General features: G+C 38.6%; 3 protein-coding genes across 10 annotated transcripts; 2 read left to right on the forward strand and 1 right to left on the reverse strand.

The window, feature by feature from the left end:
* Positions 1-757: 757 nt before the first annotated feature.
* LOC143846718 (RPM1-interacting protein 4-like) lies at positions 758-5,139 on the reverse strand. 2 transcript variants are annotated; one of them, XM_077355237.1, is made up of 4 exons: positions 4,788-5,139; positions 2,371-2,853; positions 1,721-1,915; positions 758-1,050 (listed from the first exon to the last, which is right to left on the reverse strand). In XM_077355237.1, exons 2-4 carry the CDS (start codon positions 2,794-2,796, stop codon positions 1,015-1,017), a joined length of 657 nt encoding a protein of 218 aa, XP_077211352.1. In that variant the 5' UTR covers positions 2,797-2,853; positions 4,788-5,139; the 3' UTR covers positions 758-1,014. The 2 variants fall into 2 exon arrangements, with proteins under 2 accessions (XP_077211352.1, XP_077211351.1); XM_077355236.1 differs by having other exon boundaries at positions 4,658-5,139.
* Positions 5,140-7,415: 2,276 nt separating this feature from the next.
* ATZW10 (centromere/kinetochore protein, putative (ZW10)) lies at positions 7,416-45,247 on the forward strand. Of its 4 annotated transcripts, none has more exons than XM_077354867.1 (15): positions 7,416-8,059; positions 8,188-8,252; positions 8,359-8,496; positions 11,678-11,848; positions 13,978-14,139; positions 15,252-15,485; positions 15,602-15,721; positions 18,674-18,766; positions 21,056-21,151; positions 24,367-24,495; positions 24,623-24,700; positions 31,941-32,099; positions 32,226-32,376; positions 32,479-32,561; positions 44,909-45,247. In XM_077354867.1, the coding sequence occupies exons 1-15, from the start codon at positions 7,552-7,554 to the stop codon at positions 44,993-44,995; spliced, it is 2,274 nt and encodes a 757-aa protein (XP_077210982.1). In that variant the 5' UTR covers positions 7,416-7,551; the 3' UTR covers positions 44,996-45,247. The 4 variants fall into 4 exon arrangements, 3 of the variants coding, with proteins under 3 accessions (XP_077210982.1, XP_077210983.1, XP_077210984.1); XM_077354868.1 differs by having other exon boundaries at positions 14,023-14,139; XM_077354869.1 differs by lacking the exon at positions 21,056-21,151.
* A 5,473-nt stretch (positions 45,248-50,720) lies between these two features.
* Positions 50,721-55,301, forward strand: LOC143846434 (plastid-lipid-associated protein, chloroplastic-like). Of its 4 annotated transcripts, none has more exons than XM_077354870.1 (4): positions 50,721-51,485; positions 51,859-52,051; positions 53,063-53,777; positions 55,228-55,301. In XM_077354870.1, the coding sequence occupies exons 1-4, from the start codon at positions 51,040-51,042 to the stop codon at positions 55,284-55,286; spliced, it is 1,413 nt and encodes a 470-aa protein (XP_077210985.1). In that variant the 5' UTR covers positions 50,721-51,039; the 3' UTR covers positions 55,287-55,301. The 4 variants fall into 4 exon arrangements, with proteins under 4 accessions (XP_077210985.1, XP_077210986.1, XP_077210987.1 ...); XM_077354871.1 differs by lacking the exon at positions 55,228-55,301 and adding an exon at positions 54,068-54,321 and having other exon boundaries at positions 50,723-51,485; XM_077354872.1 differs by lacking the exon at positions 55,228-55,301 and adding an exon at positions 54,083-54,321 and having other exon boundaries at positions 50,723-51,485.
* The last annotated feature ends 4,752 nt before the right edge of the window (positions 55,302-60,053 follow it).

Raw genomic sequence — 60,053 nt, forward strand, 5'->3', positions numbered from 1 at the left:
AAAAGCCTCTAAATAACATTCTTTCAAGAAAACCTTCCTCAAGGCCCTGTCTGGATTGCAAGAAAAACATTTCTGACAGAAAACGTTTTCTCGGGAAAAATTTATTTCCACAGTTAAGAGGGAAATGATATGGTTATGGTTAATTTAGGATAATAACAACATAAATTGATGGTCCCTCTAATCAAGAATTGAATAGGGCTGGTTCAAGTTATCGTTTTTCGTGTGTAAAAATTGTGGGAAAGTTTACAAATATTTTTCCTATCCAAACTTCTCCAAAAAATTCATGCAATCCAAGCAGGGCCTAAATAATCTTTTTTCCAAATTATCCACTTAATCCCATCAGAACACATCCTAATCCTCTACAGATCAAATACAGAAAACCAAAAAAATACATTCTATGCAATGAGTGGAATTGTAGAAATGTGCAAGACCCATAAAATTACTTGAGAGTGGTACCCTTCACTGTATGCTTTTCGCTATTCAGTGCTACTCTAAGCCCCAAATGGACATTGAATGATTGACATAGAGTAAAGATTCAGTATAATGAATTAACACTGATATTTTGGCGCGAGTGATTGTTCAAAAACCATCGCATTTTGATTGAATGTTTGTCATGTTGGAACCACCATCTGAAATTTATCAGGTGTGGAACCCACTAAGCAGCTAGATTTAAAGTCTGACACAACTAAAACCATATCCATTGTGAAGATAATGGGAAGAAAAACTAAACAACAATTTGTTATCAAAATGAGTTGAATACAGGGAGAAATAGAAGACAAATGGAAAATAGTTTCGTTTTTATTTGTAACTGGATGAAGTTGAATGAAGGAGAATGGTAGCATATAGAAAATAATGAGTACAAACTACAAACAATACATTTCTTGAAAGTCCTTTGGCAAACACTGTAGAAATTAGAAACTGAAATAAAGAACACTATATACTTGGCATTTTAATTGCGAGACCATGATAATGATGTAATAACAAAGAGAAGAATGCAACATATAGCCACGCCAATCACTCGTCGGTCCTTGGAAAAAGGCAGCAACATATCTGCAAAACAGATGGTTGGACAAAGAGGTTACATTCAAGGAAAGGAATAAAAAAACACTAGAAAAAATGCAATATAAGATGTTAGATCTCATATGTCTAGAGTTATAGAAGATTTAAGATCTCATGTGTTTAGAGTTGTCATTTCACATTCATTCCCACACCACTTGATTTGATTGCAGTAACTTCTAGATATTGGAAAGAGTAATACATGGCCATTTTTCGAACAAATTGCAAATCCATATGCTGTGGAAAAACAACCCTCTTGAGCAATCTCTGATTTCAATGGCAAAGCAAAACGAAAGAACCGAACAGGCAAACACAAGCAAATGCACAAAGACACAACGATTTACGTGGTTCGGTAAAGCCTACATCCACGGCAGAGGCACGAAAAAATCCACTATAAGAACAAGAGATTACAAGAGAAGATCGGTATCTCTCACCAAACCCACAAGAAACCATAGCACTCCCCTTTTCCCCATTTTTGAGCTCTCCAGCCTCTTCAAAGGCAAGAAAACAAAAATAAGCCCTAAAACCCCTTTATATAGAGCGGGTCAAAACTTACTCTTATTGGGCCGAGCTCACTTAAAAACGGGCTGGGCCTCAACACTTTATATCGGATTAACTGGACTTACTGATGCTTGCAAGAAAAAGGAAATACATAGTCACATACCTTTGATCTGGATGAAGAATTTCCATGATGACCACTGGAATAAATGACTGGATCAGTTGGCAACTTGGGGAGGTTAGCTGCTCCAATTTTCTTTTCTTCTTTCACTTTGTTAAAAATGATGGTAAAGCCTTCGCCTGATTTAGGATCTGTTTCATCCCAAGCACCAAACTTGGGAACTGATGCAACTCTATGGGGCTGGTACCGCCATTTACAAAATCAAGCAACATATCAATGTGAATGATAAAAAAGAAAGAAAAAACACATCATTTTATTAGAAAAAAAAAAAAACAAATGATGGACCATTTGAACTAATTAAGTGGTAAAAAGAAATGAGTTTTGCCATTCAAAAAAAGAAGAAAGAGTTTTGTTTCGGATGTCTTTTGCAGATAGTTTTAAGGAAAGTAAACATGTGTTACATGCGTTACTTGATTGGGTTTTAAATATAAAAAAAATCAAAATACAAGCTGAAATAAATGTTATGTATAGCCCAGGTATTCAAAACATGTAAATGCAATCTCCATCTCATCACCTTTTTTTTCAAATGAAAGAAAATCAGCCATTTGAACTCTGATTGTTTATGCGATGATGTACACAAAATGAAGTGTTGGGAGAATGTAGAACTGGGCCAAATGCTAATGGAATGTACTTACAATTACTTCCCCTCGATTATTTCCACTTCTTGATGTAGCATGTCCTGGTGGCAATGGAGTAGAGCTAGTGCTACTGTCAGATGACTTATTACTCAGTCCATATCTTCCAGGATGACGATGGGATTTTATAAGTGCATGGTCAGAATTACTTATTTCACTCCCAGACTCCGAGTTTCTGTTCTTATGATTTCGGATTTTCTGTGGATAGCTCCGGGATCCTTCCCCTTCTTCGTTGGGATATCTCTTGTGATGGTGTTGCACTACATGTGCCCCTTTATTAGGAACCTCCATGTGGTTTTGTTGCCTGGTCGAATATTCATGGCTTGGCGAGCCGCACATAAAGGCATCTGGGTTCTGTTCAGGGTCATTTGGGTTTATCATCTTTGCTCCAACACCTTTGTCTTTGCGTGCATTTTCGAAATACATTGTATATGGAACATTGTCATTGTCCCAATTACCAAACTTCGGAACGTGTGGATGTTGCTGAACAAGCCAGATGCATGTTGTGAGAATGGTTGTTTGGTAAATTTGTAATTTTCATTAGTGAGAAAATCCAAAATTATGCAATATCGATTTAATGGAACTTAAATAAGCTTAAATTAGGTGCATCAGCATGTGTAGTAGCCCAATTTATATAGCATTTATTATATAAATTTACATAGGTTCGTAGATGTATTCTCAAAGTTCTCTACTAGTAGCAAAGAGTAGCGTAGCTAGGAACTTAAATAAACTGAGTTAGATCATTTATATATGTAATGAATATTTATTACATGTTCTACCAGTAAAATCATCAATGCAATTCATATCAATAACGCACACTTGTCTATATATACAGCTTGTTTGGAGCACCTACTGTGTAAACATTCTGCAAAAAATCCATGACTCCTGTACCGTCTTTTAGTTTGGATTAAAGTTTGAACTCCAGAATTTGGTATCTTGCTGAACCATGTTAGAGACAATGTTATCATTCCAATAAACTTGGATGAATATGCTAATTCAACCTTGCATCCGTAATTCAAATCTCCAAGGAATTAAGATAGAATCACGCAACCATCTAATGACACTAAGGGAGTCCCCTTCGACGACCACCTTATTTAAATCCTCAGACTAAAGGAGTTTAATTCCATGATGGGAAGCATGCACCTCGGCTTCATTGGCATCCACCTCCCCAATTCCTGCTGGACCCGGATTGCCCAGGCTAGAGCCATCAAAGTTAAGTTTAAGAAACCCGTGAGGTGGAGGTTCCTACACTTTGATTTAATGTTCTTGAAGGTACATTTAATTTCCTTTTAATAATTGCCCAGACCCACATACATTGCTGGGTTTTATGGACAATGCTGAGTTCAACTTGGGCTATTGTATAGATCTCTAGATTCTCTACATGTGTTCCCATTCAGATCATTGACACTGAAAATTCCATCAAAGGTTTAGGCACATTACAGTTTACAAATGTGCGGGGACACACCATTAACATGTGACAGATTGAAGATGAGTTGCGTGCAACAATTACAGATTCTATCTTGTGGTGAGAGAAAGAGGTATTAAGTACATAATTGAGAATAAAGCATCAGGTGTTCTTTTGGAAAAGAGGATTTTTTTTTTGTTGGGTTGCCATGGAAAAAGGTAGCATACAGCCATCAGAGTAGAAGGTCGTGATTGAGTATCACACCCTAGGAACATGGGAATCATAGAAGAATTCAGGTCCAGAGAGGATCCTTCTTTTGTGCTTGGTGGACCTTGCTTCAATTTTCCGTAAGACCCTGTTTGCGATAATTTTCTGGAAAAGTTTGGAAAGGAAAAATATTTCTAAAATTTCCTGAAGAGTAATATTTGGCATGACCACATTATTCACTTGACAATCCTTGATTTGGAACTCTTATGGCTCCAAAACTAAGCAAATAAACGAAATCTAAGTTTCAATAACGAGTATTTTCTGTCTTTTTTTTTAAGATAACAAATTCATTGATACTGCAAACCCAGAAAAAAGCAGCTCAAACCAACCCCATATAACTAAGCAACCTCTTACTTAACGTGTATTTTAACTAGTTAAACATTCACACTCAAAAACTATATATAAGCAACGGATCCCATGCAAAGTTAGTAAAAAAACATAGATATTAGAATTGAAAGATTGGTGTGATTTTAGGGTCATATGAGATTCAAAGAAAAGCCTATCAATGGTTAGGATCAATCAAAAGTAAGACCCACGATGTCATCCTACTGAAGCATTTCTTTATAAAGATTATATGCAAACATGAAACATTGTTTTAGAAAGAGGAAAACTCACAGCCATTTGAATCAGTTAGGAGGATGAGAGTAGAAGAAGCGAGAAGAGCAAGACCCCAAAACTTTTGGGATTGTTTTGTGAGGAAAGGGGTCTCGAAGTGTTTTTCATGTCATCCGGGTTTTGTTTTTACCTTGAAACCCACGCCTACTGTGTAGCCGGCAGAGAATCATTTCGATGTATTCCATACAAAACCTTCCAAGTGCAACGACAACGTCTTTTTTGGGACATTCTCCTCATGATTTCACCAGAATCCCTTATTTTGTCGTGTTTCCCATCTCTTATGTAGTGTATGGCTTGAATATTACACCCTTTGAGAGATCCTAGTCTTCAATTAAAGTGCTAGGGTCCATTGAATCAAATGGCTACATCAGCCAATCGATGTGAATATGTGTAGTTTCCACAATAGAGTGTTAGCAGGATGGGTTGAAAATTGACAACGGTATTTCAATGGGATTGGCTAAGGAATTTCGCCCAAAGGCGTTTTCCCGGCTGACTGCTGCACTAAAGAGCAGCCATACAGGCTCACTTTTCAGAAGATTTTGTCTTATTCTTTTAATTCATGGTGTCTGTTCTCTCGTGCAAAACTCGGCCGCAAAAAGCCTTTCTGCAAAATTCCCTAGCAAATCACAGGGCATTTTCAAAAGGAACACTACTAAAGGGGAACTCAATCTTGAAAAGAGTTAAGCTGCTGAGCCATAACGACCTAATTGTAGACCAACAGCAATGATCCAATGGATCAACAAGGCAGATTACTGCTCACTCATGAAAAGGCTCAATCTAAAGGGTCCGACATAACTAGAGCGGATTCGAGCAAACCCTTACAGAGCATGTCACAGGAAGGGATATGGTCGCTAGAGAAACAATGGTCCTAAAGTGACCGCCAGTATATACACAGGGCGGCCACAACCACCGGTGATATATTTAGTTGGAATTTTCGGGCAGTATCAATATTTGTCAAAGACGTAGTCTCTATACCAACAATTTTAAGGACCACCCGTATATATGCCATGAAGGGGCAGTTAAGATCACCGGTGACATCTTGCATGGAATTTTATGGCGGGATTGGCAATCATCCATATACAACGACTGTTTAGTCAACGACTGGCTCCGTTTGGTTGCCAGTAAAAATTTTGTCCTAGGAAGTTTTAGTAAAATTTTGGTCCTTTTTTTTCCCACCATAGACCGGTCAACCAAACATGAGATTTTAATTTTACCGGGATACTTCTAGGACTTTTTTTTCCCCACCAATCTCCTTGGATTTTTTTTCTCTCACATAAATCCTAGGAACCAAAAAAAAACCAGCAACCAAACAGAGGCCATGGTGAAAATCTATTTTCTTCTGACTTGGAAGAGGCATCCTACATTCTAGGTTTTAAAGTGTTAATAGAACTGGAGAATAAATTGTTAGGACTCTCACTAGATAATTATATCAATAAGATATTAGCTAGATTTAGCATGGAGAATTCCAGGGAAGGGTTGATTCCCTTTAGGCATGGAATTTGACTCCCCAAGGAGATGTTTTCAAAGGCATTGACGAGAAGGAGAAGACTAGCATAACTATAGAAACCCTATTTTGTTTAGCTCGAGCTGATGATAGTTAGCCTTGACGAGGACTCCAATGTTGAGCAACTCCCGATTGTATGGACCAAATGTCTTTGTGGGCTCAGAGCTAAAGGAATTCATCGCCCATAATCCACCCAATCATCGCACACCTTTGAACACCTACAGATCCAGATATCGACCAGTTTCTAGCCAAAATTGGTCCTTGACCCATTTGCCGTGCTGTTGCAAACCCCTAAAATTAAGGTTACACTTGAGGTTGAAAAAAGACTTTAACGGTCACATATCTCTAAATTTGGAGATAATCTCCAGAGCCATCATTCTCTTCACTCCGCTAATCCCACATTGCTCAGAATGTCTGAAACGTTTGGCCAACCTAACCAAACCCGCATCTAGATAGCTCAACCTTAACCCAGCCCATCTAACCATATCGGGTTGGGTTGGGTCGGGTCGGCTGGGTTCGGATTTACCTAGGGCCAAACAACAAAATACAAGTGAAAAACACAAGTCAATTCGATCACGATAAAATTAGAAGATGGAAGTCGAGTTCGGGTTGAGCCTGGCCCAAGTTGCACCTCTAGCCAGGAGCACCGTAGGAGCAGAATACACACATGCACTTCATGTGCAACTCGGTATTTGATTGCTTAAAACCCCACCAACCCTGTTAAAATAGGCCTAGTAAAGGGCGCGATCATTGCTCACAGGAAATTTCTGGTCGTTGATCAGGTACGTTAAGGGCTGCTTGGATAGGCAGAGGGATTTGCTAGCGTCCGTCCATCGCAAAAGGCATTTGGCAGATGGTCTGTCTCATATTAGCCAACTTGTGAATTATGACAAAATGTACTGAAAAGCGAGCCTCTGTGGCTGGTCTGACATGCAACAAGACCATCTGTGAAATGCCTTTTACGATGTACGCTAGCAAAACCCTTTTCCAATATAAAGATCATAAAATCTAAGATTCAGAGCATGGATGTATTCATTCTGATTTGTCGTTTGTTTTTGCCGAAAAACCTAATTTTCCATGCTTTGCTTCTTTTCTCCAATAAAACTAAGGATAATGCGCCCCTTGTAACATGATTTGACGTGAAAAAAGCGTTAAAGCCTGCCCACAGGTCACATCAAAAGTGGGGCGTTTTATCCTGAAACAGGGGCGAAAAAATCATCTCCCTAAAACTTTATTCAAAAAAGAATAAAGAAGAGGATGGACTAGCAAGGCATCGGCAATAGGAAGAGAGATCGGTCAGAGAAATCCAAAGAGGTTTTCGCACCAACCTCGAATGTGAATCTCGCCCCCTTTCTCTCCCTCCATTCCTTACAATTTCACAGAGAGCGCCATGGACGTTCTGTTCGGCTCAATCGACGTTCGGGATCTCCTCTCATCCCATGAATTCGAAGACTCGTCTCCTCTTTCCGCCCCCGACCTCCGTCTCCTAATCGACCGTCTTCAAGTCCGTTCCCTCCACATCAAAGACAAAGTCCGAAACTACATTCTCTCCCACCACCGAGATTTCTCCGAAATCTTTTCCCGTTGTTCCCAATCCCTCTCCAACACTGACCAAATCTCCTCCTCCGTCTCCACCCTTCTAAAAATCCTCTCCGAACGCCCTATCGATCTCGAGATTCGAGATCTCGTCACGGAGATATGTGTAAAGAGGAGAGAATTCGAGGAGCGGAAAGAGGCGTTAGGTCTGGTGAGATTGATCATGAATTTGGTACAACAGTTGGAGTCTGTGAAGGCGGATTTGAAATCCGGGCGGTTGATAAGTGCGGCCGAGGTGGTTAGGGATTTGAAAGGAGTTCTTTCGATTCGAAACCGGTCTAGGGCGGAGGACGACCATGCGGGTAAGATGGATAGATTAGGGAACTAGAATGGATTAGAACAGTCTCTAGATTTGATTCTATGTTTATTATGCAAGTGCTCTATTTACAGTTTGGGATTGATTGGTGAAATCTTGTTGTTATTGTATCAGGTGAAGATAAAGAGCCAGCGGTTTTCGGGTTGTTGAGGGAGGAGTGGAATGAATGCTTTGATGAGGTTAGCATTAGGGTTTGGGTAATTTATAGGTTTTGTTGTTAGGGCTTTTGGGTTTGTGTTTTTGGGTGATTTTGTTTTGATTTGATTTGATTTTTTTTTTTGCTAGGTGCAAGAGTTTCTAGCGGGGATTATTGGAAATGCGGTTGTATTCGAGCCTGAAAATGGGAGAGTGAGAGTTAAGTCTCGGGTAGGTGTGGGTGAGATTGATTGCATTGAGCTTCGGACGGTTTTGATGGCAATGGATGTGAGTATTTTTCTGCTCCAAAATCTGATTCAATTTATATGAAACACAGAGTTCTAGTTTAGTGTTCAGTTTGCATTTGCTGCCTCATGTTAATTCCATTTGGATGTATCTGTACACATGTGAAACATGCTGGCTAGCCATTTCATTGTCAATTACTGAATGGAAGGAAAACTTCAGCTTTAAAGGAATTTGCAGTTGTATCTTGTATTAAAAGATAAGAAAATATATAGTTTAAAAAAAGAAAATATAAGATATGTGGATAAGTAGATGCCTTTTATTTTCTTCTATAGCTAGTGTGAAGCCTTGTTGAATTCTTATGTTTCCTATCATCCTTTATCAAAGTAGTTTGTAGACCGCCCATTAGTGTTAGTAAATGCTAAGTGAGTAATATTAAATTGGTTCCATCTCCATGCATACAGTAGAATTCATGGCGCGTGAGGGGGTTAGCATGCCGTTGAGATATATCTGTCTTTTGCTCAAGCGGTGAGATTCGTGATCCGGACTGGATATAGTGGTGAAACAATTTAAACTCCATATGGATGCACAGAGGGATATATCTTCCACTCCTTGGTAGGCTAATAGAACTCTGATAACTAAGCCAACCATGTTAGATTTGCTGAGATATCTATATGCTGATTTATGGAATGTCAGCATCACTTGCTAATTAACTGGAATGATTTGAAAGGGTCTTTTTTACAAAGTGGGGTCGGCACTCGGCACCCTAAATAGGTTCATTGGTAGAGTAGATGGAAGCGTGTGAACCTGAGAACACGGTCTTGGATTCAAAAGTCCATATCATGTTAATCTTTCCTTGCTTTGTTAGCAGCGATATTGGGGGACACCCCATCAACATGGGGATTGGTTGCTCCTAAGATATTTGTTTGTCTTTATATAAGCTGTCTTGATTCAAAAAATTACTTATAGAACTTCATCGAGAAGCTTTACTCCCTATGTGCTTCCATCGAATCATCGAATTCATATAACTAGCCGGTTTTGGAAAGGAGAAATAGACTTGCGATCCACCTTCCCCGGCATGCAACATGTTGGTTGATAGACAGCCATGTCGTGCTTGTCCACAATTACTGTTGAAGTTCAGTTATAGTCAACCTTTTACGGGAGTGTATGCCAAATATCACCATGTATATTTGTAGTTCTAAAGGCCAGACATGACACTACTAGTTTTTTGATAACTTTGGGCATGCATGGTTTTAAATTTCATTTCGGCCAAAGTATTTCGATTTCGGCTGCTACCGAAACACAATCCACTTGGATTCGAAAAAATACCAGATTTCCCCCGGAATTTTGGGATTTCGTTAATGTTTTGGTCGAGAAATGAGAAACATGCAATTTTCAGAAAAAAGAAAAGTTTTTGTCACAGAAACCTTGGTAAAAATCAACTCTAGTCGCAGAAAAGAGAAGAACAATGATATTCATTTTTGTTTGATTATAACAATGATGATGATGAATTTTTTTTTTGAAATGTCAACAATGATGATGATGATATTCATTTAAGATTTTTTTTTAAATTGACAAAAAAAAAAAAAACCAGTGGTGAAGAATCTTACTTGGATTTCAGCCGTTATTTCAGACCGAAATGTTTTCTTGATTTTACAAGATTTTGGCCGAAATTTGATCTGAAACTGAAACGTTTTTGTTTTGCTGGTGACTGAAACCGGAATTTAAAACCTTGTGGATATGTTGATATGCCATAACACAAAGTATAGGGTTGCAATTCGGGTCGATTTTTGGGAATCTAGGTTGACCTTTTTCCTTAAAATCGGGTTGGGTTTGGGTTGATTCCAATTCATTTTTAGCAAATGCTCAACCCAACCGGACCCAAGTTGCACCCCGAAAGATGTAGTCCCTCATTAGTTGAGAATGCCGTTCTTCTTCCACACTGCCCATATGAGGGGTGGAGAATAGTACCTGACATAACCATCTTTCCTGTTCATTGATTGATGGTCAATGCCACGTGTTCCAAAAATCAATCAAAGAATTAGTTATAAAAATGTTACTCGAAGTCTATAAGCGATAATTAAGTAGACTGTGAACGATGGAAGGTACAAATAGGTTTGAATCCCAACTTGCACAGACCCTCAGTCTGTTCTAGGCTTGGGTGTTTTGTCGATATAAGGTTATTTTTAGTACTAGGTAGATAGGGTAGATCATATTTATCAGTTGTTCTGCAATGACTAGAATCAAAATTTGTCATCAGATCTGAGCTGAACTAGCAGATCACAATCGTTGTCAATACAAATTCAGAATTCGACAAGTGCTGCCTCCCATGTTCTAATAAATTGAATTTGACAAATGCAATTGGCTATCCTAGAACAGTATTAACAATAACTATGAAAGATCTAACTTACAATAACTATGAAAGATCTAACTGTTCTAGAGTATAGATTTTGAAGTGATTGAACAAAACTTGATCTTTTAAGGAAGAGCACAATAACAGTTCAGAGATTCAGCAGAAATTTCAAAACGTGAAGAATTACATGAACTGGAACAGAAATCTTGCACTCGACACGATGACAACTAAAGATAGAGGATGGAATTGAAGACCACTTACTCCAAGAGTCTTTCAATTTATCACCAAGGAGGAACTCTCCACTCCAAGAACTCCAAACTCTCCAAACCTTTCACAAATCAATAACTTTTGAAAAATTACAGCACAAGCCTATTTATAGATGAGTTTCCATCCCCAATGGTTGCCAACCAAGGGCCAGATGTCATTACAGCTCATGCCAACTAAGAAACAATTCTGAAACATTTAGACATGCTTGTACAAAGTGGGTGGATGATTTGCAATGGATGAAAGACAATCTGCGGTCTCCTCCTCATCCATACATAGAATGCACCTACTTTCAAGACAGGGTTTCTTTGTTAAGTATTTCACAAGTATTGATTCTATAATTTTAATTTTCTTCTCTTCATGTTTTTGCTCTTATTCTATGCTGCTTAGCCTCATCCCCTTTGATGTAATATATTTACAGCAATTAATAAAACTGTTACCTTTTAAAACAAAATTCAATGCTGCTTAGATGGTAAGTCTTTGGAACAGTTTCTTTGGTTGCTAGGATACTTAAATTCACTCTTGTGACGTTCGGCCTCTCAAGATATTTTATTAAGATTCTATTCTATATATTTATTTAGTATGATTTTATGGTTGTGCCATCTGCAGATAGCTGGGGTTCTTGATTATGGACTTGCGAAGGTAGCGGACTTAATGTTCAAGTATGTCATTAGTCCCACAGTGTGTAACGAATTGGATGTTTTTGTAGAAGAATTAAATCAGGACTCCGAGCAAAAGGCCGAGTCAATCCTCAGTCTCGTTCCATCTCCCAAGTTTCAGGTAAATACTAAATTTGAAATTTATCATTACTTAAAGCAAGATTTCTGCGTTCTTTGCTGGAATAACTATAAATAGGCCTTGCAGCGCCATGATCTGTATATACTCATAAGAGTTTGCTTGATTCCCAGGTCAAAACTCAAGAGTGCTGTTCAGTATATAGCTTATAGTGCTATAAGTAGGAACAGTTTATCTATTTTACTGAATAATTAGATAGGGTAAAAAAATCCAATAGTTTTAACTTGGAGGTCCTCTCGACAAAGTATAAATGGCAAAACATGGCACGAATTCGAGAAAGTTTTTGCATTAGAAATAGCTCGTCTGGAATCACTTCAGTGAGCCAGGCGTTGAGTTTGCCCAGATCAGAATCCAGATAACATGTTCATGTCACCTTATTTTCTCCTGTCTAAAAATGTAACTGGACAATTTGCAAAGGACAGTATTTTGAACAGTGACCCTTCTGATCTAAATGTTTCTCTAAGATGGAACCATCTGCCTATGTTCTTTAAGTAAGAATTTCATCTTTTATTTTCACTTCCTGAATTATATTTAATCTTTAATAACTCCACCTTCTCTTTAAGAAAAACAATGATTAGCCATGACATGAAAATACATGCACCACAAGAGGTAGCATCATTGTTGTCATCATGATCGCTGTTTTTTTCTCATTTCTTTTGCTGCTTTTATTTCAGCATCCTTCTGGTTGTCCTCTGTGTCGATTAGCCCTCCCTTCACAAACAACTTTTATCCCCTTTTCCTCCATGGTTACATGTGCAAATCTTTCTCTCTTTGTCTTATTCCCCCCTCCCCCTTGTCGTTTCACGTAAATCTGTTCCTCTAAACCATGAATGAGCCTCCTTCACAAACAGTGAATCTTCTGTTTTTCTCAAAAAATGTAAGTAAGTTTTTTAGGACCAAATACTCATTTCTTCCTCTTGCTTGGGACTCAGATTGTAATGTACTTAAACTGTCTACTCTAGCTTCATAGTTAGCCTCTTGCTCATCTTTGTCTGAATCAAGTCGAAAGGATTTCATTTCCCTCAACATTACTACATTGAGTAGGTTTGGATGAGTGCATATAATGAAAAATTTCAGCTATGGGCATTATAACACACCATACTCATGCCACCATTTACATGAATTAAAATTCATAACACATTGTTGGTTTAGGCACTATCACAATTTATGAAAGATACATGAGTTGCTAGGCTACTATGCCCGAGGACATCCGAAATTTCTAACTACGTCTCTTCACATATATGCATTTGATGTCGTGTTCTATATAGTATACAAAGTAATTTATATCATGATAGAAACTACTCTTGCTGCATGTAGTATATACTAAATAATTTCTTGAGGTTCATATCGTTTTATGACTTTTATCACTTTTGAAGTGACTCATGATAGACTTTCTTATGGCTCATTTCTTTTCTGCTTTCTCTACTTGTTGGTGTGTTTCTAAGATGACTTTATCCTTGTGCAAAATGGAATAATTTTCAAAAAATGATAAGCAAAAAAGCAATATCGAGCTAAGGTCTCTACGCTTGTTATCTGCTCAACCTAATGTGTGGATTGATGGCCTTTTTATTCCCATCCCTGCCATTCTTTCACACCAGTTGTGCTGATTAGAAGTTAGAACCTATGATTTGGCCGACACTTCGAATTTATTGCCGACTCACGTGTCCTGCTGTGTCCGACACGACACCCGTGTCCACACGTGTCGACACTCCTTTGGACACTTCTACTTATATTGCTGGACGTGTTAGACTTAATGTGGCTGTGTGGACATGTTTTTGTACCGTGTCAGGTGTGACATTATGTTTTTTTATTGAGTATTGTGTTTACCTCATTTAGACAACTTGTATCCATGTCGAAAATGGACACACGAATCCATAATCCACAAATCATGATCACATATACTTTCTATTTTAGCCGTGTCCCCGTTTCTAAAGTTTGGGGGTTTGCCGTGTCCGACACTCCGTGTCCGCGTCGACACGCGACACTCGTGTCTGTGTCCACAAATCATAGGTTAGAACAGTAATGGTTGCAATTAAACAATATGGACATATGTTTATTCTATTCATTGTCATTTGCAATCTTGTTGCATTTACATCTTTAATGGTTATTTTCAGGTTGAATGCTTGAATAAGACAACTATTTATTCACGGCTTATTCAGGTTATAAGGTTTATTTATGTATCCATATGCTTCCACAATGGAACATGGATGCGGTGTTTTGGAAGATTGACATGGTCAAGGATTTCAGATCTGGTTATCAATGCCTTCCTTTCCAAGGTTTGTTCAGACTTCTTGAACTTGAATGTATACTATCTTTTGCCTTATTTGCTTGATGATACTCCAATATGGTAAATGCATTCCACCACCTAGTTACAAAATTAACATGCTTGATAGTTCATTGTGGAGTATTCTATATGTAGTAAATCTATATCCTAAATGTGCAGGCTAAACTTTAGAAACAATTTCAATCATTAAAAAAAATGACTAACAATTTCACGGGATGTGTTTGTGTGGTTAAAATTCAATGACGTATTTACTCTATCTGTATGTATATTTCATTACAGTCAGATAATCAGATTGTGGTCTATAAGCGATTATTATATGAGTCAACCGAACACTCTTTTAAGATTAATCGATTGTATAATAGATTATTCTAGACAATCGATTATATATAATCTCAAACGAACAAGACCTACATTTACCTGTATGGAACTGGTACATAACACATACTGGAACACACCAACTTAATTGTTGAAAATATGAAGTATGTAGCATTTGGCGAACAGTTGTAATAAGTAGTTGAAAAATATAACCATTAAAAAAAAATAGTTGAAAAATACGACAAAGTATGTAGCATTTGGTGCACAGTTGTTACATTTTAAATTAGTATGTGACACAATTAGCTTCCTTGCGGGTTTCTCCTATATTCCACACATATGTTTGCAACATTGGTTCTGTGTCATATATTGTAGTTTTAGAGGGAAATGCAATCTGTGATTTTTTGGCTACCAATTCCTTAACTGGAATGGAAAACTTCCTCAAAGCATATAGACAGTAGGTGTGTATAAAAAAGTATTTCATATTTTGAATTAAAAACTTTTCTTTTTGTATTTGTAATTGTACAAAGCCCTTGCATATAATTATTTATTGATTTTGCATATATCTGTCAAGGAGACTGGCTTTCTCCCTCCCATTAATTGGGTGTTTTGTTCCTCAAATTCATGTACTTCCAGAAATATCAATTCTCAAAACCTGCACAAAATGCTAACCCACCCCTCGAAAAAAAAATTATAAAATCAAAGTTCAAAATCAAACTTATCTTCATTTCTCTCTGCAAGGATAGATTTGATTGCTAACGAGTGATTTCTCTTTAAAAATGCTTATTTCAGGCTGTCCCTGAAGATGCTGCAAAAGTTGCAGAATTTCAGAATATCATAAAACTTACAACTGAATTTGAGAATGCTATAAAGGAGATGATGTTTATTTCGGCAACAGAGTATAAGGACGGCAGTTTAAGCACTTTTGCTCAAAATGTTGAGGTTCACTTTGCAACTAGGAAGAAGAATGAAATTTTGGCCAAGGCTAGAAATTTACTTCTACAATGTGAGTTTGCCTTTTCTCCGGTGAGTATATTATAGAGAAATCATGCCTCTGTTTCTAATTGTTTGATGTGAATCATAGTCATTTTAGTTATTAATTCTTGTCACAATTAACTACGACGAAAGACCCTACTTTTCAGGCTCCTGTTGCTGGCGAGAAAATTCCTGAGAATGCTGCTGAGTTGCTTTTTCAGCCTGAAAGATGCCTTGTGTCTAAGGCAGCATCCCAACTCATAGAATTAGTGCATCAAACACTTAAGGTTCATCTTTATCTACACCCAAATGCAATTATTTTATGATATCAATTCGCAACCTATATCAACACTTGGAGAAACAACTACTCCTAATCATTCAAGTCCTGCCTTGATGCCTATGTGGGTGTCATTATCTGTTGTCTGTATGTAAACTTCTAAACCTATAATTACGGTTCTCAGGAACATATGAAGCTATTTGATATCGCCTCCGAATGTTTTATCATTTTTTTTTTTACATTTTTGTCATAATTTAGTTTGTCACTTCTTTCTCTAGTTTTTAATGGATTACTTCTTTCCATATTTGTAGATAATTGGCTATTGATATAAAGAACAGTGAAATGCTTAGATTAAGGGAGGAGATTTCAAAATACATAGTCCATAGACTCCATACCTAACTGCACATTCTGAGAATAGTTAAAGAGGTGACTGTGTATTGATGTTATGTCCTCATACTGAAAATATTTGTTTTGAACTCTGAGGGCAGGAGTGGAAGTGCCTGAAACATGGAAAGCCCAAAGTCATTGGGAGGGTCCATATCAGTATGATATATTTTTCAAGTGAGATACTATTGTGGTATATAATAGTACATATCTTCCTGGTTTTATATTGGATATTACACTTGCATGAGTGTATCCACATAATTTTAAATTTACACTAAAACCGGCATGGTACGACCAAAATATATCTGTTTCCTGGGATTTGCTAGCGTCCATCGCAGAATGCATTTCGCAGATGGGCTGTTGCATCTGACAGCAGCCACAGAGGCTCACTTTCAGCAGATTTTGTCTTCATTCACTCTGTGGCTGCTGTCAGATGCAACAGGCCATCTGCGAAATGCCTTCTGCGATGGATGCTTGAAAATCCCCTGTTTCCATCTCCTCCTAAACACACACCAAAACCGAAACACATTGCGAAACCAAAACCGTAAGTGCATTAGTGATATACTTTACCACTATGTGTTATTTCATTATATTTATATAAATTGCACGTGGTATGTGGTGTATGAAATTTGTATAAATATTTTTATGAAACGTGAATGGCGTATGTACTGAATCATCAAACTTGCGCAATAATGCATGCCATTGGGTAGTTTTTTTTGCTTATGTGTTGGTTTTTTAGTATATATTTATTCTTATTCTAGTACTTCATGGAGTTTTATCTTAAATGTTCATTTCAAAGTTTTAAATTTCTGTTTCGGTTTCAGTCGGCACGGAAACATAAATATTTCGGTTTCGGTAGAAATTTCGGTGGAAATCTTGTAAAATCACTGAAATGTATGAAACATATATAAATGATGAAATTTTAAGATGAAACTTTGGGAAATTCTTGAATAAGCACAAATACATACTTAGAAACTGACACATAAGAAAGAAAGCCATCCATAATGGCTTAATCACATTGAATGCCGAGTCATGTTGGTTGCTCTCATGCCGATCTGACATCACAGGCGTAAGATAGGATTACTTTGCCGGGCAGTTCAATGATGTTGCCTACCAAATATCATTCTCTACATTAATGAAATGAAATGAAATGAAATGCAAATCATAACATCTTTCCATTTTTTGTCGTTTTGATCATTTCGGGAATTCATGTAGATTTTGTTTCGGTGGGGATGGAAACGTAAATATTTCGGTTGTTTTGGGGAAATTTAAAACCATGGTCCCTTCGCATATACATTTCTATAATGTTATACGGTTTCCACCGAAATTTTTATCCAAAACTGACATGTTCCCATTTCCATCCTGACCGAAACACAGACCAAAACCGAAAGCTGAAACATTGATAACTCTAGGAGGCGTACTTTTACCAATGCCAAGGCTGCTTTTAAGTGTCTACCCTTGGCATATTGGATGTTCTTAAGTCACATTTCACACCCCATAGTCATGTCTAGCACAGTCATACGTGTCCTTGTGTAAGTTCCATGGGTCGTTGTTGATTCATCACTCTATTTTTATGATATATGAGTGATCCATGAAATTGGCAAGGCTGTCTCAGAGATACGTTAGTAGCAACAGCAGCCTCAACGAATCTGGTGAGATCGGATCCTTACATTGTCAAAACTTGCCTGATTCAAAACATGAGCAACAGCAATATATTGTTCTAGGTTTTTTTTTTTTGAATGGTAATTTATTGTTCTAATTTCTACGTAATGAATTCATTAATCGAAGTCAGGGCCAAACCCTTTCTTGAACAATACCACTTCCAATGTATATATTTATTAATGAGTTATTGTACTTGGAATTCACTCGAGAACTTAGTACATTAGACCTTTTGTTCAACTAACTAGTTAGTTCAATTGAGAGAAAATAGAGCTGCGAGCAAAGTTGTTATCTCTTCTGAAGTGGAATTGTGGATTATTTTTCTAGTCAAGCATTATGCGAAGCAACAACATACCTTCAGTAGAATTTATTCTCTTTTGTTCTGAAAATACAAACAATATAAGATGGGCTCCGAAAAAATTTACTTGATAAAATAGTCTTGATGCATTTTGTTTGGATTTTCTTGTTATTTGCACCCCAAAAGAATGACAATCTCTTTATCTTTGACTCTGCAAGAGTGTTACATTCTAGCACTGATCTTTGGAAATTCAACTGATCAAACATCACATTTCATTTTAGTAGGCAAGTGCTTGTCTGTTTATTGATATAAGCTATTACATGCATTTATTTGAAAAGATGATTTTTTCTATTCACATCTGACTATTTTATTTGTTTATGATGTACATTGTCAGTTATTACGACATGGATTTTATCTATCTAATCTGTTCCACATTCCAAATCAAATATTTCTCTTAATACTCTCCGTTTTGAAATGCATACATGCTTGGCAGTGAGCATTTAGTAGAAATTTTGTGTTTGATACATTCTTTGAGTTTGTGTTCCTTTAATTTTCTTGTTATTGCTTGTCCATGAGTGATCTTTTGTTTGCATAATTTTGATTTGTGACTTACCTGTGCAGGATGTTTGCTTGTCTTCCACAAGAGTATCCATGGAATTCTATCATGCTGCGAGGGATGCTTTACTTCTATATGAAGCTATTGTACCAGTCAAGGTTTGTGAATAAATGGAAACTTCATAAAGCAAAGGTTTACTATAAAAGTCTAATTAGCTTAGTTTTAGGTGGGGTAGAATTTCCAGGATAGCGTACATTGGCTTCAGAATTAACTTTGTTTAACATGCATTTCTGTTGTGAAACCGGCAAATTCGGATGCTTTAGTTTCCAATTCCGTCAATCCTTCCATAAATGCTTGTAAGTTTACTATGGTTCACTTGTGTGGCGGCTCTTGTTGGGTCGTGCTTGCATCTAAGCATGTGCCTTGTGTGTGTGCCCCCGCCCAGGGGCAAGGTGCCTGGAACCATGCATCCTGATGACTTTATAGCACTGCCCGAGACTTCCAGAACCAGATGTTAGAATACTATATGAAAAGGGCACCGTGCTAAAATATCTGAGTTAGTGGATGCATTAATCTTTAATGTAGAGCACTTATTATTGGATACATTAATATTTAATGTAGAACACTTCATTAGGTTCAATAATTTAAACCATAGTATACTCATTTTAAATTTTAATTAATTAAAACTTATCAACTTTTTTTCAAATGTATAAAATTATAAATCTCTATATAACCGTAATCAACTGTGAACTTCTCAAGTTGAAACCTAACCTACATTCATCCTCTGTCCCTAACCTAGTATATCCTTGTCTCTACTTATATGCTTCTTGTTCGATTCCCATGATACTTCCTACATGCTTCATCCTCACTTAGCTTTCAATTCCATGTCGCTCCAATCTAAATTTTCAGAAAAATCTTTAGGCTATTTTTTATTCCAGATAGTTAGGAGATTAGTGGTATAAGTAGTCAATAGGTAGGAGACAAACATTTGATCTACCTTTAAAAAAAAAACATTTGATCTACGTAGGACTTACCTAGTAGAATAGTGATAAGTAGTTTTTGGTTAGTGAGAGAGAGAGAGAGAGAGAGAGAGAGAGAGAGAGAGAGAGAGAGAGAGAGAGAGCAAAATTCTACTTTGCCAAATTCCTCATTTTTTGAGAAATTTGGCATGGAAAGTGTTAGGAGGGAGACATTGGTGCCACGTGACCAGAAAAGCAATTATTACCTCTGAAACTTGTCTGGTATCCAGGGATTTGGATGCGAAATTGGCAGCCAAGCATCTTAAATTTATCAAAAAGTGCATTTTTTTACTTAGGTAATCCTTAAGGATGCCAGGCATGTGGCAACCAAACAGTCACTGTATGGAGTCCACAGATTTCACACTGTAACATTGTGGTCGGAATTTCGAAAATTCTGACCAAAAATGGTGTTCCAGGAATTTCGTTTGGAGCACACTGCTCTGCCCCTAATTCATTGTTTCTTATGTAGCAAACCAAGATTGCATTGTAACCTAACAGTCATGGTGTATTTTTCTATCCAGATTTTGATTGATTTTGTTAGATTTTCGAGGGAAAGAGGAGTGGGGGTGGGAGGGGGGTTGCTTTAAGTTTAAGGTATATTATTACTCCTAATCGAGTGGTAATGTTAAAATCCATCAAAAAACCTCTCTCTCTCCCCTCTTGATAGGTAAGCTGGGATCGAACCTGCGACCTCGAGGTTGAGATACAACGCCTCAAAAAACCTCTCTTTTGTTCACATTAACATTTATTTTGCTTCCCAAAACCCTAAACTGAGGTTGAAGACACCTTTTTTCCAGCCAACTTTTTGTGCTTTCTTTCAAAGTTTTCATCTACCATACTACTCTATACCTGGAACATCTTTTCTGAAATGAAGCACCAGAATGGGCAGAATGCGCCATAACGTTCCAACCCAAAAGAAAAATGAACTCGCTTCCAGAATGGAATTGACAACCAAGTTCACTTCTCATGAGGGTCTCTTTGTTTTCCCAACCACTTCATTACTACTTTTTACATTTTGCATTTTCTTTTTTTTCGAAGCCCCCACTTCCCACATTGGCAAGCGACAACAACTATGCTATAAACTGACATTTAACAAGGCATCCATTTGAGCTGTTTCTGAATTTGGTGCTGCCTATAGGTTCTTGCTCTGTACCAACATAATTTAGTAAATGTTTCAACTTAGGATATAATTATATAAGAGACGAAAGGATTCAACATCTTGATTAGAACAAATCTCTCCAGTACAAATGACATGCTTGCTTGTTGAACTTGTTATGGAACTTTGTTGTGAATATATCTAAGATCTACATGGAATCTATCTTCTAGAAAATCTTCCTTGTTCCACATTTAGACATCTTATCACTTGCGCATGTCAGAAATGGCTTAATTATAGTTATGTTTTTTTTTTTAAATTTTCTATATTTGAAGCTGGAGAAGCAGTTCGATAGTATCAACCAAGTTGCTGTAGTTGTTCACAATGACTGCCTGTATCTGTCTCAAGAGATTCTCGGGCTTGCATTTGAGGTTCTCTCGCACCTGTGCTTTAATATTTAATTTTTCATTTGGTTTATGCATGTTTCCCCTGTTTTCATTGGCTTTAGCAGCAGTGTGAACTGGATAGAAAGAACATTGTTATCCAGTGATGAATCATTCAGAACCTCATATTTTTTTGTTGAATAAATCATTGAACTACACAATCACATTGATTAATTCAATAATAACATTGATTAATTTACTGTACTAATAGTGGAAAATTCTTTTGGCAACTAGCTGGACATACTACTGTTTGAGTCTGAGAAGTGGCTACTCCATGAAGGAAAAAATTTTGTTATTTTTTTGATAAAGTTTCTATCTCTTAATGCATGCTAGAACAATACAGTTTCTATTTTAATGTGGCTAACAGCCTCAGGCACAGCTACCAGAAATATTTAAGTGGGGTGCGGAACACGTTTCCTCCAAAATACGCTTTAGATACCAAAACAAAACACGTAGAAATAAAATAAAATCGGTGGAACATTTCGGAGACGCAAGGGAAACATCAGGGTAATGTTCTGGAAATGTACCGGAAACACACAATCACATTTCTGGATTTCATGGAAACATGTTTTATGATTTTTTTTATTTTTTTATTTTTAATATTTCTAATACCAGAAATTAATTATTTCCCTATTTTTAATCAAGCAAGTAAAATCCAACTTGAAAAAAATAATTTGAGTAAATGGATCAGTAAATCAGGCAAGAATAACCAACAAATATAAAACCCAGAACCTAATTTGCATATTTGATGAGTTATTTTTTTTAAAATATTGTTTTCCATATTTTTTGAAGAATTTTATCACAAAGATAAATAAAAAATAATTTCTGAATTAAAAAATGACTGTCAATCAGTAGATCGGGCAAATTCCAGTTTTTTGGACAGAGTTAGATGCGGCCTTTCATTCCTTAGGGAGTGAGAGGGCTAAGGGGAAAGGGTGGGTGGCCCCATACCCGCTTTTTGGAGGAACTAGATCAAATAGGGCTTTTGCCTTGTTCTCACTGGAGTTAAAAGGAAGAATTAACTTTCATATAAATTAGTTATAACCTGACTTTCATATTTGAGAAATTACTTTCTGAGAATATAGTTTTCCATAATTTTAAAGAATTTTATAACAAAAACTCAACTCAACTCAACTCAACTCAACAAAGCCTTTGTCCCAAACTAGTTGGGGTCGGCTTATCTGGCTACACTCTACAGTAATTTTATAACAAAAACAAATAAAATAAATAATTTCCAAAATTAGAAAAACCTGAGTACGTGAATGGGTAGATTGGACAAGAATAAACAAACACATAAATAATGTACATCGAAACTTGTATGTTTGATAACTTTTTTTTTATTCTCTATTTTCCTCTATTTTCAAAGTATGAAGTTCATGAAATCATGGATTATTGCATGCAACGAGACGGTTTTGTTTTTTCCATTCAAAAAAAAAAAATCCACGTGCAAATGCATCTTAACATTGCATTTCACTTTAATGCATCCCGGCTGCAGTCATTGTAGAAAGAATCAATAAAAAAATTAAATAAATTTAACACATACCTGGGATTCAAAGTGTAAATGATGGTTTTGGAGTCTTTTGGTCAAAATTTTTAAGTGTCAACCAAAATGATATAATTTATGTACTATTACGATTGCCTAATGTTTTGGTTGTCATGTCCTAAACAACACCGATGTGACCAAACTGCCTAAAATTTTGACCGAAATTTTGTAATGTCACTACGTATGGTGAATTTCGTTTTGGCTGCCAGCAATACCAACATATGCAGGCCAAAATTTGATACCATGATTTGAGTACTTATGATCTACCTATTTCAGGGAAATTCCATAAGTAATTTAAAAGGAACTTTCTTCTAGTCTAGGTTCTCATTTCCCTTTTCTTGTGAAACAAATCATACCCTTATCTATTATATTACTTATGATTTGTGTACACAGACACGAGTGTCGCATGTCGTCACGGGCACTGAGTGTCAGACACGGCAAACCCCAAAAATTTAGAAACGGGGACACGGCTAAATTTAATCATGATTTTTGGATACGGATTTGTGTGTTGCGTTTTGACACGGATATGGGGTTTCTAACACGACAAACCCCAAACATCTAGAAATGGTGATATGCTCCTACATGTACATAAATATGACATTATTGATTATGATCATAATTGGAACAATATAAATACAGTATTCATGCCATTTAAAAAGTAAATAATTACTGTTTTCATTTAACAAACTAAGAAATCTTAGGATTAATCAACTATAATCTAAAACAAAAATGAGCTAATAAAATAAGAACACATTCATCAATTTAATCTAGTTCTCTTCTGTCTCCAATATGCAATAAGAAAGTAAGGCCAATAGGATACAATGAATATAATATTATAAGAAGAGTGTTTAGGGTTTTAGGTCTAGGGGAGGGGATATAACAACAAATATTAGTTAAAGAAGAGCTAAAAGAAAAGTTAATAATATAAAAGGTAAACACAATATTCAATAATAAAATAGAATGGCACATAACACTGTACAAAAATGTGTCGACACGTCCACATTAAGTCTAATTCTTCTATATGTACATTTAAAATTGTGTTGAAAGGAGTTTCAACACGTATGGAAGCGTGTGTCCTGTCGATATGTCAAGACGCCTGTGTCAATAATAAATTCAAAGTGTTAGCTAAATCATAGGCTATTACAGACATTTCATACTACATGGATTATGGTTTGGACATATCGATACACTTCAAACATATATTGCAATTTAAGTAGCATGTGGTTATTAAAGTGGCATGCGTTAAAGCATTCATCTCTCAGACGAATCTTTTTTAAGGAATGCCACCTTGTTAGACTGTAGCCTATCAAAGAAAAGGTTACTCCAAAGAACTCCACGTGCTCCATGTGTTTCTTCTTTCTTGTAATGTCATCTATACTTGGTTGGCAATTGGCATAAATATGTTTTGTACAGAACTTGATAAATAAATATTTTATCTTTATCAGATGAGAAAAATACCATAGATTAAATGTTTTGATCATCTTCTACCCGCTGACGTCTAATATATATTTGAAAATAACTTTTTTCTCATCGATTGATTCTCCAGCATGAATTTGAAGTTTTCAATACATTGTGGATATTATTTAGTACTCCTTGTGACTACTTTGTGGACTGTGGGGATTCCATTTACAACCAATTTTCTCTCTTTCTTTTTTCCCAGTATCGTTCATATTTTCCAAGTGGGGTCAAAGAACATGCCATGTTTGTTGATATGGCTCCAAAGTTTTGTGAAATGGCAGAAGAAATACTGCAAAAACAAGTCCAACTAGTTATTTTGAACTTGACGGAGGTATATGTTTGCAGATATTGTAATCATTATTTGTATCTTGTTTTCATTTACTAATACTCATTTGCAATTTCTGTTAAGCAATGCTAGTTTATTTTTCCTTTTATCATACTTCCTTGCGATCTATCAGGCTATAGATGGTGCAGACGGGTTTCAGAATACACATCAGATGCAACAGTATGAGTCTGCAAAATTCAGTATAGATCAGGTAGCTTCACTTTCGACGCGATCAGAACTTTTGCCTGAATTTTAGGTTCATGTTTGTTTTAATCTTGGTGTGTCTTATTATGTCACCAGCTTGGGCTAATATATTCAATTTAAAGAAAAAGAAAAAAGCTTGAACAGTATGTAGATGGACTGTCCTTGCAGGACTCAGAACATCTAATATTCCTGATTGATGCTAATTGTGCTATTTTGTTAATTATGATTTTGATTTGATATTTTTGAATATTATATGGTAACTACATATCAACCCGAATTTTTCTCGGGTTGGGTTGGCGGTTGCTAGGGTCGGATTAGGGTTGGAAAAACACAACCTGAAGCTCGGGTTAGGGTTGAGGCGCCGGCCAACCCGACCCTACAAAAAAACTTGATTTTTTATTGTATTTTATCGTTTTTACGTATAACTTAGGGTAAAGATGTAATTACATATTATACCTAAAAGTAAAATTGTAAAAGTGAAGGTATAAAACATAAAACCTAAGAATCTCTACATGCTTCTTTCTCTCTCTCTCTCTCTCATGATTCTCGCCCTAGTCGTGTCTCTTGTTCTCTCAAAGGGGTTGAAGCCGAATGAGATGCGAAGGGGGGAAAAGGAACCAGTCGCTCGTTGTCTTTGTCCATTGATATTGGGTTTTGAAGGGTCGCCAGAATCTGACGCATCTGAAATCGGTTGGGAGTTGAAGGGGAATACTTCTCCGAGAATACCTACCAAACCACTAGAATAGTATGCCCGACGAAGTTTTAGTATGCATGATAGATTTTTTTGGAATTTTTTATTTCATTTCATTTTGGAATGAAACCGTGAAAAATTTCTTCTCACCTTTTGTTTGATTGATGAAAGAGTTTTTTTTAAAAAGTATTAGGTTCATATTACGAAGGGGAAATAGAGGAATGCAGTACCCACACCTTTCATCCATATGAGTCGCTCCTGGCCTCGGGTTGACCCTCGGGTTTGGGCTCGGGCCGGGTTAGGATTGCTGAAACACTCCTTCAGGTTGGGTTCAAGTTGGCCTCAACCCGACCCAACCTGGCTCTAGTTGCAGCCCTACCTTAGGGTCCAAATACATGAACACAATCATGCTAGCAACTTCCAGGATAGTGTCCATCAGGTTTTCATCATTTCATTTTTGGAGAACCTTAAACAATGCACAATCATACTAATACAAAGTTTTTAGGTTGGTACATTTTACTAAAAAAGGTATATATTTAGAGTTTTACCTGCTGAAATTAAAAGATTCTAATTATTCTTAAAAGAAGACTTTCAAATCAAACTTTTCCATGTGATCCTATCACCAAAATCCTAGTGTGCAAGTACCAGAAATTTCAGCAAGGTGGGTCAACAGATTTGCTAAAAAAATTGGTCATTTTTGAAGCACCAACTTGTTATGATTTAAAAATAAGTTTTTCAGGTTCTGATTGGCTTGAAATTGGTTCCCCTAGAAAGATAATGAACTCTAATTTCTGGAAATTTAAATGTCTTGTCCATTCAACAGATAGAGCCTAATTTATGATGAAAACATCATACATGGGTCAAAATAGAAAGTTAAGACAGAGTTTTTAAATAGCACTAGGTCCTCTCATACATATTGATATTACTATTAACCTATATAACCTATCAGGGTAATCATGTAAAAATTTTTAGGAAAATATTTTTTTTTTCTAGAATTTAGACCATAGTCACATGATATGGAAAAACTGAACATGAAGGTTAGAGTGGCAGAATGGCACTTATAGCTTAGAAAATCAAAATATTAAGTTCTACTCCTGAAAGAGGACTCTCACATAAAATTTTCCTCGTGGTTCCAGCCCCATAATCCCACTATGAAACTACTAGAATTTTCTACAGGATGAGTGAATAGATCAGTTCAAAAAATTGGTTAGATCTGAAGCACCAACTTGTTATGATTTACAAATAGGGTTATCGAGATTTGATTAGCTTGAAACTAGTTTCATTTGAAAGATAATGAAGTCTACTTTATGAATATAAATTTTGTATCCAAACTATAATCACAACCTAATCTATGATAAAAACATAATATAGGGGTAAAACCAAGGTTGCCAGGGAGGGAATCGAAAGTGGGATTCGATTCGGGATTCAAAAGCGGGAATCGAAGGCTCCGAGGATGGTTGGGAGCGGGAATCGTGGGTTTGCGGGAGAGTCGCCGGGGATTCATCGGGGATTCGCCGGGGATTCGAGGGGAGTCGCTGGGGAGTTGGGATTCGCCGGGGATTCGCAGGGAATCGCCTCGGAATCACGGTTCTAAAAATTGGGAAACAGGGTTCCCATAAAGTGAGAATCGGGCTTCCCAAAATTGGGAATTGGGGTTCCGACGAATCCGAACCCCGATTCCTAATTTTTCGGGGATTCGAACCGATTCCCGAATTGGATCTGCGTTCTGGGGAATCGCGATTCCCCAGTCCAGGGAACGAATCTTGCTTCCGTGGGTAAAACTGCCATTTCAGACATTGTTTTTAAATAGTACAAGGTTCTATGATAAAAACATCATATAGGGTAAAACTGCATGTTCAGACATTGTTTTGAAACAATACAAGGTTTTATATTTTTCTTAGGTAGTTATGTAAATTATTTAACTCCAAATTTTTTGCAAATTGACTTTAATGTAATAAAAATTTCAGGGCTAAAGTAGTTGAAGACACAAATTTACCTAAATTCACAAAATGGTTGCAAGATGTTTTTTTTGAATAGTAAGGATTTCATTGAAGAAAGAAGGGCGAGACCGAGGAAGTCGTCCTCAAAAATACAAAGAACATCAAATACAAAGACAAAAAAACATTAAATACAATCACGGGGGTAGGGAGTGAATCATCTCCAACCCCAACCTTTCCACGCTGTTAAAGTATAAAAGATATAGAACGCCTTTCTCCGACAACTTAAGCTTTTGGAGAAGTTGGTTAGTTAACATGGTATCAGAGCCAAAGGTCTCGAGTTCAAACTTCCCGGATAGCAAAAATCCACATGCAATGGTCGGCCCAAAGTGGGACCACATGTGCCACGTGTTTGCCATGTGGGCCACACGTGCGGGGGAGTGTTAAAGTATAAAAGATAAATAACGCCTTTCTCCAATAGCTTAAGCATTTGGAGAAGTTGGTTAGTGAACACACGCCATCTCTAGTGAGACCATCTGCCACCTCGTTAGCCGAACGCCTTACTTGGATGAAAGTGATTGAGGAGCCTTTTATCCTATCTTGGATTTCATCAGAGTATTGAGCAGATCTCCAAGGGGGAGCCGTCGATCCCCTAAGCCACCTAATGACATTCATGGAGTCTCCTTCCACGATCATCATGTCCATTGATTCTCTATTTAAGCATTTAATCCATGATGGATTGCTCTAACTTCTGCTTCATTGGCATCGGCCGTCCCAATAGGGCCGGAAAAGGCCCAGATAATCTCCCCCATGGAATACCTCAACACACCTCCGATACCCGATGGACTCGGGTTTCCAAAACTGGATCCATCGAAGTTTAGTTTAATCATTCCCAAGGTTTTAAATTTCGGTTTCGAGGGTAATTTCGGTCCTCACCGAAACTGAAATTTCATCCGCAATCCTGAAATTTCGGTAAAAGGACTTGAAATGTCGGTTTTTTGGGCCGAAATTACCGAAATTATGGTAATTTTCTAAAGAATTAAAATATTAATATTTTCCAAAATTTCCAAAATTTCAACCGAAATTTAGTAAATTTCGGCAATTTCAGTTTCGGTCTTGACCGAAGTCCGAAATTTTGGATTTCAGCCGAAATTTAAAACCTTGATCTTTCCCAATGGAGGTGCCTCCCAATTCTGCATGATAGTCTGCCTTCTTTCCCTGCTAGAACATACCAGCTTCCACCCTTGCCATAAATCATGTGCCGAGATGAATCGGAACACAGGGAGGGTTCTCACCCAAGCTATGACCAAAGTTATGACTTTGATAAATAGGAAGTATGGAGATTTAGCTACGCCGTAAAAATTCTAGCATCTCTTCTTCTGTAAAACCCATATGCTGGCTAATAAACAAGTGTTCCATAATACTCTACTTTTATTCCTCCATGGAGCTGCTTCCCATTGTAGCAAGAGTTCAGAAAAAGTGGCATGAAACATCCATGAAATATCAAATCTGGAAAGTACACCACTCAAAACCTTTCAAGCAAGCTTGCAGTGAATGAACAAGTGGTCAATTGATTCCCCTGCCTCAATGCACAAGGGGCAATGGTCAATCAACCACATCCCCATCTGTCGCAAGATGTCAACCGTCTGAATCCGACCTCTCATCACTGTCCAACCGAAGAAGCATACTCTAGGGGTAGCCTGGATCTTCCACACTTTTGCTTCTATCTTCCACACTCAGGCTTGCAAGATGTTGAAAACTATTCATTAAAGAATCATTTAAAGATGAAACTGCACGCTATAAACCACCAAAACTCTGTGTTTAGGTGTTGATTTCCTACCGCTTATGGATTCAAAATGACAAAATTTTCCAATCTTTGGATCATCACCGACTGACCTCTTCTTCAAACGAAGCGTCTCAAGTCAATTCTCAAGGTGTCTAAGATATTCCCAAAAGTAAGGGTTAAGGCTCAAATGCAGGGGAGGGGTGGGGGGCATGTGTGTGCTTTGAGTGAGGTGTGGGACAAGCTACCCCAACTACATTGCACAATGATGATAATGACCATGATGTCCTCTTTAATGCACTTATAATTTAGAATTACCTATCAAGTCCTCCATTTAACCAAAACTCAAGAATGCCCATGACTTGCATTCATTTTCTATTTTGTCCCATGAATAAAAAAGGTCATTTATGCCCTAGGGTGAAATATGTTAATGACTATTATGTCCTAGCACACAAATAAAACTATTAATTTCTTACCATGGGTTGACTAATAAAATTACTAATTTCTTACTATGGGTTGACTATTTACACAGTGAAAGGACATCTTTGGAGAGAGATTTTTAGGAGAGATTTTTTATTTCAACAATCACCTTTAGACAAGGAAGCTTGACCGTTGTGGAATACATGCAGAAGTTTGAGGAGTTAACTATATGTAGTACTTTGGAAGATGAAAATCAAACCCTATCTCAATTAAAGAATGGGTTAAGGTCTGAAATTTGTAGTGAGCTAGCGACCTTAAGGGTATGTTACATCGATGACACCTTCCACATAGCAATGGGGACGAATGAAATCTTGAAACAACCAACCCTTGGGAAATTTAGATCACAAGTTTGGGTAAATGTAGTTAGGAGGCTTACAGAGGTGTCAATCGTGGAACTCAAGCTCTGATACCAGATGCTGCAATCGCATCTGGGCAGAAGCGTGAAAATTTATCACAAAGGGAAATAATCTCAACCTTACTAGTTCAAAATGGGAGAAAAGTGGAAAACTTAAAGGGTTGGACGTTTTCTCTTCTATTTTATTATTCTTCATATAAAGCCAAAACTCCATTACACGTGTTCGTCTACTCCTTTTACAATGGGAGATTGGGAGGGATTCTAAAGAAGGAACTAATGAAAAAGGGACATATAAAATTAAAAGCTATCACACTAAAGGCAATCCAAGTAAAAAAAAAATGTCAACACGAAGGACCTTATTTAGCCATGCATGGAATCGATGTGTGCCTTATTTTGCCATGCATGAGAATGGAAATGAGTGCCTTATTTGGCCTTGTTTGGGAATGGAAATGATCCAGCCGTAGGATTTGATTGGGATATGGATATGATCCAACTACTATGTGCGATCTAGGCATGGGCGTGATCCAAGGCATGTACGCGATTCAAGGCATGGGCATGATTGACGGGTGAGATCCGATGGTGGGGCGTGATTCCATTGGCTCGTCGGGATCAGTGCTGGTCATGAATTGCTAAGATATCGCGGATTTTACGCAAGCCCGCTGGCTCGACGCTTACGTTTGGTTCTCTTTGCACCTGAGCTTCTGCGATCTCTCTAGTGCTTTGGGATGAGTCTGCTGCCTCTCGATCTCGTCATGGATGGCCTGAGACGCATCACAACCCCTAGGTGGTGCCTCCTTCCTGTATCTTTAAGCTGAACTTTGATGTTTCTGGTATCTGTAACCCCGATTGTGTTGGATGCATCTTCAATGAATGTGAGGGATTAGTTAAAGTTCGTTATCTTCTGCTCTATGGGCACAAAGATTCCAATGAGGTGGACGTCCTAGCTCTCAAATGGTTTTTAGTTTATGTTTATGGGATCCAAATCGTTTGGGGCATTTGCTTGTGAAGGGTGATTCAAGAACTATAATCAAGTTGGTCCATGTGATAAGGGAAAATTTCTTTGGTGATTTGCAAATCATTTTGGGGAGATGTTTGATCCGTTGGAAGGGCATAGTGTTGTATCTCAACACCCTTGTCCATCAGCCAGTGAGGATGTAAATTTCCTACCCAGAGAAGGAGCTGTTAGGCCTTCCATGATTTCCCTTGTTGAAACGGGCTCTTAGTTTGGTTGGGATTATATTCCTTGTTTCTCATGCTCGTGACCAGCTTGGTCTGTCAGTGGGTTTTCTTGTTATTCTAATAATTGTTTCTTACTATAAAAAAAATCCCTGCTTGTCTCAACCATTCACTCTCATACGTCTATAGATTCATGCTTTTGACGTGAATATTTGATATTTCTTTCTCAAAAAAGTCCCTAACCAGTGTCATTACATCCATGAATTGGTTTCAAGATTCAGCTTAGATTTTGCAGTGTCATGAATTGGTACATGTGGTGTCTGGATTTTTTCTTGATTGAAATAGAAAGACAAATTATTGAAGAAGCTCAAAAGAACATATTGCATGAGAGGTAGAGATTGCCCAAACTAAAGCATTCCCACATACACCCTTCTTTGCTAGCAATTTCACAATATCATTGACCTCCCTCCAATCCTTTTTACAGACTTTACATTTTATTTATTCAATGTGTGGGCCTCTACTGCCTTGGACTGCGGCAGAGCAAGGTTTCCAGTTGTACATGAAAGGCCATGATGCTGGTTACTGCATATTCTATAAATAACAGCTCAATAGACACCCATTTATAGAGATACTGAACCTTGATGTGGACACAATACCTACACATTTATTGATGTAACTATTCATTATTGTACGCGGGACCTTTTCCGCATCATGCTTTTCCATATGGGCCTTATGTGCTTATTTTCGTTTTTTAACGGATTCAGATATTTTAAGTACTTGCTTTGGGTGACCATAGTTTGTTAAATCTAACAGTATCTTAATCAGGTTGTTTTCATACTTGAGAAAGTGCATATTATATGGGAGCCACTCTTACTTCCATCAACTTACAGGAGAATTATGAGCATAGTCTTGGAAGCCATCTTTTCTAGAATAACAAGAGACATTCTTCTTTTAGACGATATGGCAGCTGAGGAAACATTGCAGGTATTCTTTGTATCCTCATATATTCTTTTCTTCACCTCTAATTTATCATGTGTTTCTGCCTACCAAACATTTTTTTTGAGTGTTTGGTTGTTCACTCCTACTAAGCATTTTTAAATGTCTTTTCAGCTACAGAGCCTGATCCACTTCACTCTCGAGAACTTATCTTCTCTATTGGACTCCCTAGTTGTCAATGAAAAAGAAAAACTTTCAGAGAATTACATATGGATTCAGTTAGATGAGTTATTACCATCTTTACGAAAACTCCGTAAACTGGCAGGTAGGCTTTCTTTATCATGCTCAAATTTGTTCTAGAGATTATAGAAACTAGTCTAACAAATAAGTTCCAGTGGAAACTAATGTAATACTCAATTTTGTTTAGATTTATTAGATATGCCTTTAAAATCCATTACAACAACTTGGGAAACTGGGGAACTGGTTAGTTGCGGCTTTACATCATCTGAGGTATGATATAACTTCTTCCATCATCTCTGTCACGGATTTCCACTTTTATTATTTTGGTAGATATGGTAATCCAGAGCTAACTGCTCCAACACGGCTTTCACATGTGACGCCAACTGTCTGATAAGTGTTTCTGAAAACCATTGTTTATACTAGCTACGTTTTTCATGTCTAAACTGATATGTGAAGTGAAAGTTGCCTTGCCTTTTAGATTCTTCTATGGAACAGTTGCCAGGAATGATTAGTATATTTATTTAACGGGGATTTTTTTCCGTAGCACCATTCCATGAAAAAGGTTTCATCAAGCAGTTTCATTGCAGCCTAGTAGGTATTTGTTCCTTTTAATGAAATAGACCTTCTCCGAGTAAAGACATGTTGTGGTGCAGGGTTTTTAGTTCACAAGCTCACCGTGCTTAATCATGTTTGTAAAGGGGCTCCCCATCGGTTTTAGTCTCATTCTTAAATGAAGCTCCTGTTTTTATTCATAAAAGAAGTTCGTCATTGTTCTTATTGGAGGTTGACTTTCTCTTTCTTGTTCTGCTCTCTTATTCCACTTATAAAATAGAGTCTGCAATATACTAGTAGGGTGGTGACAAGGTAGGAAACCTCACTCTTATCAAAGCATATTTTTAAAATCTTCTAGCACATCTTTTTTCCAGATATCTGTTGTGATTGCTAAAGCTCAGAAATGCTTCACCGGGACTTCTTGTTGGAAGGTAGGGAAGAAGGTTAGAAGATCAAACACTTTATATATGTTAAAAGATACGGAAGCTCATAAGGGATCTAGTTTTGGTGATACAGAGATGAAGAATAAGGCCTACTACGGAAATATATTCAGAGATTTGGTGATGGAAGGCACTATGGCGTAACATCATCCTAGAAAAGTATGAAGTGCGGGTTTGTTGGGTACTATGATTTGTGGACACGGACACGAGTGTCGCGTCTCGACATGGACACGGGGTGTAGACACGGCAAACTCCCAAAATTTAGAAACGGGGACATGGCTAAAATAGAAAGTACATATACTTATGATTCGTGGACACGGATTCGTGTGCCGAGTTTCGACACGGATACTAGGTATCTGACATGGAAACCCCTAAAAAACTAGAAATACTGTCACACTCATACACACACATACATATAAAGTTGCTAACACTTCTAGCAGTACATCTAAAAGTGTCTAAAGGAATGTCGACACGTGTGGACACGGGTGTCGTGTCGGCAATAAATTCGAAGTGTCGGCCAAATCATAGGTTGGGTAGGATGATGTCTTTGGGGGTATGTGTGTATATGTGTGTATGCATGAAGGGTGGTTAAGGAATGGGTATTTAGAATAAATTGTTAAATGATGAGTGATTGTCTTCTATCATTTAAAAAAAAAAGTGATTTCCTTCTACTTGTAAAGACGATGAAAGGGCTGCCAGCTTTGTTTTCTTATCTTTCTAGCTTGAATACTCTTCTTTTTGTGCTTGGTACTGCATTACTCATGACCATTGTAGATTGAACTGAGTGTCCTAACCCTGCAAGAGATGAGTCCACACGGACTATAAAGTCCTACCTACAGATCTAAAACCAAAAGAAATAAATCAATAAGAAATCTATGAAATGGGATCCATCTATTTATACATCTAAGCCCAAGAACACACCAAAAAATAAGATAAAAAAAGAAAACGCCTTGCATTTACTTACCGACGATGATGCATTAACAAGGTGCGAAAAATACCAAGAATGAGAACTAAATGAACAAAATAAAGACAAAAAGATTCAGAAATACCAAGAATGAGAACTATTTGACCTTTGTTCTCGCTGTTTTTCCTCCTTTATTTTCTCACCCTTCCCCTTTTCCTTCAGCCTCTCCCATGATCTCCAAAAAAGTCTAGATTCCCAATGTGCAGTAGGTGCCTCGACTGAGGTGAGTGTGAAAAATAATAGCTCCATAGTTAACTCATTAAAATAGGGTTAATGGCAAACCTATTTGCAAGCGGGAAACATGTCTTTCCTCCTCCGAAATAGTAGACTCTCTCTCTCTCTCTCTCTCTCTCTCTACACACACACACACACACACACATATATATATATATTGTGTGTGAAGTTTTGATGTACTTTTCAGGAGATTAATTAGTAGTTACGATATTTCTATTTGGAGTTTTATGTTTACTCCTACTTTGATCTTATATCAATTAGGCTCTATTGATTGTTTTTATGGTTGTTCAATTCTCTTGTGAATTTTCTAGTTTTTGGTGGACTTCTTGTGAATATACTTCATGAAATTGGTATAAGAGAAAGTTTGAATGCTATTATCCACATGAAAGATTGATCGATTGAAGAAAATTCTGCAACTGGTGTCCCTAAGGCTATAACATCCCATCTTGGTTGTGGATTTGCCTTGTAGAGGGCCACAAGAATGATGATAAGTTTAATAGGGAGTTGAATTGTGGAGGGCGGACCGACCTTAACTCATTGAAGCAAAGCTCCAACATGTGAAATCCGAGGTCAAGATTGTGATGATCATGATTGTTGATGCTCAAATCTGTGCGAGTGTGTGAACAGCCTAGGTGTGTGGATCCCGCCTTCTATCTAGTTCTGACGGCAAGGAGGTTGGCTTGATCAATGACCTGCGCTCACAGACAAAAGGTTAGGGACCCCAGGAGGTGGACCTCCGGGGGAACCCTTCGACACTCAAGTCAGATAGGAGGCCAACAGAATGAGAACTTAGCATTGCAAAGTAGTGCGTTACTTGACGTTTGGAGTGAGCGGTTCCCTTTCGTATACAGAGGTCTGTATTTCAAGGGGCGATGTGACGGCGCCAAGGCGTCGTGTATATCGCTGGAGATAGGGCATCGACAACTGGCGCAGTACGAATGCTAAGGGATGAAGGTTATTGTGCGCTTTTGGGCGTGGTATGGCTGCCGGGAGTGGCAGGTAACTGATGTGACATGTTCCCTGGGAAGCGGTGCATGTTAGTGAGCTGGCAAGCAAAGAGGCATGTGGTACAGTCCTTGGGGTGATGTGCGCCAGTGGGTTGGCAGATGATGGCAACCTGACGGATGATGGAGACGAATTCCCAAGGTGGTGACGATGTCGCTCGACTACACTTCGTCATTGATCTTGGTGCCGGAGGTCTGGCTCTTGGTTCTGCGAAGCAGGGCGGTCCGCGATGCCCTGTACTCGGTCGGCCAAGTACCTTTATCTCAGTGGAAGCTGTGAGTAGGATTTTTGTGGCTCCTCTGCCATCGGATGGTGGAGGTACCCTATTGCATGAAGAGGGATGAGTGAGTGAATTCGGAGAAACGGTCAGAGTCTAGAAATCTGTGGTGTGATGTGGGGGGCGAATAAGAGCGGAGGGGACAGTGATCTGCAAGTCCTGCCCCCGCTCCCCTTGTTGGATTTCTGTGGAGCGGAGGGTTTTCTGGCAAGGATGGGAGGAGCAAGAGATGGAGAGGCCGCAACTCCACTATTGATGAAGGCCGGTTCCGCTACTAGGAGCAGAGAACAAAGAGAGAGGAGAGAGGAGAGAGGAGAGAGTGAAAGTTCCTCCCGCTAGGGTCTTCCAGTGAGAGCGTAGCTTTAAGGGTTTGAAAAAATGGAACCAAAGAGAAAGCGAGAAGCCTGAGATGTAAGGTTTGGCCCTCCCTTGGGCAAAAGCCCTAGCTTCCTTTATAACATGAGATGGAGGGCTCTTTCACAGGAAATGACTTATTTGCCATCAACTTTTAATTTTACCCCCAACAGGGATCAAGGAAGAGCTTCTTGATGATTGATTTGTTCGAGCAGGACTTATGAGTAACGTAAGAGTACTCGAGTTCCATGATAACTGCAAGATCATATACCAAATTATTCTCTTACCATGATCAAAGTGGAGAGTATTTTCAGAAGACATCGCAATCAACTCCAAAGTTCATCGATGAAAACACGTGACTGCTATCTAACATCTTCTGAACAAGGTGTACTTTATGAGTAAAACTATGTAACCTCATTATGGATGGATGATCCAATGAAAACATCGTTTTGAAGGATACAGATAGTGGACACATTGCAATTGAAAGCATCCCTGTCACATATTCGTGTCCTTGTACAAAATCCCGGTCAAGGTTGATTTGACAATTGAAAGACTACAAAGAAATTTCTTATGGGCAGGAAATGGTTCCTTAAAGAATGTAAGGCATCTAATAAGTTGGGACAAAGTCACACAATCTAAGGCAAATGGGGGCCTGGGTATAGTAAGATTAGATTGCGGAACAATTCGTTAATTGGCAAGTGGCTTTGGAGGTTTGGTAGTGAGAACTCCGCTCTATGGCATTGGCTCACAGGGCTGAAATACGCCTCTGAATGGGGGGATTGGAGCATCAAAAAGCCATCGGGAGGGAAGGGATCAGGTTCATGGAAATCTATCTGCTCTGTTAAAGAAGAATTCGATCAAGCAATCCGTTACGAAGTTGGGCAGGGTACCAATGTTAGATTTTGGATGGATCTCTGGTGTGGTCAATCAAAGCTATGCTTGGAATTCCCAAGGTTATTCAGCATTGCCTCGTCCCCTGAAGCTACAGTTGTAAACTACCTAGTAAGAGAAGGACAGGGTGGTAGAGGATTCTGGGACATCCGGTTACGTCGAAACCTTAAGGATGATGAAATTCAAGACCTTCAGAGACTTCTCCTGCTTATAGAACCGACATATTGTTCGCAATATAAGGAGAATGAAATGATTTGGATTCCGACATCTAATGGGGATTTCACTGCCAAATCTTTCTTTACGTTGTTAAATGCCGGTCATCAGTCTCCGATGAGGCGTATTTGGAAATCCCTAGCCCCACCGAGGGTGGTGGCATTTGGATGGACCTTGATACACCGGAAAATCAACACATGTGATCGTCTAAAGAAAAGACATTTCAGTCTGGCAAGCATGTGTGTGTTCTCTGCCATCTAGATGAGGAAACTTTGGATCATCTGATGTTGCATTGCCCTTTTGCTTACTACCTATGGATACAAGCAATTGGAGTTTTTGGGTTGTCTTAGGTTTGCCCTCAATCTATTAGCTCCCTTCTCTCTGGTTGGCGCTCAGGGCCATTTGGAGACATGGGTAGATACCTCTGGGCAAAAACTCCCTACGCAATAGTATGGAACATTTGGAAAGAGCGCAATAGACGTATCTTTCAAGAGAAGAGTAGAACTGCTGCCCGTGTTGCCTCCGATATCAAGGTGGAATTGGTCTCCTAGACAAAGGCAAATAAATAAACATCTTGCGGGATGGGAGACCTGATAAGGAACTGGTGGTCGGTAATATGGGACAGAACCATAAGAACCAAGCCCAAGCCTAAATGGATGAGTCCACCAACGGGATGGTTGAAACTTAACTTTGACGGAAGTTCACTGGGTAACCTCGGGAAGGCAGTTCCTCTGGGATGATTATTATGACGTACTCGGGACCATGTGGTATGTGTGACCCTAATGAGGCATAGGTTAAAGCCTTACCTTTTTTGGCCTGCGGTGGGCATTCGAACATGATCAACGCCCCCTCATAGTGGAAGGCGATTCCTCAAATGTGGTAGCTTAGGCCTCTGAATCAGCAAAGGGTCCTTGGAGATTGCAGGATTCTTTTGCGGAGATACTGGATCTGATGCGCGTAATTAATCCAAACCTCAAACACCGCAGAACGATCGGCAAATGAGATGGCCGACTCTGTAGCTAAGGCGGGGGCTAATAGGGAAGACTTTGAAGTAGTATCTTATTTGTAATTGGCCTCGATCCTTTTGGAAGGCAGTATATTTTTGTAACACTTTGTACATGCCTGGTAGCCAACTAATACTTGTAAAAGCAGGATGGGACTACTGGGCCCGAATGGTATTTCAATATTAATGAAAACTGTCATCTTTCAAAAAAAAAAAAAACAAATTGCAATTGAAAGAATAAAAGCATCCTCAACCATACAAGATAGTATGGTTTATGAAGGAGGTGAGTTGCTTAATTATATTTTCTATTGGAACCAAGTACAAAGAGGAATTGTGTTGTGATGTCGTCTAGTTGGATGCATGTTACATATTGCTTGGGGTCCATGTAGGGGTGTTCATTACTCGGTCAAAACCGAATTAACCGACCGAACCGAATTATCAGATCGGTTTCGGTTAAGTTCTCCATCGGTTCGGTTTCGGTTTTGAAACCAAACCAAATTCGGTTTTCGGTTTCGGTCTCGGTTTGAAACTAAATTAATCTCGGTTGAACCGAATAACCGAAGAAGCAAAAGTTGTACTTGGTTAAACCCACCCCTTGTTTTTTACTAGGGACAGCCCCCACTAGATAAAAGTCTACTGAAAAAATATGAAAGGGTTGTCCAGAATAAAATAAAGAGTAGATATATATTATATATACTATTAATTCATTACCACGGTCATTTTTTTCGTCCTCTCTTAGTCTCTTTTCCGTTTTAAGGCTTTTGCATTTAGGGTTAGGGTTTTGCAACCGCCGCCAGCTTGTCCTTCTCCGGCGACCGCGACCAGTGACCTCCACCTCTCCAAATCGAGCACTCCGATGACCTCAAGCTCTCCGACCGGAGACCCTACGGCTGACGGAGGTGACCGCGACCACGCCCAATCCTCCACTATCTTTTCTAATGACCACCATATTTCTTCCCACTTCTCACTGTTGTAGCCTGTGGCTATGAATATAAGAAAGTTCCATAGATTGAAATTGCAAATCCTACGGCCAAGGTAATCATTGATTTCTGATTCTCTATTATTAGGGTTTTGATGATTTTTTCCTCAAGGGTGATTGATTTAACTATCTCACTGCCCTAATTTTAGATGGTGTTTGAGCTTTGATTGTCTATTTTCCATAATTCGGTTATAACCGAACTAACCGATGAACCGAAATGTTTATTTCGGTTCGGTTAGATTCGGTTCAAGGAAATTTCGGTTTCGGTTTCGATTATGGATTTTGGCTAACCGAAAATTTTCCGGTTAGTCCAAATCGGCTTATTCGGTTCAGTTATAACCGATTGAACAGCCCTAGGTCCGTGACAAGATGTTTGAGATGCACCACATAGGAGAAAGAAAATCACATTTTCTTTTCTTTTGAATAACAAAAAATAAAAGCACATATTCTTTTGTTAAGGATGACGAAAAATCACAATTTTTTTAATGAAGACTTTAATCCTAAATCTTGTAAAGAAGAGGGTTTCAATCCTCTTAACATGCAAAAGATCGTGACTGTAAAATCGGGAATTGACCATTCATTGGATTAAATGGTTGATACTCAATCAACATCTATTCTCAACTATAGTGCCATTTCTGAAAATATGGGAAGATTTGGTCCCAGAAAACATTGGGAAACATGATGAGCTCTACCTGTAGGTTATATATATGATAGTGATGGAGCTGAAAATCTAGAAGATGGAATGGATACAAATAAAAGAATGAAGCTAAACTTGATTTCATATGCTATTTTTTAGAATATTTCCATTGAAGTAGAAATTGTTCTTGAATCGAGCACGATTTCGGAAAAAAATGGTATTCAAGGAAATTCCATGCCCTACATGAATTTTGATTTTTAAGGATGAATTTGATACGATTTAAAAATTTATCAATCTAATTAAAGAAATTTGGGTTTCTTTTCAAGAATGATGGTAGACATTTCTTATGGTTGAAAATAAGTGAAAAAAGTGGGTTTTTCGTTATATGGTATCAAAGCAAAGCTTGAAAGAAAATTCAAGATAGACAATGAATTGTTGACGCAACGTTGACTGATTCACGGCATTATTACTTAAAATTTTCGAAGATACAAACTTGAGGACTATTTTTCTCAAACCCAAGTGGAACTGATGCAGGCAATCTTCATGAACAAGCCCATACTTCAGAAAATATGATTAGATAGGATCGATTGAGAGATCCAAAAGTATGCCCGAAGGTGTTCGAAATATCATGCTAACATCAATAGTGGGCCCACAAGGCTTCATTCATCACAAAGGCTGGGGATAGGATCGATCGAGATCCAAAAGTATGCCAGAAGGTGTTCAAAATATCATGCTAACATCAATAGTGGGCCTACAAGGCTTCATTCACCACAAAGGTTGGCAAACTTGGTTATGACAATTTATGATAATGTGTGATAATTTGTAGGCACAGATATGACAATGATGACCATTGAAAGAGAAAAAAAAGAAAAAGATATGACAATGATGGTTTTTAGGTAGTGCCCACTAGATGCTGGGAAGTAATGTATAACCTTTTGGTAATAGGGTGGTGATGTCAAAAAGGGAAAAAAATGGCACTCAAAGTTTTCGCAAGATTTTGAAACGTACATTTGAAGGCATGAGGCACACTGGATCCTGTGCGGTCTAGAGAATGTATGGCATCTGGTTGGGGTGTGGTGAACCAAAGGGGAGTTTTAAGAACTATAAAGTGTGATCCTTAACTATATGTTATCCTTGCAAGTTATACTTGTATGCTTCTCTGTAGAGAGAAGTGCTTCTGCAAAAATCTCTAGCGGATGCCTAATAATGTCCTTTTGAGTTACTTATTTCGATTTGGGCCTTTTGTTCAAAATAATATTTCTCTGTGAATGCTTTTGTTTAGTGGTTTTTGTGTCCATATAATTTCATTGGAAATGATCTTGTTTTCCTTGTTATCACCTATGTCACAAATGTCCTTCTTGGGAATTTCTCCGCAAGGGAAAATCTCGGGATATATTATTTTTTTTTTTATGTTTTTCGTGTTTATGTCGGGAAAAAAACGGTAAAAATAAATTATTTTTTAAAAATATAAAATTATTAAATTAAAGGAAAAAAATATAAAATAAAAATATCGTAAAAATATCGGGATAATTTCACGATATTATTGGGATATTTTATGATAAAAATGAAAATATCGCTATATTTTGAAAATCTCGGGATTAGTTCGGGATTTTGTCGTTTTATCAAAATGTCGCGATAAAAAACACGATATTTTGAAAATATCGGAGATATTTGTGACATAGGTTATCACTCAACGAATTCCAGTTACAACACTCAAACTTGTGTATGGTTTCCTATTTCTGTCAGATGATAGTGTGTGTCTTATTCTTTTTTCGTTCGTTTTCTTTTTTTCTTGCTTTTTTGTCGAATGGCAGGGATCCTCGATGAGATAACATGTGCAGGTCATTTACCTTTGTATCTTCCGTCAGTTATTTTGTTTCGCAAATGACTCATCAAATGATTAAATCATTTTCTTTCTGAGAGGATATGATAGATGACAAGGACTGCATCAAGGATAAAATTGTCCAATTCTTCTCTTCACAGTACTTGCAGAAGTTTAATAGGAGACCACGACTAGAGGGTCTAAACTTTAAGTGCTTAAGGCGAAGCCAATCCGATTGGCTTGAGAGAGTTTTTGAAGAGCAAGAGGTAAGAGTCAGTCACGGCCTAAGATAAAGCCCTGGGACCCGGCGGCTTTCCTATCGCCTTCTTCAAGAGATATTGAGAGACCGTTAAAGGAGACATCCTAGCGTTCATGGCTGAATTCCACAAGAGGTGGAAATTGGTGAAGAAAATGAATACGACATTCATTGCCCTTATACCAAAAAAGGAGGGGGCCATTGAATTGAGAGACTTTAGACCGATCATTTTGGTGCACAAAATATGTACACTCTCGCCAGGAGAGCCAAAGAAGTCATGGGCGAAATCATCAAGGGCATGCAGATTTTGAACAGTATTCTTATAGCAAACAAAGTCATTGACTCTAGCATCCACAACCACAAGAGAGGAATACTAGGCAAAATTGAATGGAAGAGTCTTACGACCACTTGGATTGGCTGTTTTTTTTTTCTTTGTTCGGGAAAGAATGGCGTTTGGGATTCTATGGAGGTCTTGGATCAAGGAAAGTTTATCTACAACACCGTTTTCCATCTTGGGTAGTGGAGCTGCAGTGGGTTTTTACGGGAGCTGAAGGGGCATCAGACATGGAGACCCACTTTCTCCCTACCTTTTCATAATGGCATCTGGCTTGAAAATCAACTTTTCAAAGAGTTGCTATCTGGGTTTATTATGGAGAAGTTGTTGGAAGTACAACATTCCTCCATTCTCGGTTGTAGGTGCAAAGAAAACTGCCAATAACTTACCTTGGTTTACCTTTGGGTCATGGAATCCCATAGCCTATTTATGGGTCACGGTGCTAAAAAGAATTGATAAGAACCTAGCAACTTGGAAGAGGCAATATCTATCACTTTTTTTAATCGGGGGGATCACCCTAATTAAGGCAGCCACGGTGAATATGCCGCTGTATTATTTATCTCTCTACAAAGTTTCGTCTAAGATGGCCGAATGTATAGTGATTGCATAGAAATTTTTATGTGAAGGAAGGGAGGTCAAAAGCCAGTTGGAACATCTTGCGAGATAGAAGAAGGTTTGTAAGTTGAAGCCTCAAGGAAGGTTCGGCATTGGTAAAATCAAGATGAGTAATATATGCCTTCTAGGGAAATGGCTCTGGCTGGCCTTATGGTAAGGAGGCTCCATGGCACAACATTTTCGGCAACAAATATGGGCGGGGTTGGAGGGATTGGAGTGTGGAACCCCTGCGTAGGCAAAGGTTTGGGAGCATGGAAGTCTATTGGCGTCTCCATATGTTTCTTTGAGCCTTGTGTAAGACTGTAAGTGGAGGGGAGGGAACTCGGTTCTGGATAGATGTATGGATAGTTGATTCCCATTTATGCCATGCTTTCCCCGACCTTTAGCGCCTGAGAGAGGCAAGAGTGTGACTATATGGATAGAGAAAGGGAGTGGTGAGGTAAATTGGATCATTAAAATTATAAGGGACCTCAAGGACCACGAGATAGTCATTCCTTCCCAGCTTCTTTCCCTTCTTAGTCATTCCTTCCCAGCTTCTCTCCCTTCTTGAGTCCCAATATTGTTCCCCAGCTTGTTAGGATCACAGGGTCTGGTCCCCTGACACTTTTGGTATGTTTTCCGTTCGCTCCTTTTTTTTGTAGGTTGGTGAGTGCCGGCGACACGAAGTCTGCGTCCTTTGCAAGGCAGCAGAAGAATCCTTTACGCCCTCTTCCATTTCTCCTTTTCCTTTGCTGTGCATCATAAGTTTTGGATTCTTTCGAGTTTTCCACAGCTCCATTACAAGAACATTGCTATATTGGCCCAGCAGCCTCTTTAGAAAGACGGTCCGATCCCTTTGGATCATAGTGCCTTTGCTATCGCGTGCCATTTTTGACAGGAGAGAAACAGGGAGGATCTTTGAAGATAAAGAAAAAGATTTGGGAGGATCCTATCAACGGTGAAGTTAGATCTCATAGCTTGGGCAAAAACAGAAGATATCTAGGCACCGTACTCAATGGCCGATATTTTGAGGAATTGGTGGTCGATAGTTTGGGAGAAAAGTGTTAAAAATTTCCATGCACCAAATCGGTAACCACCCCCTAGCGGTTGGCTTAGAATCAACTTTGATGGTAATGCAAAAGGTAAACCGGGCCCGACGGGGATCTGAAGGGCTTATTCGGGATTTAGGGGGATTGGAGGGCTTATTAGGGATGTGGAGGGTCACACTTTACTCTCATTTTCCAATCTGGCGGCGATTTGCAAGTCTAATGAGGCTGAAGCTAGAGCTTTACTATGGGGCCTTAGTTGGTTCGTCATTCATCTATCCGGCCCCTTGATCGTTGAGGGAGGTTTTTCTAACGCCCTAGATTGGGCGAGCGGCTTGGTATCGGGTCCTTGGAAAGTTGTCAACCATCATTTGTGAAATTCGTGGTTGTTGCAAGGTCATTCTTCCACGCTTTTCACATATGTACAGGTACGCAAACTACAAAGCCAACGAGTTGGCGAGCACTGGAGTTTAGAAACAGCATGTGGAGGAGATCCAATCCACTTTTGTTCATCGCGCTTGGCTGCGACTTTGGGATGAATTTCTCAGTTGTTAAACCACTAGATTTGTTTACGCATAGATCAAAGGCGGGATTCAGGTAGATAAAAGCATTATGTTAAATGTTGTTAACCTTTCTTTCTTTCTTCTACTAACTTTTAAAAAGGGGGTTCTACAGGCTGACCCTGGTCTGGGGCCGAAGAGGATCAGTTTTAAGGTAATTTCATGGTGAATTGGAAACTGTAGACCAGGAAGATTAAAAAAGTGAAAAAAAGGTTTAGTCTTGTTGCTTATAGTGAGTATCTGATAATTCCCCTCTTCCCTTTTTTGATATGGGGATCATCTATTTTGAATATCTTGAATTAGTTTTTACGGCTCAATGGGAAGTATAATGGTCAGTGGTAGAAGTTTAAAATGGAGAGTGGCAGTATATGTTTCTATTATTGATTGATGTTATTCTAATATATTTTCTTTGAGCATTTGTCCGGATCTTCATTGTAACGTTAGTTTTGTTAGCAGGTACAAAATTTTGTCAAAGCAATATTTACAGATTCACCTCTGAGAAGGGAATGCTTGTGGAGGATAGAAAGTGAAAACTCAGGATGAGTGCCATCTTCAGCACCAAAAGCTGTTACTTCATTATTTTGCAGTTCCCTGGTTTTTCTCTTCTGTATATTTTTTAGTTTATTTTGATTCCCTTTGTAAATTCCTGGGAAAGGAAAAGGTAAAATGAGAAGAAAAAGAGGTAGAATTTAATTTACATGGAAAACAAGCATTCTCATGCTTATTTATATATTAGCATTAAGGGTGTAAAATGGTGGGCCCCACCCTTCAATACATGAGTAAAAAAGTGAGCCTGGTTTTGGGTGGAGAATGGTGACACCCACGCCATCAGAACATAAGGTGTAAAAAATTTGTGGGCCCTACCCCATCAAAACACGAGGTAAAATTTTGGTCATTTCTCTCCTTGCCACATTTCATTTCCCTAATTGCCATGAAAAGAATTCAGGCTCAACCAGAAACTTCTGCATTCTATAATTTGCTGAGTAAAATGCCATTTTACATGCTAGACAGCACCCACAGCAACAAAATCCTAAAGATTTATGTTATTCTGTAGCCATATGTTGCCACTGCAATATCTTGCCTGTATAGGTTCGGAAAACAAGGGCACATTAGGCTCTAGATGCAGTTGAACACTTACACTTTACTACTCTAAAACTTGCCTCCAGGGGCGGGGCCAGGAATTTACACTGGGGAGCCGGACTAATTTACACTTTGCCTGCATTGATCATGTACCTTTTCACTTCTAATATTCGGATGGGCGACCTACTGATAAAAAGACCCTTTTACCTTGGTGCGTATAGATTTGTTAGGGGTGCAACTTGGGTCGGGTCAGGTTGAGCTTTTGCTAAAAAATGAACAACAATCAACCTGATCCCGGTCCGATTTTAAGGTAAAAGCTCAACCCGAACTCCCAAAAATTGACCCGAATTGCACCCATATTATTTGTACTCATGTTATGCGAATAAGAAAGGGAGTCTGTGAGAATGATGCCTGTATCCCTCTTGTAAGAACACTCCCAAAAAATGTGACATCTTCGTTATCTAAAAAATTGGATATTCGAGAAATTTGCAAATTTTCCTCTCATCGACAAAAGAGCTGTTGAAAATAGTGTCATATAAAAGGTAGAGACAAACAAGAACCGCGTTTCCTATGATTTTTTTGTCAACATAGATAACGAAAGGGCAAAAAATATCTTCAAATCTCGTCCTCACACGATACTTCTATTTTCTTTCGGAAAACAGCAAATTTTACAGTCGGCAGATGGGGGGACCACCAACTTTAGTAGGCTCGACAAGTACAAAAACTGGCTATGCCAGAACAGTATTGTATAATATCTTTTCTAAATTGATTTCTCAGTCGGAAATCCTGATCAGGTGCCTATGGTTTTCAAAAGAAAATCTGTATAGACTGTATAATATCTATTCTAAATTGATTTACATTTTATTTTTATCAATCTTAGTAGGTAAAATTGTTACTAAGAGCCCAGTCTCTCCGATGGATCAAAAGCTTCGGGAAGAGTTGTGCGTGTTCTGTTGATGTTTTGAAATAGGGTTTATAGATTTTTATCATGCTTTTTGTTCTTTGGTTTTTAGAAACCGCTAGATAGCGAGATCTTGTTCGGTGGTGGAAGCTGGCAATTGGAGAATTGCATGTTGATAGGTTGCTGAAATGATAGAATTGGGTTCTGCTGGAACTATCATTATGATTTTATTTTTTATAGATTCGAAACTTGATGCAGATTTGCTTATGTTTGTGATATATATATGATACGTTTACAGTCTTATCTCTCTCTGCCTCTCAAACACTCTCTCCTCCTTGCAAAAAAATATCCTCTTTCTTTCAAGAAGAATGCTGAATAGAAGGGAGCCTCTGGAAAAACTCAGTTTCAGGCAAACATTCGATCCGTGCCACCCCACAACATTTATTTCTTCCTCCAATAAATCAGAGAAGTTTATTTGTTCTTTCAAAGATAATTTTTCCCTGTTTCTTCTACTAATTGATCATGTTGCCATTTTTTTGATTATTCTAATATAAAATTTCTTCTGAAATTAACAATAATTACGTAGTAATATTGAACAATATTTTTAAAAAGTTATACTAATTCATTAATAAATATTGAAATAAACAAATTGTAAAATACCTTAGTGGCACGTGCATATTTATGCACCTTTTCACTTCTAACATTCAGATGGCGTCCTACTGAAGTACTGATAAAAAAAAGACCCTTTTATCTCGGTGCGTATAGATTTGTTAGGGGTGCAACTTGGGTCGGGTCAGGTTGAGCTTTTGCTAAAAAATAATAGGAATCAACCCAAAATGGACCCAATTTTAAGTAAAAAAGCTCAACCTGAATTCCCAAGAATTGAGCCGAGTTGCACCCTAGTTGTACTCATGTTATGCGAATAAGAAAGGGAGTTTTGAGAATGATGCTTGTAAGAACCCTCCCAAAACATGTGACATCTTCGTTTTCTGAAAAATTGTTGAAAATTTTCCTCTCATGGACAAAAAAGTTGTTGAAAATAGTGTTAAAAAACCCATATAAAGGCTGAGTTCCTCTGATTTTTTTGTCAACATAGATAACGAAAGGGCAAAAAATATCTTCCCATCTCATAGCTGAATTCCTATGATTTTTTTTTATTCAACATAGATAACGAAAGGACAAAAAATATCTTCACATCTCGTCCTTACAGGATACTTCTATTTTCTTTCGGAAAACAGCAAATTTTACAGTCGGCAGATGGGAACCACCAACTTTAGTAGGCTCGAGAAATATAATCATTGATTGAGGAAAGATATAAAGATGGAAACATGCTAATCTAACCTAATTACCCCATTTAGCCTAGTTGTTTAATCTTGCACCTTAATCAAATCCCATCAAACCTAATCTCCTTTTTTTTTTTGAAAAATAATACCTTTTTGTTGTATAGTTTTTTCATCGGGGTGCAAATCTAATCTCCTAAATCTAACAAATTCTAACATCTCCCCTCTAACGTATCAACATACATTTGATTACAATAAAATTCCCAAATGAAACTTTCCATTAGAATTCCCCATAAGAAAATATTATCCTACCGATAAAAATAAAGAATAAAAAGGAAATTTTTTTTTATCCTTTGATTTGAAGCGCGTTGCCAAAATTTGATGATGAATATTCCCCGGTGTTGTTGTCGAGTCTCAGTTGATGATTGTGGATACTGATTGCTGAAAAAAATGCGGTTTGTTGATGTGCCGCGAAAAGATTGATCATAATAGATCATAGCCTCAATGGGCAACATAAGACTAAGCCTCGATGGGTGAGTAGGAAATGGTCACTATAGACCAATGTCGGAATGTGCAAGAAATGGGTAATGGGTCGACTATCGATCCTCATGGAATTTAAAACTACTATCTTAAGCATGGGAACTGATGCACCTTAACTAAGCAGAAGAATTATTTCAGGCACACACTTAAGTAAGGTACCTCAACTGAAATAGGAAATAATTAAAAAAAGAAAGGAAAAAAAGAAAATTAAAGAAATGAGTGTTAGAATTATTTTTCCTAATTTAGGTTGTCTTCTTTATTTAAGTTATTTCCATATTAGAGTATGATTTCCTTTTTTCCTATTTTCTATTCTGCTGATTTATGTTTCCATATTTTGCTTTCCCTAATTTTTATACAATGTAGATGCCGTATGGCTTTTGAGGGAGGAATAATCACAATTAATGCAATTAGCATATTGGAGGCTGAGTTTCCTTGAATTAACTCATTGGGGGTGTGAGTTTCCTCGAACTAACTCATTCTTTCCCTTTTCTCTATAATCTTCTTCCCAATTTTCTTTTCTGATAGAGCAGTCTTCTATCAAGTCGGTATCAGAGCAGTTTACTAGTGGATGCCTCTTACTCGCCGTCAAAAGAACGAGGTTGGTATCAAGGATTTAAAGGCTTATTCCATGGCTACATGAAACAAGAATGTGTTGTCCCCAGAAGAACTTGCCTTTGAAACAAAGTTGGATGATGGGATGTCCGGATAGAAGCGCACATCAAAGCACGAATCCAAGCCGTTGAGGCAAAGATCGAATCGAGAATCCAATCCCTTGAAGAGAATATAATGAAGATGTTTAGAGAATGATCTCGCAGAATCCCAATCCTCCACCAATGATGGCCACCCGAGAGAGACCTAATCTTGTGTCAGAATCTACCATTGTGCACAAGGATCAGTCTGAGCAAGGCGCTACAAACTTTCGTGATCGTCGAATCAATGAACATGATAATCGAGGTGGTGAAATGTATATTGATAGGGATAAAAAGTTTCTTCCCATTAAAGTCGAGTTTCCTCGGTGGGATGGCAGCGATCCGATTGGCGGGGTGTCCCGAGTGGAGCGTTATTTTTTATTCCATCAGACAACGGAGGTTTTTAGGGTTGTAATCGCTTCAATCAATCTCGAGGGAGATGCTACTCAATGATATGACTGGTTTGAAGCAACTTGTCATGGAATTCCTACTTGGAAGGAATTCGTAGAGGGTCTATTAGTTTATTTTGGACCATCTGGGTACAAAGATGTCCATGACGAGCTAGCAAAAATACGGCAAACAACAACTGTCTTGGAGTATCAAGGTCGCTTTGAAGGACTCTCAAAACCGAGCCAGAGACTCATTGGAGCCACAATTGGATATGATGTTTGTCGCAGGACTTCTTACGGACATTAGGCGGGAAGTCAAGATGTATCGTCTCCGCACGATGACGATGGCTATCTTTTATGCGCGATTGCAGAAGGAAAGACTAAATAGAGATAGTCGACGTTCGTATGAAGGCTTTAATGGCCGACCTCCCGATCTTCTTCAAGAAGGTCCCATTGAATCCACGAGTCGTAACATGCATGTGAAGCGATTGTCGGAAGAGGAACTCAAGGACCGAACGGCTAAGGGTCTATGTTGGCACTGTGATGCGAAGTGTCATAAGGGTCATCGTTGCAGAGAAAAACAGTTTTTGATGATCGAGCCAGCTAGCCATTCGGACGACGTTGATGAGGATAATCAACCTTGAGGACAAGGTTAAAATTATGGGTGGGGGAATGCTAGAATTACTTTTCCAACTTTAGGTTGTCTTCTTTATTTATGTTATTTCCATATTAGAGTAGGATTTCCTTATTTCCTTTTTTCTATTCTGTTAATTTCTGATTCCATATTTTGCTTTCCCTAATTTCTATATAATGTAGATGTTGTATGGCTTTTGAGGGAGAATAATCACAATTAGTACAATTAGCACATTGGAGGCCGAGTTTCACCGGTAAGTAGAGATGGGTTTTATGGCAAGAGGATTTTGCGGGAAGAAACTTTTATTTCTTTCAATGTAGTCATTGCTTTTTTGCAAGCGAGAGATACTTGTGGGGAAGGGCATGATTCCCTTGGAATTTGAAAACATTGAGAGGTACGGGTTGAAAAAACTAGTTCCTATCCCATCTCAAACTAGATATTTTTACCACACCTTCAAAACCATTTCGTCCCTTTGCCAGAAAACATGGACAGGTTAGCGTCGGCAGCAAGTTGCCTCTTAAAGAAATTGGTGAAGATAAGATCGGGCAGGTAGTGAAGATGACAAGATCAGGCTTCCCGTGGATGATGTGGGCTACAAGATCAAGATAGAACAGTCAGATGATAAATATAGAAAGAAAAAACATTGATTGAGGAAAGATATAACTATGAAGGGATTTGCTAATCTCTATCTAAACTCACACATACGCGACCACCACTATAGTTTCTCAATGTTTTTAGACAAAGTATTAAAATCGGAAGAAGCAGACAAAAGCAACCTCTTTCGTCTACCGACGAGGTGTTGAAAATGGAGTGGGTGGAGAGTGATTCCAATTTTAAAATGGACCGTACAGCCCACACCATTGGATGATCCAAACCGCCCATTTGATGGGCCACAACGTAAAACGGACTCGGTCACGTATTCTCTCACTCACGTCTACATATCTCTCACCTTATAAAAACTCTTCCATCACCAATTCACCACCCTACATTTCTCTCACGTTTTCGCTTCCTTAAACCTAACAATCAAAACCCCAACTCTACAAAACCCTTTCTCCTATCAGAAATTCTAGAGAGATGGCTGGAATTTTGTCTATCGGTGCCTTCAAGGCACTCTCTATGACTCCCCATCAATCTCTCAAGAACCCGTCCCTTTCTCCGGCTAGCACGATTCGGGTTTTCTCGACGAAGAAAGGAAATGAACGGTTGGGATTTCCGATCGTGGGAAGACGGAATGGCGTAGGGAAAATCGGGGCCATCGAGGACGAGCGGGGCCCAGGGCCCAAAGTGGAGACCGTCGGATATACGGCTGTGGTGGAGGCAGAAGTGGGTGTGGAGCCCAGTGAGATTGATAAGCTAAAGCGGGCCCTGATTGATTCATCGTACGGTACGGATCGTGGTTTGAAGGCGAGCAGTGAAACAACGGCTGAGATCGTGGAGCTCATTACTAAGCTCGAGGCCAAGAATCCTACGCCTGCTCCCACTGAGGCCTTGATTCTTCTCAACGGCAAATGGATTCTAGTGTAATTAAGGACTTGATTTGGGTTTTCCCTCCATTTCCTTGGAAGAACAAATAAACAAATTTTAAGTAGAAATACTAAAATAGCAATAAGACTTTATATTACTAGAAATGCCCAGAACTCCCTGAGCACAAGTGGCTTAAAAAGCCACCGATTGGTTGCTTTTTGTGGACCGGCCATATGAACTGATCGGTGGCTTTTTAAGCCACTTGTGCACAGGGAGCACCTAGCGCACGTGCGCAGAAACACTTTCCTCTATTCATAAAGCAGAAACATAGATGCACTCTTATGAATGTGGAATATATCAACTTTTGATGAATGAAAATTTGAAAATTTTTGGTGTCTTCTGATTTGGGGGGTGCCGTTGTTGATTTAGGTACACATCGTTATCGGCCCTCTTCCCGTTGTTGGGGACGAATGTGCCGCTTGTGAATGTGGAGGAAATCTCGCAAAGTATCGACTTGGAGAATTTGACCATGCAGAATTCGGTTCGGTTTTCCGGACCTTTGGCCACTACTTCGTTGAGTACCAATGCCAAATTTGAAGTCTGCAGTCCTCAGCGGGTTCAGGTCTGTGTCTTCTTCCTTTGTTTAATTTTGAGCCAATAATCGGTTGGGGCCCTCACCATCAGTTGCCACAATCTGAAACGAAAAGGGTCTTTGTTCGTCTAAGATTATGCCAACCGATTGTGGGGCCCAAACTGATTACTGGACTCAACATTAAATATAATTCTGTGTCAATTAATTGGTCTGGGGCTCACAATCGGTTGTCATAATCTTAAAGGAACAGAGCCTAAGCGTATTGAGTAATTGGTTCTTCCACATGGTATCAGTGCTATCGCCTCATAGCCCCAAAAAAAGAGGGGCCAAAACGCAAAGGGGGTGTTAAAGTATAAATGATTAAATAACACAAGCGCTAACTAATAGGAAATTGCTAAAGTCATGAATCATAATCTTAGGATTATTTCCATTTAGGTTGTGCATACTTGCTCATCTGTATCTTATATATTAGGAAAAGATGATTCTAGATTCTAGCTAAATAGGAAAACACATACGAGTCAAGGCTGTATGTGTATCAGAGCAGTGAGGCTCCCTTTTCTTTTTCTCTGGTTTGACGACCACTCTCCTTTGTTATCTGCATGGTCATTCCACCGGCATCACATTCAATTTATTGTTCATCTCACCCATTTTTTTTTTCTTGCTCATCAATCCTTTCAGCTTTTCAACATGGAAGTTAAAGCAGGAAACAAGACTGAGGATTCCATCAATCCATTATTTTTATATCATTCGGACAGTCCCGGTTCGGTTCTTGTCTCTCAACCGTTAACCGGCGACAATTATCCGACATGGAGTAGAGCCATGGTTACGGCCCTCAGCGCAAAAAATAAAACTGGCTTTATTGATGGTTCCATAAAAAAGCCCACCGATTCAAAAGATCCAAATTTTGTGCAGTGGGTTCGTTGCAATAACATGGTCCTATCTTGGATTCTTAATTCTTTGTCCCACGAATTAGCGAGTAGTGTTATTTACGCTGAAAGTGCACATGAGATCTGGTCTGATATGAAGGAGCGTTTTTCTCAGGTAAATGCTCCTCGTATTTTTCAAATTGAAAGAGATATTATTTCTTCAACACAAGATCAATTATCTGTTGAGGCTTATTACACTCGGATAAAGGCACTGTGGGATGAACTTGCCAAACTGCAACCTTTTCCTAAGTGCACTTGTGGTGCCTTGAAGGCATTAATTGATTACCAACAACAGCATCGACTCATTCAATTTTTTATGGGTCTTAATGAATCGTTTGCTGCTGTCCGTGGGCAAATACTAGTCATGGACCCACTTCCTTCTGTCAATCTTGCATTTTCTCTCATTCTACAAGAGGAAAGACAACGGGATGTGGCAGCTGCAGGACAACAGAATATGGAGACTACTGCCTTAGCTGCAAAACATGTTAGAAATTCCGAGGATCGGAATAATCGTCAGAACAATAAGAAGAATAGCAAGGTTTCTCGTCGCCCCACTTGTGACCATTGTGGATTGGAGGGCCACACAATTGGTAAGTGTTATCAATTAAATGGGTATCCACCAGCCCATCGAATTTACAAGCGCAATCCGCAGCCTGCTGCAAATCAAACTATGCAGCAGAAAGTCAACAATGAAAAGTTTAATGTTGAGAATGTTCCGGCCAATTTTCCATTTACATCGGATCAATGTCAGCAGTTGCTATCCCTTATCACCAAACCTCAGCCCATGGCACATCATGTAGGTAGCATCCAACCAACTGCTACCCTCTCAGGTATATCCCTAAGCCTATCTGCTTCTCATGTCACTTGGATAATAGACAGTGGTGCCACTAATCACATGGTTAGTTCTATGTCCCTTCTTTCTTCCATCACATCCACTGGCACCACTTCTGTTAGACTTCCTGATGGGCGAAATGCCCCTGTTACACATGTTGGAACAGTTGCATTAACCCCTTCTCTTATTCTCCATGATGTTCTTTGTGTTCCATCCTTTCATTTTAATCTTATTTCTGTTAGTAAGCTCACTCTTACTTCCAACTGTCTTCTCACTTTTTCTTCTCAGTCGTGTCTCATACAGGACCGTACCTCGAGGAAAATGATTGGAGCGGGTAGATCACAGGATGGCCTATATCATTTTCCAGTCACTTCCTCATTAGCATGCACTTCTATTAGTTCTTCCTCTGATGTTTGGCATAGACGCTTAGGACATTTATCAAATAAATGCTTACATATGTTGTCTCAGTTTATTCCTGATTTATGTATTTCAGACATTCATCATTGCACTATTTGTCCACTTGCCAAGCGGCATTGTTTACCTTTTCCATTTAGTTCAATTTCTACAAATGCTCCTTTTGAATTGATTCATTGCGATATTTGGGGGGGTTATAACACTGCATCACTTTCTGGTGCTCGATATTTTTTAACTATAGTTGATGATTATAGTCGTGCTACTTGGGTTTATCTCATCGCTCATAAATCGGAAACCCGTTCCCTTATGCAATCTTTTATTAAACTAGTTGAAAATCAATTTGATAGGAAGGTCAAACAAATTCATTCCGATAACGGGGAGGAATTCGCTTTGCGAACATTCTTTCGTGAACACGGGATCATTCATCAAGTCAGTTGTATAGCAACTCCACAACAAAATGGAGTTGTAGATCGAAAACATCGTCATCTACTCAACGTGGCTCGTGCTCTTCGTTTCCAAGCCCATCTCCCTATCCAATTTTGGGGTGATTGTATTCTCACTGCAGCTTATTTAATTAATCACACCCCAACTTCACTTATTTCTGGGAAAACCCCACATGAAAGATTCTTTTCTAAGAAACCATCTTTTTCTCACCTCAAAATTTTTGGATGTCTTTGTTACGCATCTACCCATATCTTGAAGCGAACAAAATTTGACCCATGTGCTACTCGTTGTATTTTCATTGGGTATCCATATGGGCAAAAGGGGTACAAGCTTTATGAACTTGAAACTGGTAAAGTGTTCACATCTCGAGATATAATTTTTCATGAAAATGTATTCCCTTTCAATCAAGTGTCTCATGATTCTTCTTTTCCTGTCCTCCCTGTACCAATACATGATTGTATTGACTCACCTTCCCCTCAAATCGACACACATGATTCCTCATCCATGCCCGCCTTCTCTTCATCACCTCCTCTTCGTCGTTCTACTCGTACTAGTCAACGCCCTCATTACTTACATGATTATCATTGCAGTGTGGCCATGCAACCTCTCCCTATTCAATCACCTTGCTCAGAGAATTGTCGGGATGTAAGTACTCCTTACCCCTTATCCAATTATTTGTCCTATAAAAAAGATAGGATCCAAGGTTGTATTCTTTATATACGTACATGTCCTGTATACAATCAAGTAAGAAAGAAGTTTTAACTAGTACACTTCTTATAAGCTTATGGAGTCATTAGTTTTTTCACATTATCAGAGTTATTGCCTTGTAGCTTGGTTATTTCAAATGGTATCGTCACGTCATGGGTTGAGTAACCCAGAAAAGAGGGGCCACATGTGAAGAGTGTTAAAGTATAAATGAACAACAGCTCTAACACCTTAAGATTATGGAGTAATTAGTTACTGTGAAACAACCAATTACTCCAAAAGCTTAGGCTGTTGGAGATATGGCTTTATTTATTCTTTTATACTTACTCTCCCCCACGTGTGGCCCCTCTTTTTTGGGATGACCTACGCATGACACATGTGGTCCTTCTTTTGAGCTGGCCATCAGATGTGGATTTTTAATATAACATAGGACCTTTGGCTTTGATACCATGTGAAGCAACCTACTCAAAAAAGGGGGGCCACTCACGAGGGAGTGTTAAAGCATAAATGATTAAATAACACGAGCTCTAACAACTTAAGCTTTTGGAGTAATTGGTTGTTTCACATATACATGTTGTGAACGTGAAATAATATGCAATTTTTTTTTTCCAAATTTCCCACCAGCTCCAATACTTCCATGTATAACAAAAACATACTGTGTGAGTTTTCAGATCAAGTTCGAAGAAGGGATTATAGGCACACCCCAGTTGACGGGCCTACCGGAGAAAGTTGAGCTCCTCGGGCAAAACGTCGACCTCTCTCCTCTCGAAGGCATAGTCTCTTCCATTCAAGACACGGCTTCATCCGTGGCCAAGACCATCTCCAGCCAGCCACCGTTGAAGATTCCCATCACCAACATCAACGCTGAGTCATGGTTGCTCACTACTTATCTAGATGAAGACCTGCGAATTTCCAGAGGAGATGGGGGCAGCATTTTTGCTCTTATCAAGGAAGGTAGCTCGCTCTTGACACCATAAACACATACCAATAATCTTACTAATCTGGGATAAGATCTTTGAAATAAGACTTGAAGCATTCAAGCACCATAATAATGTATTATTCTGCTTCTATATGCCTCAAAATTAAAATTTGTAGTATGCTTGATTTGTTTAAATTAAGCTCCTTCAGCTTGATCCTTAATTATTTTGTCCTTCTCACTATTTGCCTCATCATAGCATTAGATGTAGAACTTGGACAAGCTATATCAATGAGGATCAGAATCTTGAGTTTATTTTTTTAGCCTGGAATTTATCTACGAACCCAAGATGGCACCTGAATTTTTATTGATAGAAATGAAAGAAATACAAGAAAATCCTATGCATTTCGCATGAATTTTCAGATATGATCATAAACTTTCTGGTAGAAGGGTCGTAACCCTCGGGCAAAATCCCTACGCGCAGCGGAAAAAGAAATCTCGTAGAACAACAATTTTCTGAAGATTTTGTCCTTTATCTAGGATTCCTAGGGACTAGATGATATTATGATGACAAAAGGAATACTAAGATAATATCAAATACCTTATTTGTGATCGTGGAATTGATCGCCTGCTTGATCTACTCCTCGAATCGCCACGCGCAATCTAATCACTGCGGACGCCACAAGTTGATCCGATGGGATCCTTTTGCATAAGGGAATGAGAACAACGGTTGTTCTCTTTGATTTACTGATCTAAATCAGCAGTTTAGAAAGGGAATTCTTTGTATTTTATTGGAGCCTTTTTAATATCAAACCACCTTGATGCGGTAATTTGCGAACTAGGGGATGAGAGAGAAAAACAATGAACGAACTTTCTTGGGAACCTTTTTCTATATATATACATTCCCTTTTCACCATTCGTTCTAGACAAAAGCAACATACCTTGTAATCCGTTTGTAGTAGATGAAATACCCAAAATGGGCGGTGCGTGTAAGAATGGGACCCACCCAATTTGCCACTATATTTTATTTACACAAAAATCCGTTCTATTATTTTACTCAATAAAGCTCCAATATTTATTTCCCTTTATGTCCTTAGTTAAAATTTAACTAAGCCAAGTATTTATATTAAATAATTTAATATATATACTTCATTTTCATGTGTATATCTTTCCCTTTCAAATGTCACAAACCTAGTTCGCGTGTGCAACTCTATAAATGCGGGACCCGTATCCAATGGATACATATGGGTCAAACGAGTAGTGAGTGAGATCGTTGCAGGGATTCAACGGTAGATCCTGCAGAACCGAATAAATGGCCCCACTGCGATCTTGCTCTATAGTCAGGGCTACAATCGCATTGAGTTAGTGGCCTCCATCGAGACGTAACTCTGAAGACAACCGTTAAACCATCTTACCCCAAACCACATCCAAAATGTGCAAGTCCCTTCTCCATTCCTCATCTACCGAGTTGGGTCATACGGAGGGTGGACTGTGTTTACCCCCTTGGGCCCACTCTTGGTATACCTTTTAGTCAAGCAACTTTGACCCATGAATGCATTTGCAAAACCTTTGATAAACCTTTTATCAATTCCACCTGGCCAGGTAATATCATAGGTCTACTGCTCTTGACAAAAACTGTAGATGATCCCCAATAATTTGGGCGGAGAATCCCATGTCGGGTATCCTTATTAATCTCGAAGGTTTGTCAAACATTCCAGTACTACCCTCAAGTGATTCCTGGTGGAACCACTGTTAGATAGACCAAGAAAGAAAGACGTGCTCACAGACTAATATGATCCCTCAGGTCAAATGACATATATAGGGTCTTGTCTGGTAGAATAGCCTTACTATCTCCTATCCACAGGCTAATCTAATGTGATCCTGTTCAGTGCGCGATCCCATCGTCGCACCCACTCTTCTAGCTTAGGGTCAACTACCCGAGTGACTGAGATAAGCCACTCCATGACACTTGCATGTAGGCTAGATTGTGTTAGTTGTATACATGAGGAGATGTCCAATCTTGTCCCCAACTATGAACTTTTAAGGTCTGCAAAGAACCAGAATTCCATATCTCCTTGCTTCCTGAGATCTGTGAATCTCTAAGCATGGAATTCCTACTTTGCTACATAAGGACAAATATGTGTCAATATCACAAGCACATCTCATATATTTAAAGAATAATACCCAATATTATCATGAAATAAAAACTTTAGTGATATTCAATCAATTTACACTGGTTTTTAGGGCACTAACTCTAACAATCTCCCACTTGCCCTCAAAGCCAGTCATGCATATATCTGAGACCCATCCCCTCAACATGTTTGTCAAACACCTTTTGACTAAGGGACTTAGTGAAAGGGTCCGCCACGTTATCCGCTGAAGCAATCTTTTCTATGGCAATGTCTCCTCTGTCTATAATCTCTCGTATCACATGATACTTCCAAATGACGTGCTTAGACTTCTGATGAGACCGTGGTTCCTTCGCATGAGCAATCGCTCCATTGTTGTCACAAAACAACGTAATAGGTCTCTCGACAGAGGGTACGACTCCAAGGTCGTCTAAGAACTTCCGTAACCATACTGCTTCCTTCGCCGCCTCACTCGCAGCGATGTATGCTGCCTCAGTTGTAGACTCTGCGGTGGTCTCTTGCTTACAACTCCTCCAAGACACTGCCCCATTAGCAAAGGTAAACACAAAGCCCGAAGAAGACTTCATGTCATCAACGTCAGACTGAAAATCTGCGTCGGTAAAATCAGAAATGACTAGATCGTCTGCACCATAGACTAAGCAATAATGCTTGGTTCTCCTAAGACACTTGAAAATGTGTTTAACTGCCGTCCAATGTTCAGGTCCTGGGTCTGACTGATATTTGCTAACCACACTCACATAATGACAGATATTTGGCTTTGTATATAACATGGTATACATAAGACTTCCCACAGCTGAAGCGTAGGGAACATTGCTCATATGTTTCTTATCCTCAGGTGTCTTAGGAGACATCTTCTTTGATAGCCTGATTCCATGCCTAAAAGGAATTAACCTTTTCTTGGAATCTGCCATATTATATCTTGCCAATATCTTATCAATGTAAGTTTCCTGTCATAGTCTAAGCTTCATATTTTTTCGGTTCCTAAACAATTTAAGTCCTAAAATATATGAAGCTTCACCCAAATCCTTCATTGCAAATGTACTGGAAAGCCACAACTTTGTATTAGATAACATTCCTACATCATTCCCAATGAGAAGCTTGCTTCAATCCATAAATGGAGAAGCCACAACTTTGTATTAGAGAAGCCAAACTCTTTGACTGCCTGATCAAAACGATGATTCCAACTACGAGAAGCTTGCTTCAATCCATAAATGGATCTTTGTAACTTTCATACTTTTCGACTACCTTCTCCAGTACCCTCAAAACCCTCTGGCTGGACCATGTAGATATCTTCCTGAATGTTTCCATTCAAAAAAGCGGTTTTAACATCCATCTGCCAGATCTCGTAATCATAATGTGCAGCAATGGCCAATAAAATCCTGATGGACTTTAACATGGCTACAGGCGAGAAGGTTCGGAAAAGAAGGGCACATTAGGCTCTAGATGCAGTTGAACACTTACCCTTTACTACTCGAAAACTTGCCTGCAAGGGCGGAGCTAGGAATTTACATTGTGAAGCCGAACTAATTTACACTTTGCTTGCATTGATCATTGCGGGGAGCCGGACTAATTTACACTTTGCCTGCATTGATGATTGCGGGCGTCCGTGAATGCCGGTAACACTCTTTTATGTTGTAGTGATAAA

Source organism: Tasmannia lanceolata, unplaced genomic scaffold (genome assembly GCF_043159265.1).
Source record: "Tasmannia lanceolata isolate RefF3 unplaced genomic scaffold, GAP_Taslan_0.1 ptg000015l, whole genome shotgun sequence".
NCBI classification, from domain to species: domain Eukaryota; kingdom Viridiplantae; phylum Streptophyta; class Magnoliopsida; order Canellales; family Winteraceae; genus Tasmannia; species Tasmannia lanceolata.

Bases quoted from the DNA above. Each gene is read 5' to 3' on its own strand.
- LOC143846434 (XM_077354870.1), top strand. From the start codon at position 51,040: ATGGCTGGAATTTTGTCTATCGGTGCCTTCAAGGCACTCTCTATGACT. The intron at 51,486-51,858 runs GTAATTAAGGAC...TTGTTGATTTAG, and splicing joins AACGGCAAATGGATTCTAGT to GTACACATCGTTATCGGCCC. The intron at 53,778-55,227 runs GTATATCCCTAA...TTATCATTGCAG, and splicing joins ACCAACTGCTACCCTCTCAG to TGTGGCCATGCAACCTCTCC.
- ATZW10 (XM_077354867.1), top strand. From the start codon at position 7,552: ATGGACGTTCTGTTCGGCTCAATCGACGTTCGGGATCTCCTCTCATCC. The intron at 11,849-13,977 runs GTAAATACTAAA...GGTTATTTTCAG, and splicing joins TTCCATCTCCCAAGTTTCAG to GTTGAATGCTTGAATAAGAC. The intron at 15,722-18,673 runs GTTCATCTTTAT...TTACCTGTGCAG, and splicing joins TAGTGCATCAAACACTTAAG to GATGTTTGCTTGTCTTCCAC.
- LOC143846718 (XM_077355236.1), bottom strand. The intron at 1,916-2,370 runs GTAAGTACATTC...TGGCGGTACCAG, and splicing joins ATAATCGAGGGGAAGTAATT to CCCCATAGAGTTGCATCAGT. The intron at 1,051-1,720 runs GTATGTGACTAT...TCTGTTTTGCAG, and splicing joins ATTCTTCATCCAGATCAAAG to ATATGTTGCTGCCTTTTTCC.